Source organism: Schistocerca serialis, chromosome 1 (assembly GCF_023864345.2).
Source record: "Schistocerca serialis cubense isolate TAMUIC-IGC-003099 chromosome 1, iqSchSeri2.2, whole genome shotgun sequence".
Taxonomy (NCBI): domain Eukaryota; kingdom Metazoa; phylum Arthropoda; class Insecta; order Orthoptera; family Acrididae; genus Schistocerca; species Schistocerca serialis.
Window position 1 is genome coordinate 1,111,409,105 of NC_064638.1, and position 72,089 is coordinate 1,111,481,193.

A 72,089-nucleotide genomic window follows, 5' to 3' on the forward strand; every position below is an offset into this window, starting at 1 on the left:
GTAATTCTGTCAGAGACAGCAAAGGATTTGGAAGAGCAGTTGAACGGAATGGACAGTGTCTTGAAAGGAGGGTATAAGATGAACATCAACAAAAGCAAAACGAGGATAATGGAATGCAGTCAAATTAAGTCGGGTGATGCTGAGGGAATTAGATTAGGAAATGAGACCCATAAAGTAGTAAAGGAGTTTTGCTATTAGGGGAGCAAAGTAACTGATGATGGTCGAAGTAGAGAGGATATAAAATGTAGACTGGCAATGGCAAGGAAAGCGTTTCTGAAGAAGAAAAATTTGTTAACATCGAGTATTGATTTAAATGTAGGAAGTCGTTTCTGAAAGTATTTGTATGGAGTGTAGCCATGTATGGAAGTGAAACGTGGACGATAAACAGCTTAGACAAGAAGACAATAGAAGCTTTATATGTGGTGCTACAGAAGAATGCTGAAGATTAGATGGGTTGATCACATAACTAATGAGGAGGTATTGAATAGAATTGGGGAGAAGAGGAGCTTGTGGCACAACTTGACTAGAAGAAGGGATCGGTTGGTAGGACATGTTCTGAGACATCGAGGGATCACCAATTTAGTATTGGAGGGCAGCGTGGAGGGTAAAAATCGTAGAGGGAGACCAAGAGATTAATACACTTTGCAGATTCAGAAGGATGTAGGGTGCGGTAGGTACTGGGAGATGAAGAAGCTTGCACAGGATAGAGTAGCATGGAGAGCTGCATCAAACCAGTCTCAGGACTGAAGACCACAACAACAACAATTACATTCGCCAACACTACAGAAAGTGAGAAAATACCGTTATCACTATTCGACTACGTTTCCTTAACCGAAATCTGTGTGAGAAGAATGTGATCATATCATCCACACAGTTTCATCTTATGAAGAAGTTGGATCAATTAGGAAGAAACTAAATTTAAGTTTGTTGGCAATCTCTATCCTGCTACACAATCATTGCATTCTGTTTATAAGCTTTGTAGTGGGATATCGTCGGTTTTAAAACTTCGTAAAATTTTTAGGTCTGGTTTGAGCGCGACGCGGTTTGGACGCGTTGTTCGAGGCGCCATGTCACGGATTGCGCGATCTCTCCCGTCGGAGGCTCCAGTCCTCCATCGGGCATGTGTGTTGTTCTTAGCATAAGTTAGTGTAAGTAGTGTGCAAGTCTAGAGACCGATGACCTCAGCAGTTTGGTCCCTTAGGAATTCATACACATTTACTTTTTCTGGTATGAGCCTATGCATTCGTATTCTCTACAGTCGTATATAGCCTGTATTGACATCTGTTCACAAAATGGTGCATTTAGTAAATGTAACGGTTGGCTTAGATGACCTAGAAAAGCAGCGAATTAATGGAATCTATTTAAAAGCTTACTACCGTGAATACATCGCAAACTATAAACCAGACATAGTTTTGAGACGAAAAATAATGGACGGAAATCAAATTAATTTCAGGTTCCTAATATTTGGGCCTATGCCGATCTCTTTATACAGGTAATGTATTCGCAACTCTGAATATGAACCAACATCGGCTGTATTTGGAATGATGACACTGAAAATTGGTGTCGGACCGAGACTCGAAACCGGATTTCCCATTTTCCGCGAACGGTCGCCTTAACCGCTTCCGCTACCCGTGCACGAATGAAGGCCAGACCAAAACTTCCATATGTCGTCGTCCATGTTTCAGTCTGCACTAGTGCGATTCGTATATTCTCGTCCAGGAAGGATATATTTATTTAGAGTCGAGGGCCTGGCATTGGCGAAAAAATACAAAATACCGGTAAATGTGTTTAATCATGCGGCCACTACAATTTCGTATAACTCGTTATACACTGCAATTAGCCTATTGCCTAGAAGACACTTCCCGGCGCGTAGGACGGGAAGGTTTGTTAGCTTTAATATCGATCTCATATTTAGAACAAGGAGCCTCAAATCACAATCCGACTAACGAGAGTTACATTCTCTTGAATCCGCAACGTCGTTTCAAAGAAGACACAGAGGAATCATTATTCCAGCTTCTCTGCCTAAGCTAGGAGACTACATTTCTGAAAGGTACTTACGTCACACGTGAATCGTAAATCACACATGAATCGTGAATAGTAGCTCGGGATGTCTGACCGAGCTAATGTGCTTTACTTATTTTTGTCGAGGTTCGATACTGTTTAACAGCAAGTGATAATTATATTTAAAAACGCTAGCTTTCTTCTAAATACTTTTGAAGTAAGTTGGCTTAAATTATGTAACGTACAATAGCTAATGGAACTGCATAGTGTAACACAGTAGCACGGTATACCTATTTTCCAGGAACCACTTTCAAATCCCTGTCAGATCGTCCTTATTTACTGTCTCCGTGGGTTTTCTAAATCAGTCGAGGCTGAGCATGGTTCCTTAAACGAAGCTAAAGTCGGTATGCTTCGCTAGGCTTGTCCAATTTGAACATGTCTTTTGCGTATAATGAGCGTGCTGTCGACGGGACGTCCCTCTAAACAAACCCACGCTCGATATCCTTCCCCACCCTTGTCAATAAGAGCTTGAGCTCTGCTCCTAATGAGCATGCTGTTGACGAGACATCTTTTTAATGGGGGACATTTATTGGCCTGTCGCTGACGTAAGCCCAAGAAGGTCCTAAATTCTCATAGTATCTGATACTCGTAGTTGCGTTGCATGTTATTAAGAACAATGTTTTCTAGAGATTAAAAAAAATTCTGAAAATACTGAACTGTACAGTCATCTGTTATTGTATTCATTATACGGAACTTATTGAGAAGCAGGATTCTTGTGCGGTGGGACTTGGGTTGGGGTTGGGCAAGCGGGGTTTTATAATTAATGCTTCCTTTATCAAACACCATATTACAGCAGTAGAGCACATACTAATATTTAACGTTTGCACTCAGATTCAGTTCAAGAATAATAAATTCAGCAGTCTAGTGGTACACGAGATCAAAACAACAAGCAGCCCCAACACAAGTACAATAAGTTTGTCTCACAATGACCAACAATAATATTTATCGGAATAAGAGATGGTATTGCTGGCCCATGTTACACAAAAGAGGACAGAACATTACTGCAGAAGCAACGAAAAAAATTATGCCTAATTTAAAAGAACACGAATTACCCAAGACCGGTAAAATATTACAGAAGCTCGAAACTTAGCTCGAACCTCAATGCGAGATGCTTTCAATAGTTTCCATAATGAAACACTGTCTCGAAAATCGGCAGAAAACCCAAATAGATTCTAGCTTCCGTATGTGAAGTACACGAGTGGCGAGACGCTATCAATACCTTCACTCCGCGATAACAATTGTGATATTACCGATGACAGTGGCACTAAAACAGAGTTACTAGCCCCGCGAGGTAGCCACACGGTCTAGGGCGTCTTGTCATGGTCCGCGAGATTCCCCCCGTCGGAGGTTCGAGTCATCCTTCGGGCATGGGTGTGTGTGTCGTCCTTAGTGTAAGTTAGTTTAAGATAGATTAAATAGTGTGTAAGCTTAGGGACCGATGACGTCAGCAGTTTGGTCCCATAAGACATTACTACCAATTTCTAAATTTCCAATTTTACTAAACACGGTTTTCCGAAATTCCTTCACCAAAGAAGACGAACCTGCGACCGTAGCATTCGCGCGGTTCCAGACTGAAGTGCCTAGAACCGCTCGGCCACCCCGGCCGGCAACTAAATATCCAAAACTTGAATCGAGAACTACTGTCAACATGAGTAACTTAGAAGCGAATACCCTCGATGTAGTCAAACACTTTAACAGTGGCAAGGCCTCCGGCCCAGACTGTATAATAGTCGGGTTCCTTTCAGAATATGCTGATACAATAGCTCCATACTTAGCAATCATATACAATCTCTCACTCGTTGAAAGATGCGTACCTGAAGACAGAAAAGTAGGGCAAGTCACACCAGTACCCCAGAAAGAAATAAGAGTTATCCAAAGTGCCTCAAAGAAAACAATTTATTGGCAAATAGCCAGCAGAGATTCAGAAAATATCGTTCTTGTGAAACGTAACTAACTTTATTCTCACCAAGTAATACGAGATATCGACACGGAGTGTCAAACTGATTTCATATTATTAGATTCCATGAAGGTTACTGACACTGTTTCTCAAATGTGATTTCTAATCAAACGGAGTATGGTAGCAGTTGTGCGAATAGACTCGCAATTTACAGTCAGAAATACCGCAGTTGGTTGTAACTGACGGAAAGCCATCGAGTAAAACTCAAGTAATATGTGGTGTTTCTCAAGGCAGTGTCAAAGGCCCTCTGCTGTTCCAGATCTACATAAGCGAGGGGATAATCTGAGGAGCCTTCTTTGATTGTTTACAGTTGATGCTGTCATCTACCGTCTTGTAAAGTCATCACATGATAAAAACCAAACTAAACTAAACAAAAAATTTGAAAAACGTTTAGATGGGGTATGGGTCTATTGCGAAAAGTGGCAACTGACTCCAAACCATGAAAAGTTTGAAGTCATTCAGATCCTAAAAGGAATCTGCTAAATTTCCCTTACACGATAAATCACACAAATATAAAGGCCGTAAATTCAACTAAATAATTAGGGTTTACAGTGAAGAATAACTTAAGGTGTAGCAATCACATAGATATCGTTGTGGTGAAAGCAATCTAAAGACTGCGATTTATTGGCGGAACACAGAAAATACAACAGGTCTCCTAAAAAGACTGCTTATACTATGCTTGCCCAGCATCTTCTGGAGAATTGCTGTGCGCTGTGAGATCCACATCAGATAGGAATTACGGAGGATATCGAAAAATTCAAAGAATGGCAGTTTGCTATGTAATGTCGTGAAATAGAGAAGTGTATGCCAAAAAATATCATAAGTCGGTGTGGCAATCATTAAACCAAAGGCTTTCCCGTTGCGGCAGGACCTTTTCATAAAATCTGTATCACCTGCTTTCTCCTCAAAGTGTGAAAATGTTTTTTGTAGCCCACCAAAGTGGGGAGAAAGGATCTTAATAATAAGACATCGGAGCTCGCACAGAAAGATTTATGTGTTGCTTTTTCCTGCGCGCAGTTAGAGAATGGAACGGTAAAGAAATAGGTTGAAAATGGTACGATGGACCATCTGCCAGGCACTTAATTGTGAATCGCAAGAGTAATCATGTAGATATAGATGTAGAATTTGTGCTAACTAAAATACATCCAACCATTATATAAATAATCATTGTACATCCTTATTTAAATGGGATGATGGTGGGACATCAGCTGGTACAATTTTTAGTAAAAATGAAACTCCTCCAGCTGTACTTAACATTCATTTGGCAACTAGTTTCGACGTTGCGTCAACGCCACCTTCAGGCATCACTTTGATGATATCAATTGTGTGTGGCTGAGTACCGTGGACTTCTAGTACTCAGCCACACACAATTGATATCATCAAAGCGTACGGTCCTGAAAATGGTGCTGACGCAACGCCGAAACTAGTAGCCAAATGAATATGAAATCTTAAGTGCCGCTGGAGGAGTATCATTTTAATAAAGATTATATAATTAATCATGCTTCGGCCGAGAATGACTGTATAAGAGGGCTCTAAAATAAAACGACATCTTACTTCTGGCCATGATTAACTCTACAACCGGACATACTAAACTAAACCAGGACAAGCCGCTGAATCGCCATAATTGTCTAAAACATACTGCTGCTACCACTACTACTGCTACTACTATTAACACACAGAACTATACTGAACACAAGAAAATTCAGATAAGCATATGAAAAATTAACAGAAAAAACAAGTAAGCAAAAGACACAATATGTTTTAGCTGGTACAGTATCATCTAACAACGGCATCACCATATTTACAATCCCACAATCAAAATTGTTACACACTACACCACTATGGTCCCACTTTACAAAATCCTTTTCAGCAGCTTTGGCGCAGTCAAATTCATCACAGTCTGGCAGTACACTCATACAATGACAAACTGAATCAAGCCAACGTCTACGATCACAGTGCACACTGCAGCACTGTAATTTAGTTGGTCAAACTCTAGTAGCCAGTAACAAATGTGGCCCACAAAAGCATGTGTCACCTTGTGCCTTGCACTATCTTGCCATAACCAGCTTACTCACCATTTCTCCTCACTGACTATGAGCTGCTATCTTCAGTTGAACACTGACAAGAAGACGCGGTCAGTTACTCAAAGCCGATAATGTCCTACTTACAGCTGGCCATGCTCCCCACTGGCTCCTGCAGTACACGGCTACTGTTTTCACGCTGCTCGCAGCTCCACAACATTCTCCTCTCCAGAGTCTGTGCTTCTTGGTTGCTGTCCACAATCACCAGCCTGCCCTGGGCACTTTCAACTGGCCAAAGTGATGCAAAGACAAATGTGACCATTGCACCAACAAGACACCAACTAGACCTCACAACTAGAATGCCGCTGCCCACAGTGGCCTCCTGCGCAAACACAAGGCGATGTGGCCACTCCCATTCGTTACTACTGACAGCTGGCGACTGTTTCCCCTGGCGATTCCTTGGCTTAACCACGCCAACGTAAAACAAGTGTGGCCAGCATGGCATACAAAGCCGCGACACCGCCCAGTGCTGGCTCAAGTCAATGTCCTGAATCCTCTCACTACTGTCTACTGTCCACTGCTGTCTTACGCTGGCAAAGCCAACCTCACTATGGTGCTGTTTCTGTGAACGCCCTATCACACGTGCCATTCTTGGTGGCACGACCAGCAGGGCAGGAGGTAATACATTTGTGCCATGAACATTCAGTTCCATGACACATATGTAATGTTTTAAAAGGAGACATTACGATTTAATTGTGTTTGGCTGGTTGAAAGACATATTTATATGTAAGTTTGCTTCCATAAGAACTAAATACCGCCGGCCGAAGTGGCCGTTCGGTTAAGGCGCTGCAGTCTGGAACCGCAAGACCGCTACGGTCGCAGGTTCGAATCCTGCCTCGGGCATGGATGTTTGTGATGTCCTTAGGTTAGTTAGGTTTAACTAGTTCTAAGTTCTAGGGGACTAATGACCTCAGCAGTTGAGTCCCATAGTGCTCAGAGCCGGCCAACTAAGTACCCTGGAATTTAGAATATTCCGCGGTAAATGGAAGGGAATCTGGCAGGAATTCGGCATTACATTGCCTCAACCACGTAACAATAACATATAAAATGCTGGGAAAGACGGGAAGAAGAAGTAGGTTATTTCATGAATCGTACAACGGACGTCATTTATTAATGAAAGGCAGAAGTATAAAAAGGGTGAATCACTTAAAACTTACACCGCAAACATTGTGGACGTGAAAAGTGCTGTTGATGTTCGGTTTTCACAGAATGGATTGGTAGTCAGGATCTCGTATTGTTAGCCAACAGCCGGCCGCGGTGGTCTCGCGGTTCTAGGCGCGCAGTCCGGAACCGCGCGACTGCTACGGTCGCAGGTTCGAATCCTGCCTCGGGCATGGATGTGTTTGATGTCCTTAGGTTAGTTAGGTTTAAGTAGTTCTAAGTTCTAGGGGACTGATGACCTCAGACGTTAAGTCCCATAGTGCTCAGAGCCATTTTTTTTTTTTTTTTTTTTTTTTGCTAGCCAACAACATGTTGTAGTAACAACTTGTTGTAGTAACAACATAAGAAGCCAACTTTTCGTGTAGTCATATACTTTTTTAAATGGAACTATGCCTATTGACATTAACAAACTAAAAGTACGAAAAATTAGAAAGTAAGCTGAATTTGTTGTAGGATTCCAGTGCTAGTCGTTTGCGAGATATCGTATTCTGGAAGCTTCCACTCCGAAATTTGTCTGTGCCATTCAGCCTGCGTAGTTGCTAGATACAATGTTATATTTGCTTAGAGTGTGTTGTTATGTTTCTTGAATGCATTGACACTGACTAGTCAGTTAGTGTGTGACAATCAAAGCAGTAGGTTGAGAGTGGACGATGGGATTTGCCGAAATCCGACATCCTCATGGTGCATGGCGGGTATAGGAAGAATGCAGATTGTTCTTGTCCAGTATATGCGGCGAGATACCCCAATAGACGTCAATCATCTAGGTAATTATTTACCAAGCTCGTCAACCATTTGCGTGAAAGTGGTGGTGTAACACCTAGACAACGTAACGGAATGAAACAAATGACGACAGAAGTGGAAAAAATTCATGTTCTTGCTGCTGTTGATATTGATCCGCACGTTAGCTCCCGCGCAATCGCGTGAAGAAGTAACATGTGTCCCACGCATTTTCCATCATCATATGTTTCATCCCTATCACATCTCTCTCCATCAAGAGGATCGTGTTAATTTCTGTACACGGACGTTAAGACTGCATACTCCAGATGTATCGTGCATCTTTTTTTCGTGATGAAGCCACATTTACCAATCACGACGAGGTAAACAGCCGAAACATTCGCTTTTGGTCTGTTGACAATCCCCGTTACCTTCGTCACGAATAACGTCATTGTCAATAGAGTCTAATTGTGTTGTGAGAGATAGTGAACCGTCAGCTCATAAGCCCAATTTTCAGAGACGAAACGCTGAACGTCCACAAGTATCGCAGCCTCCTAACAGACTGTCTTCCACGGATACCAGAAGACATTCCTTTGTAGAGAGGGAGGAACGTATGGTACCAACATGATGGCTGTCCAGTCCATAATGCACGAAGTACTACAGCATGGGCCCGCATCTCGTGGTCGTGCGGTAGCGTTCTAGCTTCCCACGCCCGGGTTCCCGGGTTCGATTCCCGGCGGGGTCAGGGATTTTCTCTGCCTCGTGATGGCTGGGTGTTGTGTGCTGTCCTTAGGTTAGTTAGGTTTAAGTAGTTCTAAGTTCTAGGGGACTTATGACCACAGCAGTTGAGTCCCATAGTGCTCAGAGCCATTTTTTACTACAGCATGTCTTTACGAATTGTTTCCAAATCGTTGAACTGGACTGCCGAGGCTCCGTATCTTTCCCCGCCCGTTCCGCCAGCAGAAAGAAGCTGTCTTCAAGGATATGCCAGCTACATCCGGTGATATGCAACGACGCATTATTGCAGCCTGCTCGGACATCTCTGCTGAAATTCGAGCATGTGTGCAGCAGTCGTTCCACACCAGACGGCCAGTATGTATTGTCGCTGCCGGTGGTCATTTTGAACACAACCTGCGATGGTCAGTTGTCTCGTTACTTGTCAAAGTCCACATAACTAGTCTGTGCACTTCTGATGTTTTTTGAGTGCGTGCTACAACATGTATTGTAGAAGTGTCGGTGTGAGAACTTCTCAAAATACGATGTCTCATAAATGACTGGCACTAGAATCCCGCAACAAACTTCCGAACATTGTAATTTACGCTAATTTTAGTTTGTTAATGTCAATAGGCATTGGTCAATTTAAGAAGTGTACGTTTACACTAAAAGTACACTTTCTGAGTAATAATCTGCTGATTGGCTGACTATATGACCCTCTGACTACCAGTCTATTCGGTAAAAATTGCACGTCAATTGCAGTTTCGGCTATATTTGCGGTGCAAAGAAGGCTGCAAAGCCGAAATTGGATATCAATTTCAATAAAGTACGAAGACACTGATCTATATAGTCTAATAAACTCTTATGTCATTTACACCGTTCCTGGTCACTGAACTCCATAAGTGTTCATAACAAACACAGCTCTAAGTTTATTTTGCGATCCAGAGGGAAATTACATTTCAATAGAAGTGGAACTCGCTTTTCACTCCACTGAGAACACAGAAATGATTTTTCACCGATGGTATCGGTGTCATCTTCTTATAGCAGAGGCTACTGCTAATCTAGATCTACAGTTTCATTTGTCTAATTTTTCTTTGAGTAAGATCTATTATGTGGTTACGCTGTACAAACATAAAAATGTTACATCGAGTACTCTACGGTTACGATGCAATCGACATCTTGTACAATGTTTCATATTTGGTGCTCAAGTAATCTGCAACGTCTGCTACGGACGTTTTCCTTAACAATGAATAGGTTGTGAAGGCTGTTCTGAGCAGCCTGCAGGTGCCTGTTAGTTCTCCGTCGACGAGGCTATTCGAGAGAATTTATTTCATTCAGAATATATTCGCCATTACAGAAAAACATAAAAAGAAGGCAATCTGACAATCGTTTGGTGCTCTTAAAGTTCCAAACATTCCAAACATCTTCTTAACTGGAAAACAAGTTTCACCTCAGTAAGATTTTACAGATGGTAAGTGTGTTAATAACAAAAAAAAATAGAACGTTGTAATAAATAGATATAATAACATGAGCTGCACGCATATGAATCAATTCTATCTGCCCCAAACATGGAAGTAAGTGATGTGTGGATGTGACAATAACCGAATTTTGAGAAACAAAGTGACAGGTGATGGTCAGAGCCAGATAACGTGGGTAGCAGAATATTGTATTACGAAGGTTTTAGCAGAATGGCGATGAAACATAAATTGTGATCGAAAATTTTGTGTCAGACACATTGAAAGTTAAGTATGCGCGATGGACCTGAAATCCAATTTTCTGAAGAAAATACATAATTATTTAAGTATGCCATTTGAGCCGTGCGTGGCTCGTGTTCGTGTCATCTTTTATTTAACATCCTGCTTTTTTTTATCGTACCGCCACCTCGTTATGTTAGTTTCTATTACTGGTATCACTGAGTTTCTGCTTCGCCTGCCCTTGAGCTGCAGCAGCACCGCTTATCGATTTTAGCCCTGCCGTATTATCTTTGGGGAACTGCTATTACTCTCCGGTCGTCGTGTGACATCGAGGGTGTTCGAACGCGCCAACAGTGGCGCAGTCGGACAGTTGGGACGCGGTAGAAGTTCGGTCGGGTTGGAGCGGCAGTGAGGTTCGGATAGCTATGACTCCCCCGACCGTTGCCCGCACATATTGCTTGAGTGGGGACGGTCTTGTTTGATCCGCGTTTGGTCGTATTACCGGATGATGTGTAATAGCTCGCCAATCGCTTATGGGTTGGCGGTGTGTGTCTCAACTCGTGGTTAGTCCTTGTTATTCCATAGTCACTGCTGTTAGCAGTGCAAGTGTTCGTGAAACTGTGTGTGGGCTATGTGCTTTTTATTGACAAGTTAATTTAAATGTTGTCGGCGTACTGGCTCTGAGTTGGTCGGTTGACGTGGAGTGGTGAGGAAGGACAGGATAGCCATCACTCGCCCTACGATTGCCGACACACACGTTTGAGTGGCATTGACCTTCCTTGGCCGTTTGGCCGGTCGTCTGATTAGACAGCCTGTATTTGGGTCGTCCACTGCTTATGAGATGTCCGTGATCCGTTATTGTTGCTGTTCCACAGTCTCTGCTGCTGAGTTTTGGTGCAACTGTGGAGCGGAACTGTCTGTTGACTATCTGTCGCTTGGGTTGCCGTCGGATTGAGAATGGTTGGCCCGACTGCCTGTCTCACCTAAGCGAGCGGTAGAATTTGAATTCCAGGCCGACCCTCGAACATCTGAGCGCCCTTGGGTGCACTGCCTTTTTTTTTTTCTTGTTCTTGTTGTTTGTACTTGTATGGCTTCTAGCCGATTTTTTGATGAAATTTGTTTTGCCCTTAAGGTGCAACATTATTTAGGCCTTCAGCCTAATTTAAAGAACTTTTTCACGTAAGACCTTCGGCGTTTTAAAGGTTTTAATGTTGTTGAAGTTTAAGTGTTGGGCCTCCAGCAGATTTTGAGTTTAACTTGTTTGCTCTTGAAGTGTCTGATCCTTTGGGCCCTCAGCCTAAATAAAGAACTGTTGTAAGATAAGGCTTGCCTTTTAAATTCCTGATGATGCTTGCGTTTTAAGTTATTGGCCTTCAGCTGTTTTTAAATCAAAGTCGGTTGGGTTGGGTTGTTTGGAGGAGCAGACCAGACAGCGAGGTCATCGGTCTCATTGGATTATGGAAGGACGGGGAAGGAAGCCGGCCGTTCCCTTTCAAAGGAACCATCCGGCATTTACCTGGAGTGATTTAGGAAAATCACGGAAAACCTAAATTACGGTTAGCCGGACGCGGGATTGAACCGTCGTCCTCCCGAAATAAAGTAGTCTTGCCCTTAAGGCATCAGATTGTACGGCACATTCAGCCGGTGACCAAGTTCCAAAGATGAAAGCTGTTTTGGTTTAAAAAAGAAAAAAATTTCTTGGTTCATGTAACATTTGATCAAGTAAATAAAGTTGTATGTTCGAGTGTAACTGACAGCCGCTTATTTTGGCCCCTTTCCTCAAATTATACTGCATGTACTGTCCTGCAAGTTAAGCTGGGCGTCTCACCGTTATTAGCCTCCGGGCGACTATTTTTGTGTTTCTCAGAGAATAAAGGAGGAAAGAGGGACTATGAAACAAACAAAATTATTAAAGCTCAGTAATATTATGAAACTAACTGCACTCGGTATGGAAGAAGGTCTTCATTCTGAAGGTATTTTTCAGAGCGAAGAACTGAGGTATTCAGTTGTTTCACGCATATAAACTCCATACCTGTGCACAAATACCAGCAATAAAGGACTGTAACAAAACTTCGGAACACGAGATCTGGCAATATGCATTTAAAATGTATTTTCATTTATGTACAGTGTCAGCAGCTGGGTCCAATATAAGAATGATTTTGCTATAGTTAACTCGAGCCCGAGTTCACAAATAGTTTGCTGCATTGAGCACCTGTGTTTTAAAATATATTACTCTAAAAGACAATGTGGTTTTTGAGAAATGTTGCATTGATAAAATTTTCAAATATTACACTCATAGACAGTAAATTAACTTTAAAATAATGGTATCTTTAAGACACAATATATATGAGCAGGTTTTCTTTTCAACATGTTATTCAAATTAGCATTATAAGTACATAAAACATTTCTTTACAAAAAGGTTTCCCCTTCTTTGCTCATTAAATAAAGATTATGAAAAGACTGTTATACTGTTCTCATTCAGATACTTACACATATTGTATAGATAGATGTGAATTGTATCAAATCTATTTGAGTACATCGAAGTCTTACGTTAACTGTTGTGCTTTTTGCAGCTTTTTCGCAGTCTGCCACTGATCTTTACCTAATTTCGACCAGTATTTTGACACTGTGTCTACGAATGTCTTGCGCAAGGTTGGCGACGAATGCCTTTGCACAAAGATGAAGGACTTGTGCGAGATGTTTATCGGCAAACCTTGGGTGGGCAGCGCCGTTCTTCGTCGAAATTTGCAACGGGATGTTGCCGTAGTTTGGTGTGGCCCTCATTGTAACACAGACCTTGTAGGGCGCAGTGTCGTGGCTTATTGCCTTTAAGAACGTGCATTTTTCTTCTAAAGACATTGATGAAGGTATTTATATTTTTGTAGTGATTCTGGCCGAGCGATTCTAGGCGCTACAGTCTGGAATCGAGCGACCACTGCGGCTGCAGGTTCGAATTCTGCCTCGGGCATGGATGTGTGTGATGTCCTTACGTTAGTTAGGTTTAAGTATTTCTAAGTCCTAGGGGACTGATGACCTCAGAAATTAAGTCCCATAGTGCTCAGAGTCATTTGAACCCAGTCCATCCGACTCAGGTATCGGTCGAAAGTGAATTGTCGCAAAAAAGGCCTGGACCCAATGTCGATCTTCTGCTGCTCATCCACCCTCCATGTACTTCCGTTATCAAGTCAAGGTTGCTGCCGCAGCTCGGTACAAGGACTGACTTGGTTACAAATCGCCATCCTCTTCGTGCCCTTGCCGGCGACCTCGCATCGTAGAAAATCGTTGATCTTGTCCATGCACGTTCTATATATATTTTCAGTTGTCGTCCTCCGCATCGTCGTGGGCCGCTGACGACTGTTTCTTAGAGGAAGGTTGAGTACAAAAATCTTTTCTTGTAATGTACCTTATGCCTAATTTACGCCTCTGAAGAAATTCTTTACGTGGTTCGGCGACGTTTCTCTCTGTTACAGTTATAGTTTCTCTATCAGGTTCCAGTTTGTTCCTGATATCTTAAACTAATCAGTTTCCCTAAGTTAGTTTTGTGTGGTGTCGTGGTGAGGCACGTTAGTTTGTCATGCTGTTAGAGAGTCAGCTTTTGCCAACCCTACATATCATATTAGTTGCTACATATAAAAATTTAAAATACTTCTCAGTTCTCTGTCTCTTCTCTTCCTCAGACTCCTGTCTGAAACATACTTGATGGCTTCTTTGATATGATGCCTGCAAGTTATTATTCATCATACCTTTTAATATGTCTTACATAATGATGTCATAAACTTTTACCTATCTCGTTCTATACTCGGTTCGTTCCTTCTATACCATTTTGTTGGAATGGTGGAACATCGTTCGTTAGGTCTGGGGGGGCTCTTGCTCTTCCACCTATGTTTGACACTGTATAGCCGTGGCACAAAAAGAAGAGTAGTGCTCTCAGATGGGACGCTGCCTTTTCCGCTCTTCCACCTATGTTTGACACTGTACAGCCCTGTCTCAAAGAGAAGTGTAGTGCTCTCAGATGGGACCTAGTCTTTTCCCATGTTTATCACAGCTCGTCTTTGATTCATAAGATCCGCACCTATTATCGTGTCTACCGTTAATTTCGGTATGATAACGAAACTGGCTTCAATCTTTTGACCTTCTCACGAGAGAGTTAACTTTGTTGGGTTATTGACATCCGCAGCATAATTTTTGATGGGACCCTTCACTTACATCTTCTTCGTTTTTAAAATCGGTAATTTTTCGTTAGTATTGCGTTGGTTAAATAAGTTCTCCGAAACTGCGGTTAGCTCACTTCAGCTATGATTACACTAACTGGGATTTTCGCTACCACGACCTTCAGAACTGGTTGAATCTTGACCGGTTTCCTCTGTTCTTCCTCATATTCCTGCATTAAAGCATCCTCTACTCAATCATATGTGAGTCGTTTAAGGATTTTTACTTGTGAATTCGAACTTTCTGTCGGATATGCCAGGACCACTATCTCTCTCTCTCTCTCTCTCTCTCTCTCTCTCTCTCTCTCTCTCTTCTAGAACTTCATCTTCACATTTAACTTTGTCTTCCCTCATCTCTCTCGCCCCATGAAATTTCCGCTTCGCCTTCTGAGTGCTTCCCCCTTTTTTCATATTTTTGGTCAGGCACTACATAATTTGCTCGAACTGATTGATCCCAATAGAGTTATCATAATAAACTCATCGTAAGGGGTAAAGGCCTCTCTCTCCAACTATACCTGTCCAAGCGTTATGGACACATGGTGCCGAACGTTAGCTGAGCAAGAGGGGTGGCCGGAGCAAGTGGTCCATCGGCCGCGTGGCTGGGAATTCCGTTATGAGGCTGTGTCAATGAAGGAGACACGCCGGGAGAGTTCCAAAGATGGCGGACGTTGTGAAACCATCATGGCAGACCTTTCACAGTTCGTATAGAAATTAACAGTTGCCAGATGAATCATGATTCCTCATAAAGAAACATGTACATTACCATTATTTGCACGAAGATTCTGATAGTGTAATCACGTTTTCAATATATTTACTAGCTTAACGTTCAGTGTCCGACGATAAATTATACAAGTAACACCCAACAACGAATTTCCAAAATCTAATAAGTTCATCCGATTACTTCGATCTACGTGTCTTTAGAAAGCTATTAGAGTAAACATGAATTGACATGAATTACAGGCATGTAAGGTAAATAGTACATGAGTTACAATTGAAATAAAAGAGCCCTCGGTCACTATTTTTAACGAATTCGTTAAAAATTGTGAACGAGGGCTGTTTTTCTTTCAATTGTAACTGTTCACGGTCTCTGAAAGTGCAGCCATGTACAAAATTTTGTGTACATGAGTTATTGGAGGTCAAAGTGGCCGATTACTATCGATCGCGTCAGGCCATAAGTACTCCACTGTTACACGGAAAAACAGTAGCAGCATGCTTATAAATAGAACGAGATTTTCACTCTGCAGCGGAGTGTGCGCTGATATGAAACTTCCTGGCAGATTAAAACTGTGTGCCGGACCAACACTCCGCTGCACAGTGAAAACCTCATTCTGGAAACATCCCCCACGCTGTGGCTAAGCTGGCTGGCGAGATTTTGTTAAGTTTGGAAGGTAGGAGTCAAGGTACTGCCAGAATTAAAGCTGTGAGGACAGGCCGTCAGTCGTGTATGGGTAGCTCAGTTGGGAGAGCACTTGACCGCGAAAGGCAAAGGTCCTGAGTTCGAGTCTTGGTCTGGTACACACTTTTAATCTGCCAGGAAGTTTCATGCTTGTAAATATATTGACTCACCTATGTCTTTGTTAATAGCCGATATATGCTATTCATGAAGAAACTAGTCTATTATTTACTGTCTTTTAGAAAGCACGTAGACATTAGGCTCCTGGTCTACTTTTTGCTTCTTTTCTTTTGATATATGTTTATGTAATTGTTTATGTGTTTAATAACGTGTGTTAGAGCTGGTTTATGGTCCAGTCGTAGGAATATTTATTTAATTTCAAGTATTTGAATGTAAATCCAGTATTTCGTATGTGTTTAAATATGTATGTGGGTGCGTTGGTTTGAAGACATGGCGCGAGCGCTCTAGCCAATCACAGCGCTCGGGAATGGGGAGCATCGTTTACGAGAGGACACGAGGCAGTACGGGAAAGGACACGAGGAGGTTCTGGACGGAGGTCCGGGAGTGCTGGACGCGGAGAAGCGACGGGGACGCACAGTCGCCGCACAGACTTGGAGTGTGGAGCGGTTCGCGCGTGGTCGCGAGAGATAGAAATACTTCGGAGTGCGGACTTGTGAACTTCTGAGATATCCGAGGTTTCTACAGTGAAGACGTAGGGTGCTTTAGAAGTGAACATCTCGCGAGCTATGTTGTTGCTCATAACTAATTACGTGCAGTAGGAATCTATTGTTTCCCTATTATACAGCTAATATATTATTTAATTACTGGACCATTCACACCATTAAGTGTTTTGCAGAAAAATACCGCATTCTCAAAAGGACTTCTACTATTACAGTCATCATTTAAAGTCGTTAAGATAGTACTTGCAGATTTTATTTAATTGCAATCTCTCATTTATAAATTTATGTGTTACATTCATAATTCGCAATTGCCGAGTGATAGAAACCTTCGACCGTTCAATTCATATGTGTATTCTTATCGAATAGTGTAGACTCAGCAGCATTTGGCCTGTAATGCGGCAACTACGTATCTCAGTCCCTAGACAACGAAACGAGCCAGAACTTTTAATATCGCATCTCAGAGTCTGATGGTGCGTAGTTGTTATTTCAAAGCCCGCAGGCTGTACGCAACCTTCTTTCCTAATGTCATAGCTTCGTTCTTTTCTTACTACCTAATAAAACACTTCTTTTCCCCAACTGCCATCCATTCGTCTGGCTACATGTTCTCTCCACCCGCATTTTACTTTCATTACGGTAATAATTACGCCTATCACTCGAGCCACTAGCTGATCCATGTGTTCGATTTCTTCTCTCTCTCTCTCTCTCTCTCTCTCTCTCTCTCTCTCTCTCTTATCTGTATCTCCCTATTATTGCTTCCCCTCACAGTGACACGCGAACCTAAGGACGCAGGCCTAAAACCGACGCAAGAACTGTCTTCATAAAGTGAAGTCTATAGCTCTGTCGTCCGATAGCGACCGACCGTAGCTTCATTCTCTACGTATGCAGCCTATGGATATGAGTACGGCAAGGACGCCACGTAGCTCTGCAGCTCTTTCCAACCTGAATTAATAGTTTTCCAGTAACTTGTATCGAACAAGAGTCCTCCGCTTAGCAATTTCGTACGTTTCCTACTACGTAAATGTTTGAAACTACCTTATATGGGTGGAGAGAATATCAGTTTTCCGACTAGCTTCATGTGGTCCGCCATATATAATAAGGCACTTTTCTTTTAGATACACATTATGTATGTTAATGCTATGGTATCCATTCCCTGCTGCATCGTCATAACGATGACTGTTGATAGTAAATTCCCCTTTTATTGATAGTTCCCCACCTAAAGGACAAGAACGTCCCCCGAAACTCTTTCACGTCCTCCGTCCACTTTGAGAGGGATGTTAGTAGAATAACGATAATTCCTTGTACGGAAAGTCTAGCTTTGTAACATATAGTCAAAATTAAGAAACCTCGAAATAATAATAACAGGAGACTGTCCGGAGACTTGAAATTGGCACCACTCGGATACTACTCTGATGAAATAAGAAAAAATTCATCTCTCTCAATAATATAGAAAAGTTCATAATATTGTGCATGGTACCCATACGTATCCTTATTATGAGGAACAAATTGTTACAAGTCTAGATAGCGCAAAGAGATTAAAATCACAATGTACGGGATAGTGACTCCGAACTACGCAAAAAATATTTGGGGACTAAAGTCACTAAATTTTCAATCTATATATACAGCACAGAAGCAGTGGGTAAGCTGGACTATATATCCTCGCTTCATATTTTACGAATTGTTGTGTAGTATCGATACATGCATCAGGAACTGTAATGAACAATGGGTAGAGAAATGACGTCATAGCACATTTCCACGGAAACCACGCTTAGCATTGTCGTACATCTATATAAGGAAAGACGATGTGAAGCTTAGCCAGAGTGTCAGAGACAGGTTGCTGAGAGCGGACAGTATTCTGCAGAAGGCGAACGAATTTGGACGCCGCCGCCGCCGTGTACAAGTCGCTGGAGGAGCAAAGGCCGAGGATGTGGCGGCGTCGATGCTGTTTGCGAACATTACAGAGGTATGCCGTGGTGTATGAGCACGCACGAGCTCCCAAGACTCGCAATAATCTCTTGCTCATGTACTCTGTCTTTTTTTCAGGGACTTGCATGTGTTTGAGTATGACTACGATGACGCCGCCGTGTACAAGTCGCCGGAAGCGCTAAAGCAAAGGAAATGGCGGCGTCGAAGCTGTTACGAACGATACGAAGGTATGCGTGGTGTATGAGCATGTACGGGCTCCCACGATTAAGTGCGACGAAGAAATCATCCCTGTGCAAGTCGCTAAAAGCTCAAAAGCTGAGAAGGTGGTGACGTCGCAGTTATTTTCGAACGTTTCGAAGGTATGCCATGGCGTCTGAGTACATAAAAGCTCCCCCGACTCAAGTAACTTCTTCACGTACTGGTTTCTTTTTTTTTTCAGAGAATTGCAGTTATTTGAGGACAATGACAACGCGTCGTGTACCAGCCACTATAAGCGAAAAAGCTGAGGAGGGGGTGGTGTCGTAACTGCGAACGATACCATGGAGTCTTAGCACTCAGGAGCTTCACGATTCCCAAGAAACTTTTGCTCATATATTCACTTTTTTTTTCAGAGTCTTGGATTTATCTGAGTTTGACGACGACGACGCTGCTGTGTACAGGTCGCTGGAAGCACAAAACCTCAAGAGGAGACGGCGCCGAAGCTGTCTGCAAACGACACGAAGCTGTCTGCCTTGACCTTTAGAAGACTCAAGACACGTGAGGAAGGCGGAGGAGCACTCTGTACCTGACGAGCTTTGAAGATGCCGGCTGCGCTCTGAATCTGTGGATTCAATATTAATGCAGTCGTAAATAAAGCAGATATAAGCAAAATGATTTTGTTCTAGCTGCAATAGTGATAGACATGTGAAAGACATACTGGTTTGTCTCACCAGGGACGCAAAAGTATTTCCTCACACTTTCATAAATACATAGAGCTGGTATAAAAATGAAGTTGAAATAAGAAAATTGCATTTGCTCTATCTGCAGTAGCGGTAGACGATTTTGAAGTATACCAGTCCAGTGCTAATTTTGCTGGGTCGTATTGAGCCTTTGAATTCCGCTTCAACTCCTGTTTGCACTACACCACACTAACCTATTATCCACCGTGACATAGAGCTAATGCAAATTTTTCCTGCTTCACAACGAATGATCCCTGCCACACAACACTGAACTGTTGAACGTTTCATGTGGATGAGAATAGGCATGCCGCCCCTCCTACTCTTGGATCAAGTAGTAACTGCCTTTGATAACGCGTCCGTCGACGAAAAGACACGCTAGTAGGCAAATAAAAGTTACAATAGACACACATGGGATTTCACTGTCTCTCTCGCAGTCAGTGATGATGCTGCTCACACAGAATCGTGCAGTTCGTAGCACTAACTAGCAGAACACCGTCACGACAAGATGAGGCACTATGGTATCACAAGACTAACTACCAAGGGACAAAAACGTGTGACGATGTTCCTTAAACAGATCTTCCTAAAGAGGATTATGGTAAATCAGGCGCATGGAATAGCAGCACCTACTATACATACCAGCTTAGGAGAAGACATTATGCAGATACAATGAAGCACATCCCTGCACAGCAAAGATACAGCTTTCTGATGCATCACAGCTTTCGCGTCTAGTTTAGCAGGGTACACAAACCGTCGGATTTGACCAATGGCGTCAGAATTGGCCAGAGAGCGTGTATTACAAAGATGAAAGAGCTGAGAAGAATGTTCAGAAACAAAGGAATGTGAGAGAGAAAAACTACTTCACATATATAAGGGCCAGTAGCATTTTCACGTTATCCCACCGGAGGTTCCCCACTGTTGTACTTCCTTTTCCGAAAATGCGACTCGTCAATTTCGACCATAACACTCCCCCTCCCCCAAAGGCCACCTATATTTCCTATATTCCCCACAAACTTCCCTACAAAACGAGTACCAATCCACTACCGTACGCTTACTCACACGACATTCATGCACATAGAGCCATGCAGGATATCTTAAACACCAATAGTACGCGATTTTCATTATGTCTCTCAGGGCGTGCTTAAGTTTCTCGAACCACGTTCCCCTCCTAACAGATCGCCACAACCGGTCTCAGCTGCACCTCCATACAAATAAGTCGTGAGTACGGCGACTTGTTACACTGGTGAGGCGCATATGTTCGCCGCACTCATGATATCGGACGTATTCAGCAATAAGACCACACATTCGCAAGAAACAAACTGTGGACAACATATCTTCGTCCATAGCTTCTCTTAAATCGTCAAGATTCATTGGAACAGACAAATCCTAAAAACTAAAATATCATTCCGAATAAAATTAAGTACCGTTTGAATAAGAAACAACCAATTAATTTAATTAAATCACACGATGAGTAATTTAAGGAATACCAACCGATCGCTGTCAGATTCCCATTCAATTATTTTAATGTACAATGATAGCGCTTATCCGGAACACAGAACAGTTTTATTAACTATGCCTCGAATTGAAGACATTGCTACCTCTTACTAATGTATGACATCATTGGTCAAAGCCGACGGGTTGTATGCCCTGCTTCACTAGACCCCAGTTTTCTGATGCATCACAGAAAAATTCTCGTTACAATTGCTCGGCTCCGCTTTGATCACGGTAGATCCATGCAGCACCTTTGTCGTCTACGACGGACAAACACCTGTATGAACGCGCTACGGAAGAGAACACCGAACAAGTCATTTTCAGCTGCCACTGCAGTGCCATCCGGCAATCAGCCAAATGCAATTAAAAATCGTGTGCCTATATATAGGCAACGCATTCTTCTTCGCTGGGTTAATTTTTTAAGGTGAGAGTTGTGGGTTTCTCTTGATATATACGTATATACTCTCGATTTTTAATAACATCTGGCTGACGTATTACCCTGAGAGCTATAAATCACAATGCCGTCGAAATGACCAAAAGTTTCTTCCTAAACAAAGCGTGTTTGTAGATTACAAGAGTTTTACCATGTGATGACGTCTGCCCTTTCTATTAAACCGAAACCAAACAATAAAATCTAATACTAATCGGCAGATAATATTGGAACAACAATTTATTGTCCAAATACAGTTACTTTTGATCTATTTCACCATGTACCGATATTTACTGAAAACTCTCCCCTCGAGGTCATACAGATAAACTACACACGTGAGTGAGTTCCCAAACCATAGACATTTATGACCTTCCCTTCCCGATCCGTCATGAGAACAACATCGAAGACAGACACAAACTTACCTCCTTTCTTCCCTCACTGCCTCCCCCCGCTCCCTCCCACCATTGTGTATGGCGGCTGTTACTTCGTAGCGTAACAGGTTATGGTATTTGGAAGCGGGTGGAGAAAGGATGAAAGCTTCTATTAGGGGAACTCAGTTTCAATTAGTGATCCTTAAAAGTGCCAGTAATGAACCACGAGAGACAGTACTTTTACAGCACATAGATATAGATGTTTAAAATGAAACGTCTTATATTGTGAAAAATCCTGATGTGATTTTCATAATTGTATCGCTTCTAGAACACATGTTTTTGGTAAATCATTTTTCGAATATTTTCAAAACACCAGCTTGTGTAATCTACACATCGCATCAGACAGGAGCACTTCTTCGAAACTCCGTAACTAAGTCACATTGCAATGCATAAGCTTCAAATTAGGCTCGAAGGTGCCTAAATCCTTTCTGTGTAGGGGTGAAAGAGCATGTCGCCCAGTGACGTCACCGTCGGTCTCGATGACACGTCAAACAGCAAGGTGTCACCAGATGCGAAGAAAGGTAACAGCTCAGAAATTCACGTTACTTGTAAGGTGGGTTAATAATGTCACACTGGCACAAAATATGACTGCGATTCGGCTCAATGCTACCTTAGACGTGTCGCACTTTGGCATGGTCGTCACAACCTCCTGTTAACCACAGTGCACCCCTTGTGTTGACGCCACAGCTTGAGGACATAATGGCGAAACTGAGCGTTGAAAGCACGCAGTTTTCTTACAAGTTGCGGAGGAAAACATTTCAGATACCAAACGCCCTCAGGCAGTGGCATAAATATCGTCAATGAAACCACTCCTTTCCTCTGGGCATTGATTCTTGCATATTTAACCGTCTAAAACGACATTTGGTAATGTGATGAGCAACTGGACGATGTCCTTGGCAATATTCGACGCTGCTGATACTACCGGACGTTTCAAGCCCTCTCTAAGGACATTGTAGGCATGCATCCCCACTGAATGTGGTTCCACCCCTTTTGAGTGCAACATGACAGCAATTTTTGATCTCGTGTAAAGGTTGGAACCACCAGGAACCGTTGACAAGTATTAGAGAAGTTCGAACGTTATCTGAAGCAGGGAAAGGGTGCTCATTTCACTCCCAGCTGTGGCATGACCACGGAAGCATGCGACATTGACAGATGTATGAATACAATTGGGAAGAATACATGTAAGACTACACACATCCCTCCCACACCCTCAGCCCCCCCCCCCCCCCCCCCACCGCCGCCACAGGTTTGGTATTTCCCTCGGTGGCATGCACCCAATGGGCCTGCGCATTAGCTCTAGACCCCTGCAGGGAGATAACTGGCATTGCAAGGATGTAAAGCGGTTGCCTGCCTGGAGGTGCTACGGACTAATTTCTCTGTGAAGTCACATTTCAAAAATTTATCAATTACTATGTCAGGATGCCACTGAAAAGATTAGTAAGCTGTAGGGATTTAGAGGGAACCTTTACCATTGTATTCATGCATGTGTCAATCTCAGACTCCACTGTGATCACGCCACAGGAGGGGGTGAAACAGGAAGGCCGAAAAAGCATTATCACACTTTGCTGCTTCAGATCAGGTTCAAATTCAGTCAAATGATTTTGAACAGTTCTTATTGGTTCCAACTTGTACACGATAGCAAAAATACATCACTGACATTCTACTTCAGCACATATGTCAGACATTAAATTCTCAGGCACGTATACATGTTATCGTGAAGAGTAAGTCTTTCGTCTATATAAATACAGTAACTCCATACGAGTGTGAAGCTCTGTGCCTTGTGAAATAGTGTAAATTACATGAATTGTTACTAATGTTAACATTCTTCAAATAAATTGTCACAAATTAATGTTATAACATGCTGTTTACGTGTGAAGTAAGGTCATTCGCGTGAAAATGCATTCACATGTCAGAATATCTCTGTATGTATCACAAAGAGTATATTTTGAATATGTTACTTATTTTATGTGTGAATTTATTGTGGTAAGTCATTGAATGCCATTTCTTTCTTGTAGTTCAAGTTTTATGAGTTGGTGTGGTTTGCTTAGCTTCTTCATTGTTTGTCTAATTTTTTTTGTTCAGTTTGTCTACCATTGTTTCTTTGTGTCCACGTTTTAATGCTATTTCTTTTATAATCGCTATCTAGCTCTTTCAAGTAATCTGAAGTATTTAGAGTTATGTTCAAATCACAGTAATTATAAATCAATATATTCTTAACGAACAGTTTTTCGATCTAAAAGCAAAGCGAAATGTATATAACTTAATTACAGACCACTGATCATGCTTTACTTCAATAACACGAAACGCGTCTGGTGAAAAAAATCACACATTTCTGTAGTTACAACGAGAGAAGAAAAATTACTGCAAGATTTATAAAACAACTACAGACAATGTGACCCTACAAATGAAAAATTTAATGTCACCTTGTCAAGCATTTGCAGCTGATCTTTATTAATAGTTTAAAAAGGTTCATTTTATTTCGTATAAAACAGTTGAAACCATCAGATTCAGTAACTGTTGTAAACATAATGATTTTATGCCAAAATACATAAATGTAAAGATCAAAAACAGTTCAAAAACAGCGAAAGTTGCCATACATGCCGCCAAAAATGCGTGACTGAAACACGAAATTAATCACTATATACAAAGAAACAGACATTAAACCAAGGCCTTGTCTGCTTCCACTGTACAAAAAGTCGAATGATGCACATGCAGAGCTATGACAAAATGCTACTAAAGCATAATCAGAAAACTTAGAATCTCAATTTGCAGCACACAAAACCCCTATAACAGCAAACACATTCAGACACACCACATCTATCCTACTGTTGTCAATGTTACAGATATAATACTAGATAAAAACGAAAAATGTCTAGGGCACTATGTTGACTCAACAACAAATTAAGAGTTCTCATTGGAGAATCTGAACATATTCTCAATGTAGAAGAAAGAAATGAAAATAGTAACACATGGCTAACTAGGGAGTTAATAAAAGAAGAAATAAAAAACATGACAACGCAGATTAAAAGAGAAACCAATGCATTAAAAAATAATTGTGACGAAAGAAAGCTTAAAAATCTAAAGTAAAAGCTGCAAGCGGAAAATGTCATTATAACAAAATCTGACAAAGGTAATAGTGTTGTCCTCATGAGAACAAAAGAATACATAGAAAATACAGAAGTATTTATCAGCAAAAACAACTTCAAAAAGACAGAGAGAAACAGAGACTTATACAAAGAAACCCCCAACATCCCAACATGAGTTGTCAAAAAAGGTCCATAAAGAAAATTATCCAGTCCATTCAATAGTAAATTTCAGAGCAGCTCCTACATATCTACAAGCAAAACAAATGCAGTCACAGCTCACCAAATATTATAGACTGGAAAGTGATAGAACAATCAGAAATAACACTCAACTGGCAGAACATATTATAGACACTAAAATCCCTGACACAACAACATTTTTCTTTCTTATGATGTATAAAGAATGTACAGTTGAATCCCTGTTAATGATACCACAAAAATAATTGAAGAAAATCTGAAAACACACAACCAGCTGCCTGCTACATCTTTAACTCACAGATGAAACAATAATGTTGTTACAGTTATAACACAACAATATTAATTTGAATTCAATTAACAATATTACACACAAGAAGAGCGTTTACCCATGGGTTAACCTATTTCAGGAACATTAGTCAACATTTTCATGAATCGTATAGAAAAATCAATATTTGAATACATAATAGCAAAGAAAAGCCACAACGTCATCTACTGGTACAGATACATGGATGACATAATATGCATGGCAGCCGAACCTAAAAACAGAATACAACAATTACTCAAAGATATAAATACTGTAACAAAAACATAAAGTTTACAATAGAATCAACATTCTGGACATAACCATAGGAAATGACAATAATAAACACACATTTGACATATATAGAAAACCCACAACAAGTGACATAATCTTAAATTCATCCTCAAACCACCCACAGAAACACCAACAAGCTGCAATCAGATACATGATAAAGAGGCTGAACAAGATACTCCTAAAAACTTCTGATTACCAGAAAGAGCTAGTTATCATAAAACGAATAGCATTAAAAATGGACACAAAGAAACAATGGTAGACAAACTAAAGGAAAAATAAAGAGACAAACAGTGAAAAAACTAACAAAACCACACCAACTCATAAAACTTGCACTAGAACAAAAAAATGCCATACAATGACTTTTCACAATATATTCCCATTAAATAAGTAATATATTCAAAAAGCAAAGCATAAACATTGCTTACAAAACGAATAATTCCATGCAAAAGCACATCCCAGGACTGAAATCAAAATGAGACAGCTACCAACAATCTGGTCTCTATCAATTCATTTGTAAGGATTATGAGAAGATATATAATGAAATGACTGACAGGACATTTGACACAAGGTATTAAGAACACATCCAAGCATTTAAATACGGTGCACATCATTCAACATATGATAAATATCAATAAAGACAGACACATCCTCACCTTCCAAGAAACTTTCAACATACAAAAAAGAATTGACACAAAATAAACAGTTGCTCAATGACCAAATAAATAAAGGAAATTAGACACTATAAGAAATAACTGATGAAATTACATTAAAAAGAAAACGTCCTTTTTCCTTCCTTCACCCCCTCCCCCACTACCACCCCCCCTTCCGTCCCTGAACTTACAACTTCACTTCACTTCTCGCTCCTCACCTTCTACTCTAACTCACGCTCCATCACACTCCTATACACTTATGTTCACTCATCTTGGTTTCTTCCTCCCCTACACAAAAAACCCTCCACCGATATTCCTTCCCTACTCTAACACAGTACGTAAATACACAGAAGCTTAATTCAAATGGTTCAAATGGCTCTGAGCTTTATGGGACTTAACTTCTGAGGTCATCAGTCCCCTAGAACTTAGAACTACTTAAACCTAACTAACCTAAGGACACCACACACATCCATGCCCGAGGCAGGATTCGAACCTGCGACCGTAGCGGTCGCGCAGTTCCAGACTGTAGCGCCTAGAAGCGCTCGGCCACTCTGGCCGGCAGAAACTTAATTACATAGAGTTACACACATATAATAACCTAATAATAAAAACAGGCGTAGGTCAGACACAAAGTTGTTGAAAGGCTGTGTTTGCAACACTACAAAACACAAACCACAACACATACTCAGAAGTACAAAAACAAACAGAATACAATGGTGCCGGGCGCTGTGGACGAGCGCTTTTAGGCTCTTCAGTCCGGAATCGCGCTGCTGATACGGTCGCAGGCTCGAATCCTGCCTCGAGCATGGATGTGTATGATATCCTTAGGTTAGTTAGGTTTAACTAGTTCTAAGTCTAGGGGACAGATAACGTCAGATGTTAAGATCCATAGTGCTTAGAGCCTTTGAACCATTTTTGAATACAGTGGTGAGCACAAAAGAGTGCTATGAAAAACATAAAGAATGCATAGTGCTGCAGAACAACTAAAAATTAGAATAAAATTATCGGTGTCTGACGCAGAAAAACAGCCATATGCCAGCAGACGGCTTCACCCGATGTAAGCGAGAAATCAACCCAAATACACCGTAATTACAAATCATCTTATTCTTAACTAACGGTTTTTCGATCTAAAAGCAGATCAGAGTGTAAATAACGTAATAAAAGACCACTGATGATGCTTTACTTCAATAAAGCGAACGCGTCTCGTGAAAAAAATCGCGCATTTTTGTAGTTTCAAAGATAGAACAAAATATCCTGAATAGTTACGAAGAAACTACGGACAATATGACTATAAAAATGAAGAATAGAACGTAAGCATTTATTTTGGGTGTTAGCAAGTGTAACTTTTGCCACAGCTCCTCATTCCCTATTGCGTTTTAGGCAATCGTATTACCAAAGACTTGCCTATCATAGCTTAAAACATCTTCTCTAATAAATGACTTCCAGACGATGTGGGTCAGGGTGTCGATTGCTCCACATCCACAAGTGTTTGTGCTGCATTACTGAATTTTAAATAAGGAGTTGGGATATGGCCCAAGTCCCGATAGGCAGTGTCTAGCTCAAAATTTTCATACTCATTGAAACTATTTGTCGAACGGGAACGCGAAGCTGGGACATTTGCCTTTTGCAGGCAAGTGTTCTACCCACTGAGAAATCCAGGCTTGACTCACGACTCGCCCTCGCAGGCTTACTTCCGCCAGTACATCTTCTCCTACCTTGACAACTTCACAGAAGTTCTCCTGTACACCTTGTGGAACTAGCCCTCTTGCAATAAAGGATATAGCGCAAACATGGCTAAGCCACAGTCAGTTTATTTGTACAGGGCACTTAATCTGCCCCTAAGTTAAAAATCAGTGCATATTCCGCTGTAGAGCGAAAATTATTTCTGGAAACAATACTCCGGGAAACGGCTGAGGCACGTATCCGTAATATGTTTTCCTCTAGGAGGGTTACCCTGCAAGGCATTCAGGAGAACTTACGTGAAGTTTAACATGTAGTAGATGGTCTACTGGTGGAAGCTGAGCGCGAACCGTGCTTGGATGACTCAGTAGGTAGAGCACTTGCGCATGAAAGGCGCAAAGAGTCCAGATTCGAGTCCAAGTTTGAAATCAGCGCTCACTTAGCTACTGAGTGAAAATTCGTTTTGTAGTTTATAGGTCCCTTCATCAGAAGCAAGTACGATACTCTTAATCTTTATTTTATGTTAAGAGGGAACGAATATGATCTCCTCCCCATTTCTGACCCGTATCAGATTTCTTGCACTATTTCTGTCCTCGATGTGTCCAATATCTCCTTTACTTTGTCATATACACGCTTCTTGGGCCAATACTGTGCACCACTGCTTCGCACTGCTATGTATCGTGGCAGTAAGCTCAATATCGTCCGGCCGCGGTGGTCTAGCGGTTCTGGCGCTGCAGTCCGGAACCGCGGGACTGCTACGGTCGCAGGTTCGAATCCTGCCTCGGGCATGGGTGTGTGTGATGTCCTTAGGTTAGTTAGGTTTAAGTAGTTCTAAGTTCTAGGGGACTTATGACCTAAGATGTTGAGTCTCATAGTGCTCAGAGCCATTTTTGAACTCAATATCAACATGAGCACCCCAGTCGGCGCTGCTACGTAGCACTGGGCGTCAAACTGATTCCCGAATCAAGTAGTCGTTTGGCCCGCTTTTCTCGGCCGTGTTTTGCAATAACATGAATTTAGCAACCCCAGAAACGTCAACTAACGTAAAGAGGTTATAAGTGCATTTGTAAGAAGAAAACAGGACGTCATAATAAATAGATATAATAGCATAAGCTTTACGTGTGTGAATCAGTTGTACCTGCCCCAAACATAGAAATATGTGATGTGTGCAGGTGGCAAAAACGGAACATTGACAAACAAAGTGGCAGGCGGTGGTGAGGTCCAGATAACGAGGTTAGCAGAATATTGTATTACGAAATTTTTGGCTGAATGGTTAAAGCATGTGTTAAAGTTTGATTGAAAATTTTGAGTCAAACACATTGAAGGTTAAGTACGCTTGGTGGACCTGAAATTAAATTTTCTAAAGAAAACACATTGTTCTTAACATATGCCATTATTAACAACGAAGTAAGCCTACGGGCGACCACTGTTTGTGTTTTTCAGAGTGTAAAAGAGGAAAGAGGTAATAAGAAACAAAAGAATTATTAAAGCTCAGCAATATTATGAAACTAATTGCGCTCAGAATGGAAGAAGATCTTCATTCTGAAGGTGTTTTTCAGAACAAAGAACTGAGGTGTCCAGTTGTTTCACGCATATCTACGCCATACCTGTGCACAAATACCAGCAATGAAGTAGTGTAACAAAACTTCAGAACACGGGATCCCGCAATATGCAGTTAAAATGTATTTGCGTTTATATTTAGTATCAGCAGTTCGGTCTACTATAAGAATAATTTTACAACAGTTAACTCGAGCCCGATTTTACAAATAGTTTGCTGCATTGAGCACCTGTGTTCTAAAACAAATATTACTCTAACAGACAACGTGGCGTTTAAGAAAAGTTGCATTGATAATTATGCATAAATAAATTTTTCAAATACTATACTAATAGACAGTAAATTAACTTTACAAAAATTTTATCTTTAAGAGACAATATACATGAACAGGTTTCCCTTTTAATATACACTACTGGCCATTAAAATTGCTACACCAACAAGAAATGCAGATGATAAACGGGTATCCATTGGATAAATATATTATACTAGAACTGACTTGTGATTACATTTTCATGTGATTTGGGTGCATAGATCCTGAGAAATCAGTACCCAGAACAACCACCTCTAGCCGTAATAACTGCCTTGATACACCTGGGCATTAAGTCAAACAGAGCTTGGATGGCATGTACAGGTACAGCTGCCCATGCAGCTTCAACGCGATACCACAGTTCATCAAGAGTAGTGACTGGTGTATTGTGACGAGCCAGTTGCTCGGCCACCATTGACCAGACGTTTTATATTGGTCAGAGATCCGGAGAATGTGCTGGCCAGGGCAGCAGTCGAACATTTTCTGTATCTAGGAAGGCCCGTACAGAACCTGCAACATGCGGTCGTGCATTATCCTGCTGAAACGTAGGGTTTCACAGGGATCGAATGAAGGGTAGAGCCACGGGTCGCAACACATATGAAATGTAACGTCCACTGTTCAAAGTGCCGTCAATGCGAACAACAGGTGACCGAGAAGTGTAACCAATGGCACCCCATACCATCACGGCGGGTGATACGCCAGTATGGCGATGACGAATACGCGCTTCCAATGTGCGTTCACCGCGATGTCGCCAAACACGGATGCCACCATCATGATGCTGTAAACAGAACCCTGGATTCGTTCGAAAAATTGACGTTTTGCCATTCGTGCACCTAGGTTCGTCGTTGAGTACACCATCGCAGGCGCTCCTGTCTGTGACGCAGCGTCAAGAGTAACCGCAGCCACGGTCTCCGAGCTGATAGTGCTGCTGCAAACGTCGTCGAACTGTTCGTGCAAATGGTTGTTGTCTTGCCAACGTCCCCATCTGTTGACTCAGGGATCGAGAAGTGGCTGCACGATCCGTTACTGCCATGTTGATAAGATGGCTGTCACCTCGACTGCTAGTGATACGAGGCCATTGGGATCCAGCACGGCGTTCCGTATTACCCTCCAGAACCCACCGATTCCTTATTCTGCTAACATTCATTGGGTCTCGACCAACGCGAGCAGCAGTGTCGCGACACTATAAACCGCAATCGCGATAAGCTACAATCCGACCTTTATCAAAGTCGGAAACGTTATGGTATGCATTTCTCCACTTTACACGAGGCATCACAACAACGTTTCACTAGGCAACGCCGATAAACTGCTGTTTGTGTATGAGAAATCGGCTGGAAATTTTCCTCGTGTCAGCACGTTGTAGGCGTCGCCACCGGCGCCAACCTTGTGTGAATGCTCTGACAAGCTAATCATTTGCGTATCACAGCATCTTCTTCCTGTCGGTTAAATTTCGCGTCTGTAGCACGTCATCTTCGTGGTGTAGCAATTTTAATGGCCAGTAGTGTATTATTCTAATCAGCATCATAACTACATAAAACATTTCTTTACAAAAAGTATGTCATGCATTGCTCATGAAACATAGATAATGAAAAGACTGTTACACAGTTCTCGTTCAGCCATTTGCACATACTGTATAGAGAGATGTAAATTGTATCAAACCGGTATGAATACATTTAAGTCCTATGTTAATTGTCGTGCATTTTGTGAGTTTTTCACTCTCTGACACTGACATTTCCCTAATTTTGACCACTATTTTCACACCATGTCTACGAATGTGTTGCCCGAGGTTCGCGACGAATGTCTTTGCACGAAGCTGAAGAACTTGTGCAAGATGTTTGTCCGCCAACCATCGGCTGGACAGCCTCGTTCTTCGTCGAAATTTGCAACAGGATGTTGACGTAGTTTGGTGTGGCCCTCATAATAATGTAGACCCTTTAGTGCGGAGTGCCATGGAGTATTGGCTTTAGGAACGTGTATTTTTCTTCTCAAGACAATTCTGAAGGTATTTATATTTGTGGCACTTCGCAGACAACTAGTTTACAATAGGATGGGTGTTCGGAAAAGTGTATCTTGAAATATTTTCGCCTATCTTCACTCTTCAACATCAGTCTTAGAACTCTTCATCTTATGTTCCTCCAAGCATCTTCCTTTCTTCTGACTTAAACCTTGTCTCTTCTCTGGACAGGATTTAGGGAATTATTGACTACTAGATGCTTTGAAGTTTTACATTCGTAAGTGTTTCAGTCGTTGATTAGGGCGCGTAGGTCAGCATTGATTGACTGATTTTTCTTCAGCTCTGTAGTCCCATATAATATCGCCGTCTGGTGGCGACAGTGCTATTCCACACGTAATCTTTTCGTTTGTTTGGTGGCCCGTCGTTCCGTGCAGTCCTTCCGACTCAAGTATCGGTCGAAAGTGAATTGTCGCAAAGCCTGGACTCAATGTCGATCTTCTGCTGCTCATCCACCCTCCATGTACTTCTGTTATCACGGCAAGGTTGCTAACGCAGTTAGGTAGAAGAACAGCGTTGGTTACAAATCGCTATCCTCTTCGTGCCCTTGCCGGCGCCTCCACATTTTAGAAAATCGTTCATCTTGTCCATGCAAGTTCCATATACATTTCCAGTTGTCTTCCGTCGCATCGTCGTGGGCAGTTGCCAACTGTTTCTTTGCAGGAGGTTTGCGTACAAAAATCTCTTCTTGTAATCTACCTTACGCACAATGCCTAACTTACGCCTCTTAAGAAATTCTTTACATGGTTCGGCATCCTACATCTGTCTTGCAGTTATAGATTCTCTGTCAGGTTCCAATTTGTTCCTGATATCTTAAGCTGATCAGACTCCCTATGTTCGTTATGTGTGGTGTCGTGGTGTGGCATGTTAGTATGTCATGGTGTTAGAGCATCATCTTCGCGAACTCTACATATCATGTCAGTTGCTACATATAAAAATTTAAAATACTTCTCAGTTCTCTGTCTCTTCTTTTCCTCAGATTTCTGGTCACGTCCTGTCTAAAACGTACTTGATGGCATCTTTGATACTATTTACTGATGCCTGTTAGTGATAATTCGTCATACCTTTTAATATGGCTTACATAATGAAGACCTAAACTTTTGCTTATCTCATTCTATGCTCGGTTCGTTCTGTCTATACCATTTTGTTTGAATGGTGGAATATGGTTCGTTAGGTCTGGAAGGCTCTTGCTCTTCCCTTTTGACACTGTCAGCCTTGGCTCAGAGAGAAGTGTAGTGCTTTCAAATGTGACGCTGCCTTTTCCCATGTTTATCACAGCTCGTCTTTGATTCATAAAATCAGCATCTATTATCATGTCCACCGTTAATTTCTGTATGATAGCGAAGCTGGCTTCGATCTTTTGACCTTTGCACGAGAGAGTTAACCTGGTTTGGTTATTGACATCCGCAGTATAATTTTTTATGTGACCCTTACCTAAATCTTCTTCATTTTGAAGATCGATAATTTTTCGTTTGCATTGCGTTGGTTAGATAAGTTCTCCGAAACTGCGGTTAGCACGCTTGCACTATGACTACATTAACTGGGATTTTAGCTACCACGACCTTCACAACTGGTTGAATCTTGACCGGTTTGATCAGTTCTTCCTCATATTCCTGCAGTAAAGCATCCTCTACTCAATCATATGTGAGTCGTTTAAGGATTTTTACTTCTGAATTCGAACTTTCTGTCGGATATGCCAGGACCACTATCGCTCTCTCTCTCTCTCTCTCTCTCTCTCTCTCTCTCTCTCTCTCTCTCTCTCTTCTATAACCTCATCTTCACATTTAACTTTGTCTTCCCTCATCTCTCTCGTCCAATGAAATTTCCGCTTCGCCTCCTTTTTTCATTTTTTTGGTCAGGCACTATATACTTGGCTCGAACTGATTGATCTCAATGGAGTTATCATAATAAAGTCATCGTAAGGGGTAAAGGCCTCTCTCTCCAACTATACCTGTCCAAGCGTTATGGACACGTGGTGCCGAACGTTAGCTGAGCAAGAGGGGTGGCCGGAGCAAGTGGTCCATCGGCCGCGTGGCTGGGAATTCCGTTGTGAGGCTGTGTCAATGAAGGAGACACGCCGGGAGAGTTCCAAAGATGGCGGACGTTGTGAAACCATCATTGCAGACATTTCACAGTTCGTATAGAAATTAATAGCAGCCAGATGAATCATGATACCTCAAAAAGAAACATGTACATTAGCATTACTTGCACGACGATTCTGATGGTGTACTCAGATTTTCAATATATTCATTAGTTGAAACTTTAGTATCCGACGATAAATTATACAAATAATACCCAACAACGAATTTCCAAAATCTAAACGGTGCATCCGATATCGTGGATCTACGTGTCTTTAGAAAGCTTTAGAATAAACCTGAATTGATATGAATTACAGGCATGTAACGTAAATAGTACATGAGTTGGATCAAATGGTTCTGAGCACTATGGGACTCAACATCTTAGGTCATAAGTCCCCTAGAACTTAGAACTACTTAAACCTAACTAACCTAAGGACATCACACACACCCATGCCCGAGGCAGGATTCGAACCTGCGACCGTAGCGGTCCCGCGGTTCCAGACTGCAGCGCCAGAACCGCACGGCCACCGCGGCCGGCAGTACATGAGTTGCAATTGAAATAAAAACAGCTCTCGGTCACTATTTCTAACGAATTCGTTAAAAATTGTGACCGAGGGCTGTTTTTATTTCAAATGTAACTGTTCACAGTCTCTGAACGTGCAGCTGTGTTCAAAATTTTGGGTACATGAGTTATTGGAGGTCAAAGTGGTCGATTACTATGGATCGCGTCTTGCCATAAGTACTCCACAGTTACACGAAAAAACGGTAGCAGCATGCTTATAAATAGAATGAGATTTTCAGTCTGCAGCGGAGTGTGCGCTGATATGAAACTTCCTGGCGGATTAAAACTGTGTGCCGGACCAACACTCCGCTGCAGAGTGAAAATCTCATTCTGGAAACATCCCCTAGGCTGTGGCTAAGCCATGTCTTCGCAATATCCTTTCTTCCAGAAGTGCTAGTTCTTCAAGGTTCGCAGGCGAGCTTCTGTCAAGTCTGGAAGGTAGGAGACAAGGTACTGGCGGAATTGAAGCTGTGAGGACGGGCTCCGAGGCTTGTGTGGGTAGCTCAGTTGGTAGAGCACTTGCCCGCGAAAGGTAAAGGTCCTGAGTTCGAGTCTTGGTCTAGCACACACTTTTAATCTGCTAGGAAGTTTCATGCTTGTAAATATATTGACTCATCTTTGTCTTTGTTAATAGCCGATATATGCTATTCATGAAGAAATTTATCAATTATTTAGTGTGTTTTAGAAGCCAAACAGACATTAGGCTCCTGGTCTACCTATTGCTTCTTTTCTTTTGATATATGTTTATGTAATTGTTTATGTGTTTAATAACGTGTGTTAGAGCTGGTTTATGGTCCAGTCGTAGGAATATTTAATTAATTTCAAGTATTTAAATGTAAATCCAGAATTTCGTACGTGCTTAAATATGGGTGTGGGTGCGTTGGTTTGAAGACATGGCGCGAGCGCTATAGCCAATCAGCATCGCCCGTGAATGGGGAGACTGGACGGGAGCATCGTTTCCGGAGAGGACACGGGGGAGTGCGGGACAGAACTGGAGGAGGTGCTGGACGGAGGTCCGGGAGTGCTGGAGACTGTGACGCACAGTCGCCGCAGAGACTTGGAGTGTAGAGCCGTCTGCGCGTGGTCGCGAGAGATAGAAATACTTCGGAGTGCGGACTTGCGATCTTGTGAGGCTTCCGAGGTTTCTACAGTGAAGACGTAGTGTGCGTTTAGAGGTGAATATCTCGCGAGCTATGTTGTTGTTCATTACTAATAACGTGCAGTACGATCTATTGTTTCCCTGTTATTCAGCTTATATTTTATTTAATTGCTGGACCATCGACACCAATAAGTGTTTTGCAGAAATATGCCGCATTCTAAAAAGTACTTCTACTATCGTACTCATATTTTAAAGTCGTTAAGATATCACTTGCAGATTTTTTTTATTGCAATCTTTCATTTATAAATTTAATTGTTACATTCATAATTCGCAATTGCCGAGTGATAGAAACCTTCGACCGTTTGATTCATGTGTGTATTCTTATCGTATAGTGTAGACTCAGCAGCATTTGGCCTGTAATGCGGCAACTACGTATCGCAGCCCCTAGACAACGAAACCAGACAAAACTTTTAATATCGCAACTCAGAGTCTGAGAGTGCGTAGTTGTTATTTCAAAGCCCGCAGGCTGTACGCAACCTTCTTTCCTAATGTCATAGCTTCGTTCTTTTCTTACTACCTAATAAAAACTTCCTTCCTCCAAGTGCCATCCATTTGTCTGGCTACATGTCCTCTCCACCCACATTTCACTTTCATTACGGAAATAATTACGCCTATCACTAGAGCCCACTAGCTGATCCATTTGTTCGATTTCTTCTCTCTCTCTCTCTAACTATCTATCTCTCTCTTGCTCATCTGTATCTCTCTTTCTTGCTGTCCAGTACGTTGGCCGAAAAATAGCAGGCTAATGTCCTTAACGTGGGTTTGCTGCAGAATTCTTAAGCATATTCTAAGCTCGAATGGATAAATGTTCCTTGAGATGGAATAGTTTTTGTCGACAGATCAGCACGGATATAATAAGGATAGCTCGTGCGAAACTCAGTTTGTCCTGTGATCCGTGGATGAAGGGTACAGCCAGATTTCATATATCGTATATTTCAGAGATGCGTTTGTCACGGTGCCCCACTCCAGATTGTTAACGAAAGTCTCCAGAGTTGCCATGGACGGCGAGTGTTCATCAGAGACCAACGGAGCAATGTATAGTCAGTACTGTCCCGTGGATATGTGATAGGACCGCTGTTCGCCGATGACACTATACGTTACGGGAAAGCATCGTCGTTGACTGGCTGTAGGAGGTCTGAGGATGACTCAGATAATTTTCTGTTTGGCGTTTTGAGGCTTGCCCTAAACGTATAAAAATGTAAATTAATACATATGAGTTGGAAGAACAACCATGTAAAATTCGAATAAAGTATTAATGGTGTGTAGTTGGACAAAGTTACGTCGATTAACTATCTCAGCGTATCGATGTAAAACGATATGAAATCGAAAGAGAAAGTAAGGACGGTAAAAGGGAAGTCGAATGATCGATTTCGGTTCACTGAAAGAGATTTAGGAAAGTGTAGCCCATGTACGAAGGAGATCGCATATAGAATACTTGTGGTACCCATTCTTGAGTACTGCTGAAGTGTTTAGGCTCAACACCGTGTCGAATTAAAGGAAGACATAGAAGCAATTCAGAAGCATGCTGTTAAATTTGTTGCTGGTAAGTTGTTTAACACACGTGTGTTACGGAGATGCTTCGTGAACTCAAATGGGAATGAATAACTTGAGGGTAGAGAACGTCCCTTTGGCGAAACAACATTAGAGAACAAACATTTGCAGCTGACTGTAGAACGATTCAACTGCAGCCCAAGTAGATTTCGCTCAAGTCCCGCACAGAGTAGATAAGAGAAATAAGGGCTCATACGGAGGCATGTTAACAGTCCTTTTCCGTAGTTCTATTTGCGAGTTAGCGGGAAATGAAATGGCTGTTATTGGTACGAGGTGCACTCCAATACGCACCATACCGTGGCTGGCGGAGTATGTATCTAGATGGAGATGTACAGTAAAACCACTGTGCCTATCCCATTGGAAGAATGGGACTTTATCCCTGGTCGCCGCCATACTTGTCGGCGATGGTCATAGTGCGCAGAGCAGAACATTGGTTTATCACTGGACACAATACGACACCCATCGTCAGCAGTTCATTCTTCCCAGTCACAGCACCAGTCCAGACGCATGTGTTTGTGTTGTGGTGTTAACGGTAGGTTGCGCGTGGAACGATAACGCTCCAGCTGCCTCCTGCCTATATTACACCCAATGACTCGGGATGACACAGAATGTTTGTGGAAGCCCATTACTTGTTCTCGGGAAGGCGGCGCATGTCCAAAGCTGTTACGATACGGTTAGAGCAAATACGATAATCCTCCATTGTGGTGGTCGCACGTGATCGACTGGAACCTTGACGAAGAGTATGACCGCTCTCACTTTCCCATGTAGTCCAACATCGGGCCACTGTCAAATCCGAATGCTCCACAAATCGAGAAAACGCACAGTTCGATCAGCCAGCGGAATGAGGACCCACTACGAAGCCACTTGAGACTATTGCTAGAAACATTGTTTCACACGAGCACACGGCATCTCCGTGTTCTTCATAGTAATTACTCAACATCTGATACTCTACACAATACTTATATAGCCTACCAGACCTCGTAAAAGCACAAAACACTAATAATGCTGATGCGCTCTGGTGGTTGTTATGAATCGCAGTGAATTGCAACTCTAATCATTTACATCCCCAGCAAGGACCACACACGTACGAAGTTACGCACAAATACGACCATGTCTTCCAGGTACCTTACTTTTTTCAGTCAGTTTACTTTGTTTAGCTTCTTATTAAAATTATTAGCAAGGCCACACATCAATTCCTTCCCCGTCACAGTGGCACGCGAGTGTAAGGACGCAGGCCTGAAACCGACGCAAGAACTGTCTTCATAGAGTGAAGTCTGTAGCTCCATCGTCCGATAGCACATTGGAACTGTAGCTTCATTCTCTGAGTAAGCAGCCTCTGGATATGAGTACAGCAAGGCCACCAAGTAGCTCTGCAGCTGTTTCCAACCTGCGTTAATAGTTTTACAGTAACTTGTATCCAACCAGAGTTCTCCGCTTAGCAATTTCATACGTTTCCTGCTACGTAAATGATCAAACTACCTTATTTGGGGGGAGAGAATATCAGATTTTCCACTGGTTTTACGTGGTCCACCATATATAATACGGCACTTTTCTTTTAGATACACATTATGTATGTTTCATGCTATGGTATCCATTCCCTCCTGCATCGTAATAACAATGACTGTTGTTAGTTAATCTCCCTTTTAGGGATAATTCCCCATCCAAAGGACAAGAAACTCCACTGAAACTCTTTCACGTCCACCGCCCGCTTTGACAGGGATGCTGGCAGAATCACAATGATTTCTTGTACTGAAGTTTGTAACTGTACTTTGTAACATACAGTCAAAATTAAGAAACAGGAAGCTTAGAATTCCCTGTCTCTTTGCCAGCAAAGTCACAAGATCCTAAACCTGAAAAGGGTTGAGGCCTACTCGGGCTTGTTGAGCTGTGAAAAGAAACCACGAAATAATAGTAAACAGGGGACTGTCCGGACACTTGAAATTAGTACGACTCGGATACCACTCTGATAAAATAAGGAAAAATTCATCTCTCTCAAGAATATTGAAAAGTTCGTAGTATTTTTAATTAATCGTACGCATCCTTATTATCCGTGAGGAACAAATTGTTACAAGTCTAGATAGCATAAAGAGATTAAAATAACAATGTACGGGATAGTGCCTGCAAACTACGCAAAAAATATTTGGGGACTAAAATCACTGAGTTTCCAATCTATATATCGAGCATAGAAGTAGTGTGTTAGCCAGACTACTTTTCCTCGCTTCATATTTCACGAAATTTTGTGTAGTATCGATGCATGCATGAGGAACTGTAATGAACAATGGGCAGAGGAATGACGTCACAGCACATTTCCACGGAAACCTCGCTTAGCATTGTCGTACATCTATATAAGGAAAGACGCTGGGGAGGTTAGGCAGAGAGTCAGAGACAGGCCGCTGAGAGCAGACAGCATGCTGCAGAAGGCGAACGAATTTGGACGACGCCGCCGCCGTGTACAAGTCGCTGGAGGAGCAAAGGCCGAGGATGTGGCGGCGTCGATGCTGTTTGCGAACGTTACAAAGGTATGCCGTGGTGTTTGAGCACGTACGAGCTCCCACGACTCGCAATAATCTCTTGCTCATGTACTCTGTCTTTTTTTAAGGGGCTTGTATGTGTTTGAGTATGAGGACGACGCCGCCGCCATGTACAAGTCGCCGGAAGCGGAAAATCAAAGGAAATGGCGGCGTCGCAGCTATTGCGAACGATACGAAGGTATGCGTGGTTTATGAGCATGTACGAGCTCCCACCATTCGGTAAGCTTTTGCTCATGTATTCTTCTTTTTCAGAGCCGTGTATTTATCTGAGGACGACGAAGAAATCATCGCTGTGCAAGCCGCTGGAAGTGCAAAAGCTGAAGATGTGGCGACGTTGAAGTTAGCTGAAGATGTGGCGACGTCGAAGTTATGTGCGAACGATTCGAAGGTATGCCATGGCGTTTGAGAACATAAAAGCTCCCTCGACTCAGTAACTCTTCTTCACGTACTGGTTTCTTTTTTTTTCAGAGCATTGCAGTTATTTGAGGACAATGACAACGCGGCGTGTACCAGTCACTAGAAGCGCAAAAGCTGAGGTGGCGGAGTTGAAACTGCGGACGATACACGATTCCCATGAAACTCTTGCTCATATATTCACTTTCTTTTTCAGAGTCTTGGATTTATCTGAGTTCGACGACGACGCCGCTGCCGTGTACAGGTCGGTGGAAGCACAAAAGCTCGAGATGTGACGGCGCCGAAGCCACCTGCAAACGACACGAAAGCACATCGTGGCGTCTTGACAGCTTTGACTCAAGACACGTGGAGACGGCGGAGGAGCACACTGTACCTGACGAGCTATGAAGATGGCGTGTGCGCTCTGAATCTGTGGATTCAATATGAATGCAGTCGTAAATAAAATAAAACTGATATTAACAAAATGATTTTGTTCTTACTGCACTAGTGACAGACATGAAAAAGACACATGAAAAAGACACATGAAAAAGACATACTGGTTTGTCTCACCTGAGACGCAAAGGTATTTCCTCACACGCTCATAAATGCATAAAGCTGGTACAAAAAATAAGTTGATATAAGGAAATTGCATTTGTTCTGTCTGCAGTAGTAGTAGACGAATGGGAAGTATACCGGTCCAAGGCTTAAAATTTTTGCTGGCCCGTATAGAGCCTGTGAACTCTGCTGCAGCTCCTGTAAACGCTACGTCACACCAACCTATTATCCAACGTGACAGAGCTAATGCAAATTTCTGCTTCACAACGAATGATCTCTAACACAATACTTCGAATATGTCAACATTGAACTGTTGAGCGTTTCATGTGGATGAGAAGAGGCGTGCCGCCTCTCCTACTCATGGATCAAGTAGTAACTGCCTTTGACAACGCATGCATCGGAGAAAAGACAATAGTCGGCAAATACAAGTTACAAAAGACACACAGAGTGGAGCTCACTGACTCGCAGCCAGTGCTGCTGCTCACACAGAATCGTGCAGTCAGTAACTCTAACAGAACCCCGTCACGACAAGTGTTGTATGGGTGATGAAGCACTGTGGTATATGAAGCACTATGGTATCACAAGACTTAACCACCAAGGGACAAAAACGGGTGATGTTCCATAAACAGATCTTCCTAAAGAGGATTATGGTAAATCAGGGGCATGAGATAGCAGCACCTACTATACATACCAACGCAGGAGAAGACATAATGCAGATACAGTGCAGCACATCCCTGCACAGCAAAGATATAGCTTTCTGAAACATCACAGAAAAATCCTCGTTACTATTTTTCAACTCAGCTTTGATCATGGTAGATTCATGCAGCAGCTTTGGTGTCTACGACGGATAAACACCTGTATGACCGCGCTGTGGAAGAGAACACCGAAGATATCATTTTCAACTGCCCCTGCAGTACCATGCGCAATCAGTTTATACGTCAGCCAGATGCAATCAAAAATCTTGGCCTATATGTAGGCAACGCATTCTTCTTAGCTGTGTTTAGTTTTTAAGGATCGAGTTGTGGTTTTCTCTCGATATACATACACTCACGATTTTTAATACCTGGCTGGCGTAATACCCTGACAGCAAAAATCCACTCTGGCGTCGAAATGACCAAATGTTACTTCCTAAACAAAGCGCGTTTGTAGATTACAAAGAGTTTGTACCATGTGATGATGTCTGCCTTTCCAATTAAACCGAAAGCAACCAAATACAATACTAATCGGAAGATAATATCTGCACACAACAATTTATTGTCCAAATACAGTTACTTTTGATCTACTACACTATCTACGGATATTTACTGAAAACTCTCCCCTCGAGTTCACTCAAATAAACTACTCAGGAGAGTGGGTTGCCTAAACACAGACACTTATGACCTTTCCTTCGGGACCCGTCATGCGAAGAACATCGACGACAGATACAAACTTACCTCCTTTCTTCCCTCCCCCCCCCCCCCCCCCCCCACTCGCTCCCTCCACTGTGTATGGCGGTTGTTACTTCGTAGCGTAACAGGTTATGGCATTAGGAAGCGGGAGGAGAAAGGATGAAAGCTTCTATTAGGGGAACTCAGTTTCAATTAGTGATCCTTAAAAGTGCCAGTAATGAACCACGAGAGACAGTATATAAAGGCACATTTGCATGCCGAGCGTGAGTTTCCTCGGAAACGCGAGATATTAATTAAATAAATAATCAGTGACAAATAAATAAAGCCTATGGCACACAACTGCAGCGCTGTGTCGCTGATAAAACAAAAGTACATTTTCGTTAGTCGTATGTTTGATTAAAAAAAAAAGGATGAGCTCTCGTTGAAGTGGTGCGAGAAGCACGTATTTTAGTTTATTGTCTGGCACACCGCCATATTTCATGATATAGAAAATTGCAACCATACTAGGCACTCGATTCTGTAAAGAATTTATATTTATAAAAGTAAGTAGGATTATGAACTGTAGGCTTATTCATTGAATATATCTGATTTAACTAACTGTGTAATTTTTTGTTTAGTAGACAATCACCTCTGTACGACGTTTTGGCATGGCTGGCAAATTATTGTAATATTGAGATTTAGATTATGAGTCCGCACCTACCGCAGCAGTCTTTGGAAACGATTTAATTACGAAGTCCGATTATTTCAGTTTTATTTCACGGTCAACTACGAGTAACATTGCCTTTACGAAAAAGCCATTGTCAAGCGTCTGATACCGAATAATCAAAACCTGACGACTCATAGGAGAGCCAATCAGACAGATAAAAATAATTAATATTTTATTTTATTTTATTTTATTTATTTTATATTGGCGACCGTGACAGGACTTGTTATTTTGTCATTTGTTACATTGTTCTCTTTGTTTCATGTGAAAAATCAACCTTCTGGTCCTGGACTTGACTATATGAGAAATAAAAAAAAAATCAGAAGATATTTGCCAATTATAAAATTTTGCGGGAAGACGCAAAGAAGCTTCCAGCAAAATAAGGTAAGACGCAGCATCTTTGCATTAGCAGGCTTGACCAGACGTATAATTCAGTGTATTAGCTTTTCAGTAAAATTCTGTAGTGTTTCTTTTCCGCATAACAGTTTCAGTGATAAATTCCATTCTCAGTATTTTTCCTTAAACAATAACGTATGCAACAATACCAATACACGAGTGTACAATATGGCCGACTTCTGTACGATATCATGTAACATGGCCAGCAGCCATTACCAATAATCTCAAATTCAGTTTATATTTTTAAATTAACAGACAGCCATTGTTGCTACGACCGATTCATGCTCAACTGCATTTTATTTTAAAACCAGTGTCAAACATTAATTTCTTGAAATATATATCACGTGTGGCATGGTAATAACTAGAAAACAATACGCAAAAATGGAACAGCAAAGACGTACTATTCAGACGCAATCCGACTCGGACGAGAGACAAATGTTAGAAAATGACTTTACGACAGCAACCGGTAGTGACGATACATCAAATATTGACGCAAGTGTCAACGGAAATTTTGACAATAGGCCGTCCACCACAAAAATTTCAAAGTCTCAGTCAGAGCCCATGTTAATACATGACGTCACGTCTAATGACGCGGCGGGGGCAGAGACCTTGCAAACAGTAAACATTGCCAACATGTTACAAATGCTAATGAAACAAAACGCAGAAAATATGGCAACCTTAAGGATGCAGAACGCGGAAAACATGGCAACCTTAAAGACACAAAATGAACAGTTAAAGACACAAAATGACGAAATTAAATCTGATCTCATAGCAATCAAGGCATGTAATGACACTTTGTGTAAACGTGTGGAACTTATAGACGCCACACTGACCGAACAGATGACTGAACTCAGTACGAAATTTTCCAAGCTTAATACGAGACAAGAAAAGACTACAAATGACGTAGCACTTTTACAGACACAATTAAAAAACCTTAATGTCACGTGTGAAGCTCTTACTGAACAAATTCAAACATATCCTTCAGTACACGACAACCTTGAAAAACGAATTACTGACGTGCAGAATAAATTTGACGATGTTGAACAACACCTGACTGACATCTTACAATCTGATGCCACAGCTCATTTTCAAAATATTAATAAAGAATTTCATCATTGGGTAGAGAACAAAGACAAACATTTTGATAGATGCATACGTGAAAATTTACCAACAATTGTGCACGACTCCGTAGCGGAATACATCACTAATAACAAACAGCTGATTAGTGACGCAGTACAATCCGTCACTGCACCCATGAGACAATTCACCGATCAACCACAGTCTGAATGTAACGAAAATATCAGTCAAAATGTACAGTTCAGAAATCAATATACATTCGAGTATGACGCACACATACCGCACACAACATACACACAAGAACAAAACACACCACGACAACAACACATACCACAACGTGCAAACACAAACACAAGGTATTATCATGGTAAACCACAGCAACATTATCGTAATTACTCGCCAGCTGAGCATTGCAGTAATTACAGTGGTACAAATCCATATCATAATGCAAAGGAAGAAGAAAGCTTAATGAAACACAGGCAATTTCAGATTTTTATCCCAGAGAAACGAACCATTCATCCGGTGATTTTTCTTAAATCTTTTAGTAACGCATTTCCACGCACTTGGAGTGACCGGAAAAAGATTTCATATATTGTCGGTTACATCCAAGGCGATGCAGCTGTCTGGGCATACAGTCAAGCTGACGTATGTACCACGTACAGTGAGTTTGAGCGTGCCTTTCTGAACAAATTCTGGTCGCAATCCGTCCAGGAGCGACTCAGGAGACAAATTTTAGAACCTGAAACTTTTAACAGTAAAAATGGTAACTTACGCAGATATTTTGAAAAATACTTGAACATGGGACATTTTTTAGACGAACCAGTCGCAACACGTGATATACTCCGAGCGTTGAAGGCCAAATTGCCTTTCAACATTAAGGAAAAACTTCTACATATCCCGGATGACGATTCAGATTATTTTTTAACAGCTTTAGATTCGGTTGACATGTTACTTGAAGATCAGCGCTTCGCGCGGCAAAACAGCAGCCACAATGTTTACACTAGTGGTATGCAAAACATACAGGCTTGCCAACACAATTCTGGCGCGCCCACAGTTGGATACGCGGTACAACAAAAACAGCAAACTCACATGCCGTCTCAGTACGGAAATCAAAATCAACACGCGTATTCCAATACGAACAATAGTTACAACAGTAATAACATTTCATGCGGCAATCCATACAAAAGGCACCGCGGTAATAACAACAACGGTAACAACGGATACAAATGTAACAACAAAAACACAAACAGAAATAGAAATAATAACTACGAGCCAAGACAGCATCAAGGCTGGACTCGTAGCGATCAATACTTTCATTCAAACACTGCTTTACCACAGCAGCCACCAGGACAAAATTGGAGCATACCTTACGACCGACAGGTAAGTTATAATGCGCAACAGCAACAACAACCGCAAAAGTTTGGAGATCATAATAGGCAATATCCGAATGTGAATATAATAGAAATGACACCTGATGCACAACCTCAATCTGTGTCAGTACCTAGTACAAATGCTAATCCAACAACCTAGAAACAGTCACTACTTTGCCCCAGGTCGTGGCTGAAGAATCCTTGGGGGGCGGCTTCAATGTTAATCAGTTATTTGACACCACACTTGAACAACAGAATAATGATATGCCGAGTAATTCTAAACAAAAACTACCTGTTTTATTTATAAGATACAACCACAATAACAATATATCAGATGAACTTTTACAAGACAGTACACAATGTCGTTTAAACACAAATGAAATTGTTTTAGCATCCACTACTGGTGTAGTAGGTGGGATTCCAACTACTATTATCCTAGATACAGGTGCAGCTGTGAGCGTTTTATCTTTTAATTTTTATAAAAAGATGTGTGAATTGGAACCTGTGCCTGAGTTTCCTGCCCAAAACTGTAAAATAACTACTGCACTAGGTAATAAGTCATGTAGGGTTACGAAGCAAGTTTTTGTAAACGTTAAAATAGGTAATGGAACCGTACAATGGCCATTCCTGGTTGTACAAAACCTTGTGACAAATTGCATATTAGGAATAGATATTATGAGCGAGAAGGACTGCATTATAGACTTCTCCAAAGGTAAATGTATTTTAAATGATAAAGGCAGTGTAATTATTATTGATTTGGACAGGAGAACTCTAAAGCATGACAAACACTGTACTGGGTACAAGGTTCAGTTAGTACTTAACAAAGACATTCAACACATGCAAACACACTCATCTGACGCAGAGCTAATGGACTTGAAAACATTGCTTGATCATAAGATAAGTGAAGCTACAGCTCTCAGTGTACATGAATGTATAAAACTACAGGAAGTGTTATCCAAATATTTACAAGTTTTTACCAAACGATTAGGTGTTATCAACACGTATGTGTACAAGATTGAAGTTAAGCCTCACAAGATCTTCTACCATAAGACATATAACGTACCGTTATCTCAACGACCTGCTGTGTGGCAAGAACTAAAACAAATTACAACATAGATTATAAGTAGTATAGAAATTTTCATTTCAGCGGTTCCAGTGACGCAGTTGAAGACAGAAGAACTCTTCTTTCAGCGCGCGCCTCCACCTGAAAGACGGAATATTAAAGTAAAATTTATGATTACGTAGCAGTGAATGATATATAAATTTTTCACGGAACATTTGTGACTGTAGGTACCACTGACTTGCTATGACACCTGACGAACCGACAGACGTCATCTGTGAAGCGATCTTTTACTTCGAGAAATAGATTAGACGCACATCTCTCAACACGAAAAGCATCTATCAGTAGTCAAGGCCACACAGACACTCTACACACACGCACAAAACGCGAGGAATCGAACATTTTCTCTCTCTTACTATTTTGAATATTTATTGAGTAGCGAAAACGCCTGGTCTTGCCTACTGATGTAATGAATGTTGTGTCTAACCTATCTTAATTTCAGATGACATCACAAAAAACATCGATAATATCCCAGCAAAACCGCTAAAGAGGATGTAAATATCAGCAATTCATGTAATCAAATATGACACAATGTAATAACCTATAGCTATGTAATGATGATGTAAACATGTTTATGTGCAACTGTATTATGTTTATGCTAAGAAAATATGTGACGTGTGTATGTATTATTACTTATGTTTTTTTTAAACTGATGTATAATGTAACTGTTACTGTGTGAAAATTTGAACGATAACGAGTGCCAAAATGTGAAAAACTTTTTTTTAAAAAAAAAAAAAAAATGCGTAGTGAACCACTATTCACGGACATTAACGTACATTACTAAGTCTGCAACTACGCAGAAACCTATGTGAAAGAAACTGTTAATGACATTCATGATGCATCGTACCTTTGTTAACGCGATGAACGATTTCTTCGATGAGTAACCACGAACATTTAGGTGAGCTATATTTAAAAAAAAAACTGAATATGTGAAGTGCATAATTCGTGCATCGTCTAGCGACATTACTACAGTACCCAACTTCAAGATGTTAACTGGATTAAATGGACACAAAGTGCCTGTCCAGAAAACAACACGACGGGTGGAAGAATTTTGGTTGGAACTTCAGGGAATGAAATGTTCTCGAAATGTGACGGACACGCTTACCTGGACTGTCCAAGGATCGACGCCAGCTATGTGCCGTCCGAGGTTCTGCAACCAAGCTTCCACGGAATATCGAAAACGAACTGCACGTGGACCAATTACTCGACGGGTCACGTCTGATCTGTAATAAACAATGCTTTTTGTCACAACGAACTGCATCACAACGACTATAATGGAAATAGGAAATGGACATGCTTATGTATCAATCACGTTGTTATACAACGATGTTACTGTGATCAAAAAAAACTTTACCACGACGATACTAACCTGTAAAAAATTATTGTGCAGCAGATGAATATGAACTGTGATAACGACACCATGTGTATAGGTCAACGCACCTGAAACAACAGAACATTTTTCGTTGAAGCATTTCATTGCAATGCTATGTAACTAAGAACATTCAACAATCTAAAGTTGTATTGTATTATAACAAATATTGTAATTTTAAAACTAAGTTACCTGTCATAGAATGTAGTCTTCATATGTAATCTTGGTGGAATATTTTCTTTGTGCAACGACTAAGAAATGCGCGCGCACACGAACAATATGAACTGCAATACTGTGCCGCGTGATCTAAATTTACGAAATAACGGCAGTGCCGTAGTTACACAGACGCTTCTGCGCATGCGCGCACTCTGTTTTGCCAACATAAGAACTTTTTCGGCGCACGTCATTCAAATTTTGTATATAATGTGTATAATGTACGTCATGTAAATAGTTGTAGATAACTTAGATTTTCTTGTGCCTTTAGGTGAATTGCTCGCCTGCAGGTGTGTCCTTTCGCCTCGCAATTCAGGGGGCAATATAAAGGCACATTTGCATGCCGAGCGTGAGTTTCCTCGGAAACGCGAGATATTAATTAAATAAATAATCAGTGACAAATAAATAAAGCCTATGGCACACAACTGCAGCGCTGTGTCGCTGATAAAACAAAAGTACATTTTCGTTAGTCGTATGTTTGATTAAAAAAAAAAGGATGAGCTCTCGTTGAAGTGGTGCGAGAAGCACGTATTTTAGTTTATTGTCTGGCACACCGCCATATTTCATGATATAGAAAATTGCAACCATACTAGGCACTCGATTCTGTAAAGAATTTATATTTATAAAAGTAAGTAGGATTATGAACTGTAGGCTTATTCATTGAATATATCTGATTTAACTAACTGTGTAATTTTTTGTTTAGTAGACAATCACCTCTGTACGACGTTTTGGCATGGCTGGCAAATTATTGTAATATTGAGATTTAGATTATGAGTCCGCACCTACCGCAGCAGTCTTTGGAAACGATTTAATTACGAAGTCCGATTATTTCAGTTTTATTTCACGGTCAACTACGAGTAACATTGCCTTTACGAAAAAGCCATTGTCAAGCGTCTGATACCGAATAATCAAAACCTGACGACTCATAGGAGAGCCAATCAGACAGATAAAAATAATTAATATTTTATTTTATTTTATTTTATTTATTTTATAAGTACTTTTACAGCACATAGATATAGATGCTTAAAATGAAACGTCTTATATTGTGAAAAATCCTGATGTGACTGAACAAAATGACAATAATGTTCGTAATTGTATTGATTCTAGAACACATGTTTTTGGGAAATCATTTTCAGAAAATTTTCAAAACACCAGCTTGTGTAATCTACACGTAGCACCAGAAAGGAACACTTCTTCGGAACTCCGTAACTAAGTCTCATTGCAATGCATATGCTTAAAATTAGGCTCGAAAGTGCCTACATCGTTTCTATGTAGGGGTGAAGAGCATGTCGCCCTGTGACGTCACCGTCGGTCTCGATGACACTTCAAACAGCAAGGTGTCACCAGATGCGAAGAAAGGTAACAGCTCAGATGTTCACGTCACATGTAAGGTGGGTCAATGACGTCACACTGGCACCAAATATGACTACGATTCGGCTCAGTGCCGCCGTGCACGTGTCACACCCCTTGTCTTGACGCCACAGCTGGAGGACAGAATGGCGATACTCAGCGTTCAAAGCACACAGTTTCCTTACAAGTTGTCGAGGAAAACATTTCAGATACATCACCGATCAAAAATAAGAAATAAAATTAAAAACCCAAAAGCCCTGAGGAAGAGGCATAAAGATCGTCAATGAAATCACATCTTTCCTCTGGACGTTGATTCCTGCGTAGTGTGATGAGCAACAGGACGACGTCCTTGACAATATTCGACGCTGATGATACCCCTGGATGTTTCAACGCCTCTCTAAGGACATGTCTCTAAGGACATTCCCACTGAACGGGATCGCACCCCTTTAGAGTGCAGCATGACTACAATTTTTGATCTCGTATAAAGGTTGGAATCGGTAGGAACCGTTCAAAATTATTCGAGAACTTTGAACGTTATCCGAAGCAGGCAAACGGTGCTCATTTCACTCATGTCTGTGGCATGACCACGGACGGATGTATCATTGACAGGTGTATGAATACAATGGGAAAGGATACGTCTAAGAGCACATCCCCCAACCACCACCACCACCGCCGCTCCACGTTTGGCAATGCCATTCGTGGCATGCACCCAACATGCCTGCTAATTAGCCCTAGATCCCTGCAGGGAGGTAACTGGCATTGCAAGGATGTATTAGTGGTTGGCTGCCTGCAGGCGCCCTGGGCTACTTTCTCTGTGAAGGCACATTTCAAAAATTATGAATGAATGTGTGAGGGTGCTCTGAGAAGACTGGTAAACTACACTCCTGGAAATTGAAATAAGAACACCGTGAATTCATTGTCCCAGGAAGGGGAAACTTTATTGACACATTCCTGGGGTCAGATACATCACATGATCACACTGACAGAACCACAGGCACATAGACACAGGCAACAGAGCATGCACAATGTCGGCACTAGTACAGTGTATATCCACCTTTCGCAGCAATGCAGGCTGCTATTCTCCCATGGAAACGATCGTAGAGATGCTGGATGTAGTCCTGTGGAACGGCTTGCCATGCCATTTCCACCTGGCGCCTCAGTTGGACCAGCGTTCGTGCTGGACGTGCAGACCGCGTGAGACGACTCATCATCCAGTCCCAAACATGCTCAATGGGGGACAGATCCGGAGATCTTGCTGGCCAGGGTAGTTGACGTACACCTTCTAGAGCACGTTGGGTGGCACGGGATACATGCGGACGTGCATTGTCCTGTTGGAACAGCAAGTTCCCTTGCCGGTCTAGGAATGGTAGAACGATGGGTTCGATGACGGTTTGGATGTACCGTGCACTATTCAGTGTCCCCTCGACGATCACCAGTGGTGTACGGCCAGTGTAGGAGATCGCTCCGCACACCATGATGCCGGGTGTTGGCCCTGTGTGCCTCGGTCGTATGCAGTCCTGATTGTGGCGCTCACCTACACGGCGCCAAACACGCATACGACCATCATTGGCACCAAGGCAGAAGCGACTCTCATCGCTGAAGACGACACGTCTCCATTCGTCCCTCCATTCACGCCTGTCGCGACACCACTAGAGGCGGGCTGCACGATGTTGGGGCATGAGCGGAAGACGGCCTAACGGTGTGCGGGACCGTAGCCCAGCTTCATGGAGACGGTTGCGAATGGTCCTCGCCGATACCCCAGGAGCAACAGTGTCCCTAATTTGCTGGGAAGTGGCGGTGCGGTCCCCTACGGCACTGCGTAGGATCCTACGGTCTTGGCGTGCATCCGTGCGTCGCTGCGGTCCGGTCCCAGGTCGACGGGCACGTGCACCTTCCGCCGACCACTGGCGACAACATCGATGTACTGTGGAGACCTCACGCCCCACGTGTTGAGCAATTCGGCGGTACGTCCACCCGGCCTCCCGCATGCCCACTATACGCCCTCGCTCAAAGTCCGTCAACTGCACATACGGTTCACGTCCACGCTGTCGCGGCTTGCTACCAGTGTTAAAGACTGCGATTGAGCTCCGTATGCCACGGCAAACTGGGTGACACTGACGGCGGCGGTGCACAAATGCTGCGCAGCTAGCGCCATTCGACGGCCAACACCGCGGTTCCTGGTGTGTCCGCTGTGCCGTCCGTGTGATCATTGCTTGTACAGCCCTCTCGCAGTGTCCGGAGCAAGTATGGTGGGTCTGACACACCGGTGTCAATGTGTTCTTTTTTCCATTTCCAAGAGTGTTTATGGCCTTAGAGGAATCCTTTACCATTATATTCATGTATGTGTCAGTGTTAGACCCCACTGCATTCACGCCATGGGAGGGGGCGAAACAGGAAGACTGAAAAAGCATTACTACACTTTACTGCTTCGGATCAGGTTCAAATTCCGTCAAATGATTTGGAACGGTTCTTATTGGTTCCACCTTGCACATGAAAGCCAAAATAGCGGTGCACTGCGCTCCAAGGGGGTGTGATCGCATTCTGTGGCGACGCAGTCACACATTCCGCTTAGAGAGGCATTGTAAGCCTGGGGATGTCAGCAGCATCAAAAGATATCAAGAATTTTTTTAAAGGACACCATATTCGCCGTTGGCTGTATTAATTATTTACAATTGTAACTTCGGCCTTTTGGCTATTTTCAAGTGGTACTGAAGAAGCTAAAGGAATGCAAAAATGAAGCACAGACTCCACAATCATGTCATGAACACAGTAGTACATTACAATAATGGTGAAAATAAAATACATCACTGACATTTTGCTTCAGCACATATGTCAGATATTAAATCCTCCGGCACGTATGTATCTCATCGTCGAGAATAAGTCTTTCCTCTGTATAAAAACAGTAACACCATACGAGTGCGAAGCGCTGTGCATTGTGAAATATTGTAAATTACGTCAATTTTTACTAATGTTAACATTCTTCACATAAATTGTCACAAAATAATGTTCTAATATGCTGTTTACGTGTGAACTCAGGTCATTGGCGTGAAAATATTCATAAGTAAGAATATCTGTGCGTGTATCATAGAGAGTATATTTGGGCGACAACAATTATTATGAGCTCCATATCATATCATCTTTGTACACCTATTGACAACACACAGCATTGTAGGTGACGAGTAGCGTAAAAATATTTGCATTATCTCTTCAAAAGATCTCACACTTATACAGAAACATGGAAACAGAAATATTACATATTACTTTGTTTACCTTTACATTACCATTTCCGTCCAATGCCACATTTCCAGGAGACCTTATCTCTGGCAGTCTATAACCACTCATCTCCTCATGTTTAAAAATGTTTAGCCTCTGTAGCTAAGGAGCGGAAAATTGCACCCACTGATAGCTCGTCTCCCTGCCCATTTCTGAAATATTCGAACAGTTTGATATACCCTGCAAAAGTACTCATTATTTCGAGTGAATAAAGAACTAGTTGAGTTTCAAAAGAGCCGTATTTTATTAATCCATGCGATATATCACCAGACAGTTTGCTTCAAGTTAGATCATAATGTTCGAATATAGTATATTTTTTCGGATTCCTACTGCTAATTTACGACAATGTACGGGTCTATAATTCACTGGATAATTGTTGTTTCCTATCTTGAGTTTTGGTGTCATTTGTACTACTTCCCAGTCCTTAGGTAGGGATCTTTTATCGAGCGAACAGTTGTGTGTGACTGATAAGTATGAACCTATTATACCAGCATATTCCGAAATACCCTGTTCGGTATACAGTCAGGACCGGGAGACTTGCCTTTATTAAGTGATATAAACTGTTTCGCTGTACAGAGGATATCTATTTCTAAGTTACTCATATTGGCAGTTGCTCTTGACCTGTATTTGGAACATTAACTTCGTCTTCTTTGGTGAAAGTACAGGGTGATTAATTATAAAAGTTAATTATAAAGTTAAACTTTCGAAACGCTGTATAAATAACACCACTGGTAAGAATGACGTCAAATTGCAACGGGATATTAACGGACAAGGGGGAAAACGTATGGCAGAAGGAAAATAAATAGTTACAAAATGTAGCAATAGATGGCGCTGTAAGCATCATATTTAATAGTGGTCGACTACAAATGACAAGTGTTACTTATAATCCGTCTTGATTGCAAAAGTGTTTATTCACATGACCGGTTTCGGTTCCTCTAGAACCATATTCAGATCTGCAATTTCGGTTACAGGAGTAACTGGTCATGTGAATAAACAGTTTTGCAATCAAGACGTATTATAAGTAACATCTACATCTACGTGATTACTCTGCTATTCACAATAAAGTGCCTGTCAGAGGGTTCAATGAACCACTTTCAAGCTGTCTCTCTACCGTTCCACTCTCGAACGGCATGCGGGAAAAACGAGCACTTAAATTTTTCTGTGCGAGCCCTCAATTCTCATATTTTATCGTGATGATCATTTCTCCCTATGTAGGTGTGTGCCAACAGAATGTTTTCGCAATCGGAGGAAAAAACTGGTGATTGAAATTGCAAGAGAATATCCCGTCGCAACGAGAAACGCCTATGTTTTAATGATTGCCACTCCAATTCACGTATCATGTCTGTGACACTATCTCCCCTATTTCGCCATAATACAAAACGAGCTGCCCTTCTTTGTACTTTTTCGATGTCATCTGTGAGTCCCACCTGATGCGGATCCAACGCCGCACAGCAATACTCCAGAATAGGGCGGAGAAGCGTGGTTCAAATGGCTCTGAGCACTATGGGACTTAACATTTATGGTCATCAGTCCCCTAGAACTTAGAACTACTTAAACCTAACTAACCTAAGGACAGCACACAACACCAAGTCATCACGAGGCAGAGAAAATCCCTGATCCCGCCGGGAATCGAACCCGGGAACCCGGGCGTGGGAAGCGAGAACGCTACCGCACGACCACGAGCTGCGGACAAGAAGTGTGGTGTAAGCAGTCTCTTTAGTAGACCTCTTACACCTTTTAAGTGTTCTGCAAATGAATCGCAGTCTTTGGTTTGCTCTACCCACAATATTATCTATGTGATCGTGCCAATTTAGGTTATTTGTAAATTTAATCCCTAAGTATTTAGTGGAAATTACAGCCTTCAGATTTGTGTGACATACCGCGTAATCGAAATTCAGCTGATGTGAATAACTTCACATTTTTCGTTATAAATGGTCAATTGCAACTTTTCGGACCATACAGATATCTTATCTAAATCATTTTGCCAGTCGTTTTGATCATCTGATGACTTTACAAGACGGTAAGTGAGAGCATCGTCTGCAAACAATCTAAGACATCTACTCAGATTGTCGCTAATATAGATCAGGATCAATAGAGGGCCTATATCACTTCCGTGGGGAACGCTGGATATTACTTCTGTTTTACTCGATGACTTTCCGTCTATTACTACGTACTGGGACCTTTCTGACAGGAAATCAGGAATCCAGTCGCACAGCTGAGGCGATGCTCCGTTGCACATAGTTTGGTTAGAAGACGCTTGTGAGGAGCGGTGTCGAAAGCCTTCTGAAAATCTAAAAATATGGAGTCAATTTGACATCCCCTGTCGATAGAACTTACTACTTTAAAGAGTATTAATAGCTAGTTGTGTTTCACAAGAACGATATTTTCTGAATCCGTGCTGACTACGTGTCAATAAGTCGTTTTCTTCGAGGTACTTCATAATGTTCGAATACAGTACATGTTCCAAAACCCTACTGCAAATCGACGTTAGTGATATAGGCCTGTAATTCAGCGGATTAATTCTACTTCCCTATTTGGGTATTGGTGCGACTTGAGCAATTTTCCAGTCTTTAGGTACGGATCTTTCTGTGAGCGAGTGGTTGTATATAACTGCTAAATATGGAGCTATTTTATCAGCATACTCTGAGAGGAACCTGACTGGTATACAATCTGGACCGGAGGCCTTGCCTTTATTAAGTGATTTAAGGTTCTTTGTTATTCCGAAGATATCTACTTCTATGTTTCTCGTCTTGGCAGTTGTTCTTGATTGGAATTCAGGAATATTTCCTTCAACTTCTTTGGTGAAGTAGTTTCGGAAAACCGTGTTTAATAACTCTGCTTTAGTGGCACTGTCGTCAGTGACTTCACCGTTTTTATTGCGCAGTGAAGGTATTGATTGTGTCTTGCCACTGGCGTGCTTTATGTATGACCAGAATCTCTCTGCCAGATTTCGAGACAAAATTTTGTTGTGGAAATTATTAAAAGCATCTCGCATTGAAGTACGCTCCATGTTTCGAACTTCTGTAAAACTTTGCCAATCTTGGGGATTTTGTGTTCTTTTAAATTTTGGCATGCTCTTTTCACTGCTTCTGCAACAGCGATCTGACTGGTTTTGTGTAGCATGGGGAATCAGTACCATCACTTTTTAATTTATGTGGTATATATCTCTCAATCGCTGTCGATACTATCTCTTTGAAAACATTCCACATCTTTTCTGTACTTACATGATCAGATCGGAAGGAGTGAAGACTGTCTCTTAAGAAGGCTTTAAGAGCAGTTTTATCAGATTTTTTTAAATAGATATACTTTGCGTTTCTTCTTGATGGTTGAAGGTGTTACGGTATTCAGCCTAGCAGCAACTGCCTTGTGGCCGCTAATCCCTATATTTGTCACAATACTCACTATTTGTCCAGGATTATTTGTTGCTAAAAGGTCAAGTATGCTTTCGCAACCATTTACGCTTCTAGTGGGCTCATGAAATAATCGTTCAAAATAATTTTCTGAGAAAGCATTCAGTACAATTTCGGATGACGTTTTCTGCCTGCCTCCGCCTTTAAACGTATAATTTTTCCAGCATATCGAGGGTAGATTGAAGTCATCACCAACTATAATTGTATGAGAGGGATGCGCAAGTTGTTTGTTTATTGACATCCGCAGTATGATTTTTGATGAGACCCGTCACTTTAATCTTCTTCGTTTTGAAGGTCGGCAATTTTTTGTTAGCATTACGGTTAAATAAGGTCTCGGAAATTGCGGTTAGCTCGCTTCCGCTATGGTTACATTTTCGCTACCTCGACCTTCACAACTGATTGAATCTCGACCGGTTTGCTCTGTTCTTCCTCATCTTCCAGCATTAAAGTATCCTCTATTGAATCATATGTGGATCGTTTCAGAATTTTTACTTGTGAATTTGTACCTTCTGTCGGATATGCCTCGGCCAATATTTCTCCCTGTTCTGTCATCTTGACATTTAACTTTGTCCTCCCTCAACTCACTACATCTGCCTCATCTTTCTTCGTGGAAGCACCCAAATAATCGCACTTAAATGCACTTGTTATATCTCTGTAGCTTCCATCATTGCACACATTGGAACCTGTGCCCAATTCTAATTTATTTTCAACCTCCGTCGACTGCTCATTATTCTCCTTGAGTTCGTTTTCTCTGTTCTCAACCTCAAATAACTCTGCAATTCTAATTACTTCGTTTTTATTCTCTTCTCCCGTTTTGCCTACCTCTGGTGCTTCGTTTTCTTCGTCGGTATCCTCAAAATTAGTTTCTCCTCAGCATGATGTTCTTGTTTTCCTGCCTTCGTTTGGTCCCCGTGATCCTACTTCCTCATTTATTACCTGTCGTGACAAAATGTTTATTTCTATCGGCTGTACGTTATCCTCTTGGAATCGGCTGTTCCTAGTTTCAGTATTAAATAACACTGCAGTGCTAATTACTTTACCTCTTAGCTCTACTTCCGTTATACTTGCTTCATTTTGTTCAGGTAGTTAGTTTTTTGCGAAATCCTCCCAACTAATTCCTGTCCAACCTGCTGTTTGCGGTATCTCGACTTCTTCTGTCCCACTCGGTTCTATTCCTTCATCTTTCACCTCTAGTGATAAGGTGTATATTTCTCTTATTATGTTGCTGCTGCTTACTTGGATAGGTGCGCCGTTCTCCTTAACTTGGTCGCTCTGTCGTCAATTCGAACGTTTACTGGGGTTTGGTGGCCTTATCTCCACGTCATCTTTTGGTCCTTCCTGTCTTTATCCGACTTGGTGACACAGTTTAGTCGCTGGTAATTTGTCGGCCTGTTTTTCCTCCAGTATCCACTGCGATTACCGATATTCCCCCACGGTAATGGTTATTGCCATTCCTGGTTGGATAACCTTTGCAGTTTCTTGTTCCGTACCCATACCCGTTTCTTTGTTGGAATCTATTGTCACTTCACTGCGCGAAGTTATCAAGTGGTTCGTAATATCTGACATTCCTTTTGGCCGAGCGGTTTTAGGCGCTACTGTCTGTAACCATGCGACCGCTACGGTCGCAGGGTCGAATCCTGCCTACGGCATGGGTGTGTGTGCTGTCCTTAGGTTAGTTAGGTTTAAATAGTTCTAAGTTCTAGGGCACTGATGACCTCAGCAGTTAAGTCCCATAGTGCTCAGAGCCATTTCTACCATTTGACATTCCTTTGTGCGGTCTCTGGCGCATTTCCCGGTCTTTCATTCACGTTTGCACGCGGGTTTCGCTTTTTTCTTGCCTCGTCTATCGAGGATGTGAATTCTAATTCTCGCTAAATTCCTTTGAAAGCTTTCACGTCATTGCTTCAACGCGCTACCAATGACTGTTGGTATTTTGTAGGTAGCTCCATGGTACACAATTTAATCGGTTCTCCATCTCTGTATGACACATCCCAAAACTGGTGTTTCTTTGCCGTTCCTTTGAAACCCTTTACAGGGCTCTTCTCTCCGGGATTCTCGAAGTATGGATTTTGTAATAGTTCATACTTCACCCTATATTGCGCTTCAGTCGACCAGTAACATAAGGGAAACTTATCTCTGAAGTCTTCATATGATCGACATGTACCTGCTGTATTTTTGCATCGTTTCTGCAGCTGTTCCAGACATACGGGCACATATAAAGTCTAGTATGTGTGCTAATGTCCAATGTTCTGGTAGTCCTACTCTGAAGTGGTCATTGAAGGTTCGTGCATTCAATAAGTTTCCTTCACGGAAATGCTGAAACTTCCTCACAGTGAGGAAATGTTCCTTGTCGTACCTCGTCATAGTACACTACAAAACTCGAGAGCCCTCGTAACTGTGTTCCCGATCATTCCAGGTTGTGGTAAATCCATTGCATATTTTCCACTGTAACTTTCGCCTAGTGTTGCATGATATCGTTGCAATGGAACGCAATGACTTTCTTCCATCGGCTCTGCGCGAGAGTTGGTATGCGCTACGTTCTAACCGCCGCACCCTTGCATTTCCCTGTCACGCATGGGCTCGGTGTCTTGCCTGGTTAATCTTGCCGCTTCATCATGTGGTCCAAATTGTTCCGAAAAGTATGCTTGCGGTATCCGATGTCTTCGTGGTGCCGTCTGCTCTTCGTAAGTTTCGAAACGTGCTTGTGGCATCACAGGTGGTCGGCTATCGCCTAATTTCTTCTCCTCCTGTGATTGGAGTTGTATTTACGTGAAATCGTATTTCATTCCTCGTGAAACTTCTTGCCTTTCTGGTAGTACTACTGCCTCAGATGTCGTTACGGATTCAGAACTTCTATGATCTTGATCGCTTCGTTTTTATATAGTTCGCAAAAGTTCTTCTCTGAGTATTTCGAATTGATTCTTCGTCTTCTCTTCTATTCTCACTATGCAAGTATCGTACCTCTTGAGAACGGCTTTCGTGATGCGTTTTTGTAACACAATACCTTCAACTATTTGTCATGCTGTGCCCGCTGCTCGGCGTGTAATTGCATTAACCTGTTTGGTTATCTTTGCAATTTCACTGTATTATCACGTCATGTTTTGTTTTCATCACATAATGATTTGATTTCGGTCTGTATGTCGTCATGCAATGTTTGCACGTCCACTTCGAGGTTGTCAATGTCTGATCCTTTTGCCTCTCCTCTATGTGACGTAACTGTCTTTTGATCTCAAACAGTTGTTTCGTTGTTTCTACATTCTTCTCACGTATGTGCTGTTGCAGTTGTTTCGTCTGTTTTTTTCATCTCTATTTTGTATCGTTATGGTGCGCGTTAATTGCTGGAGAATTTCCGACAAATTAATGGGTCCACTACCTTTTCCTCCAATGCGCTTTGTTCTGCGTTTACATTCTCGTGTCTGTTCACTTCTAAATGCAGTGAACCTTGCGGTGACACATTTAGACTTCTATTGCCTTTACTTGGTGTGAGGAAGGTCTTATGAGTTCTACATATTCAAGATGTTCCCCATATTCCTGCACCTCTGCATTATGTTGGTCGCCGCTTATGGCGCCTTGTTGCTCTGTATTTACGTCTTGCTGCTCCTCCTGATCTGTTTCTTGAGGCACTGTGTCTGTCATGTGTTATTCTATAGTGAGGTTCCCGTACGTTATCCTGCTGAGTGTCAACCTCAATTCGGTCTAGGTCCCGATCTGCGATTGCTAATCTCTCTGATTCCCGTTTTCGCAATTTTCACTGACGCGCCCCCATGCTTCACAAACTTACTACCTGCGCCATTCATCTAGTGTTCGTAGTTCCTTTGACACAATGACAACACTGTACGACCGTCAGTTACCAGTTGGGGTAGAACCAACTTATCAACGCTGTATCAGCCACCTGTGCACTTACCAGAAAAACTTAAGCCAACAATGGCGTTACACCTATACTATGGGATACTGCGTATGTCTCTCAGTGAATTGCACGTCTCTATTTCCGTAATGACTTGTCAGTAGCCACTAATATTTACCATTGGTTGATACAACACAAAAATGTATTACAAAAATTTATTACAAATATTTTTAAGTGTATATTTTTTTCTAGTAATTATGGTTGACCACCTTACCATGGTATTTTACAGTATTGGCAGAGTCGCCGTTATCTAAAACGTGGAAGGCTGGTTTGATCTATCTTCCTACCACAGTTTCGCAAGGACGCTCTGTGAGTGTTTTAGAAATTTGGTGTTAAATCTACGGCCTGCACGGTAGGAAGATACCATCTCACACACGCAGAGTTCAGAAGAGTGCAGCAGTACGGACAGTGATGTAATCAGACAATTATTTAAAAGTCGGTTCCACTACACTCCCTGTAAAGAAAACGTTATCATTGACAAAAATTAGTGTACGGATTCAGGTGTAACTATATGTTAGCAAAAGTGAAAATCTTAGATTTTCGTTATTAAGGTTTATTTTTACTCTAAGTATGACTTCATGACATAGCAATGCTAGCAAAATTATGTACAAGATGGTAAAGTATTGATACTGGGTGTTCACAACTGTGAAGCGAAATTCCTAACTATTATAAGTTTCTTTAATGGTAAGAAGGTTGATTACCAAGTCTGGGGGTCGATAAAAATACAAAAAAATTAAATACGTTTGGGGCCAGAGATGTCAATTAAGTTCAGATGCACAATGCAAATATCCGAAACTGAATGGGTCCCGATAACGATCAATCAAAAAGAAGCACACAATTAAAAGAATTCAAAAAATTTCATACTTTAAAGTACTCTACAGAGGCTGATCAGTCCTTTGCGTTAAATCGGATATCTCGCGTTTCTGCTTCAATTACGCCAGACAATTGTGAATATGTTTAACTATAGGTCATAGTTGAGTGTATAGAAAAATAGGAGAGACGGAGATAACCTCAGTTCTGAGCGTCAATTGAATATCACGTGCTGATATAGTGCGAGCCCATGTTCACCTTGCATCGGCAGCGGCAGTGGCTGTTGTCGTCGAGAGCCGTGAACCTGACAATCTATTCTAAACCTCTCTCGACTGTTAAACACCAGTCTGATACATTCCCTTCGTCTTTGGTGATGCTGAGAATCCTGTTTATTCCCTAGCTAAGTTAATTGACATGGTACAAGCTATTTGGCTGGAATAGGGTGTACGTCGTTGCCTTCAAATCGCTCGCAAGCATTAACTGTCAGTGATCAGTGCGATTCTCTGAAATAGGAGACTTTGCACATTAACTCCTTACGAGTTAAGACGAGCCTGTGAACAAGTATTCCCATAATGTCTCGCACAATCGTCTCAGTGCAGAGTGAGTCGCCTTGCTCAAACACTTGACGATTTTCTACAAGAGAAGAAACATATTACTCTATCTGCAATTTGCCTATGACTAAGCTGGTGGCCATGCGTTTTCTTTCTGGCCTGTCGGGGCATTCGTACTTGTTATATCTCCACCCACTACAGTGTTTTGTAGCCTATCACATGTATAGTTTCTTTCGTATGGCAGAGTTTAAGTTCCGCTACGTAATACTGAGATAAGCAGCCTTTTCTTTCATGTAAGTTGTTACGCAGGTGGGTACAGTGAGTCACCAATGTTTTGAGTTAGATTTCTACGGACGTTTATCTGCGATTCCCAACTGTGTTCCTGTAGAAAGGCTTTCCGAAGGGTCATTGTTAAAAGCAGGGACAAGATCTGATTTTGGTGATGGCCTACGAAGCAGCTGCAGCTCTCATTTCTCATTGTGTCTGCTAGGTGTCCCGTGGCAAGACTTTCAGCCACATGAGATGGCGTGCCGTCATAAAATTCTCCGTTTCCTCAGAACTGCGTCTCATAGCTCAGGTTGAGGAATTTACTTGCGTACAATTATTGCGGCTTGTTTATTCGTGGTTTGTTTATTCGCTTCACTTTGTCTATCAATAAAATTCACACATATGTAACTATGTCGTGTGACATATCAGTTAACTGGAATTGTTTCAGGAATTCAATGTAAGGTGTGTTTCTGTATGACACCTTGCAACGAATTTGATATGCTACTTCAGTTACAAGTTTGGTAGTCGAGTCCTTATATTTTTAGAGTGTAGTCACAAGTATATTTTTCTGTATTTATCGTATTTTGTGGTTCTTGCTTTGTGTAACTAGAAGATGTGGTGCAGGGAGCTCGTTACTCCAGCACAGGTTTAAAAATTCAATAGTCTGACTTTTGTTATAACTGTGTGAACTTTTCCTGTGAGTATGTGTTTCATTAGTTTTGCTTTTTATTTCGTTCCAACCTTAAGGTAGCGTAACTATGCTTTTCCATGTGGTGATAATTTCATTGCGTGTAACTTCAGTACCATCTTCTAGAAATTTTATTCTAAATTCCGTGTGATACTTAATTATTCTTGTGTCTACGTGTTTTACATATTTGGTGTTCTTGATGTCTTCACGAGTCTTAGTAATTTCGCTTTGTTGTTGAATATTACAGCATATGGCAGTGTTTCACCTCAACATGCGTTAGTTTCTTTGAAAGATGACGTTCATAAATTTCTTCGTTGGAAAATGTTCCATAGTATTCGTATTCACAATAATTTAGTTGTAGCTGTGGATAGTAACCTCTGAGCCTTTGACTTAGTGTGACATCCGAAACTTTTCTTATCTCTGTTCTTCTGTGTGTCAATCTGCAATATACCTCAACACTAAATATAATAATAATATAAAGACAGGCAATGATGAATTATAGTTTAAAATTACTTTGTGAGTTTTTAATGTGACGGTTTATTTCAATAGACTGTGTTAAACTGTAATGACTGTTTCTCAAAAAAAAAAAAAAAAAAAAAAAAGCATCAGCTATTGTAACATTGTTTTCATACATCCAACTTGGTGTTTCTGGATCGCAAATGGCAGGCGTTTTATTTCGAGATTTTTGTCTGATTAACTTACATTTTATTGAGGCTTAACCTCCTGCATACTCTGAATTATTTGATTTATTGCTTGTGTTTGAATTTTTTTCACATGCTCATTCCATCTATTGACTTGATGCACTTTATTAGTACTAACACATTAGTACTGCTTACGAATTCAGTGATAAATTCAGTTGCTTTTTGTTGTATTAAATTTTCTCTATTTCAATCAAACTGGGTGACAAACTAGCAAATTTTTGGCTGGTTCAAATGGCTCTGAGCACTATGGGACTCAACTGCTGAGGTCATTAGTCCCCTAGAACTTAGAACTAGTTAAACCTAACTAACCTAAGGACATCACAAACAACCATGCCCGAGGCAGGATTCGAACCTGCGACCGTAGCGGTCTTGCGGTTCTAGACTGCAGCGCCTTTAACCGCACGGCCACTTCGGCCGGCCAAATTTTTGGTACACGGAACTTACAGTAGACACGAGAGTTCCACACTGGCTAACTACCCCCAGATCCTGTTTGAAAATCATTTTCTGGTTAACCATTACCCATAAATGGCCATTTAATATATCCTAAGACATCATTTTATGCGATAGAAAGGTTAGATATGTAAGAAACTGTGGCACAAATCCTTTATTTCACAAATACGTTATTCAAACTTGTTTATTCTGAGACATCACTTTGTACGAATGCTTGGTGCTACAGCAGCAGTGATGTAGACACGTATTCCGTTTGAAACGAAAGCGGGTATTTAATTTGGCTGCGTAAACCGGGGCTGGGGCTTCATTTTGTGGCCGGGCGCTGGCCGTGTCGTGATGCAGTCAATAACAATGTCGGCTGGTAACGATGTCACCGCACAGTGGCATAACGGGAGCAGGCCGGCGCTCGCTCACATTAGCCGCGCCGTAACGCGACGCGATAGTGTCGGCGCGGAGGCCGGAATGCGCCGTTCTGCGGCCTGTATTTACATCTTTCAACGCTCTGCAGTGCGCGGGGCACCCCGTCGTGGTAAGCCGGATCATTGTCACTCCGTGTTTCCGTGCGAGGGCTTAATTCACTTTTTGTACATCCAGAAGGTTTTATGTGCATGTTTTTAGTTCGTACGTCGGTGATGTTAGTGCATCAATTAATTATTTACACTTAATGGTACCATAGCAGTGAAACCTATTGTTCCTGTAAATCCCGTCATTATGCGTGTATTGCCATATACAGCCTGTATTCTGTTTACTTTCACTTATATTCTTCAAAAATACTGTTTTAAAACACGTAGAAATGAGAAATGCTGAAAGCAGGTGTAGTCATCCATAGCGTGGGCGTCGTACCGTAATAAATATTCATTCAAGTAATAGTAAATGACCGTATGAAACTCAACTAAGTAAATTAGCGCCATACGTATTTAAAATGAGATGAGAAAACTCGTGGAACAGCAATATGCACATACGCAAAATGCGCTAGTACCACGTACGCAAGGCATAAAACGGCAGTGCATTAACGAATTTCTCATTTGTACTCAGTTATGCATGAGAAATGGTTTCCGACGCGATTATGGCCGCATGAAGGGAATTAACAAACTTGGAACGCGGAATGGTAGCTGGAGCTAGACGCAGAGGACGTCCATTTCGGAAATCGTTAGGGAATTCAATATTCCTAGATCCCCAGTGTCAAGAGTGTGCTGAGAATACCAAATTTCAGGCATTACCTCTCACGACGGACAATGCAAAGGCTGACGGCCTTCGCTTAACGACCAAGAGCAGCGGCGTTTGGGTAGAGTTGTGACTGCTAAAAGGCAAACAACGCTGCATGAAATAACCACAGAAATCAATGTCGGATGTACGACGAACGTATCAGTTACAACAGTACGCCGACGTCTGGCGTCAAAGGACTGCGGCAGCAGACGACCGTCGCGAGTGTCACTTGCAACGGTGCGACATGGAATGCAGCGATTCTCCCCGGCTCGAGACCATATCGGTTACACCCTAGGCCACTGGGAAACCGTGACCTGGTCAGATGATTATCGACTTCAGTTGGTAAAATGTGATGATTGGCTTCGAACAGCCGGCCTATGTGGCCGAGCGGTTCTAGGCGCTTCAGTCTGGAACCCCGCGACAGCTACGGTCGCAGGATCAAATCCTGCCTCGGGCATGAATGTGTGTGATGTCCTTCTGTTAGTTAGGTTTAAGTAGTTCTAGGTTCTAGGGGACTGATGACCTCAGCTGTTAAGTCCCATAGTGCTCAGAGCCATTTGAACCATTTTTGATATTTATGGAGTTCATGTCCTCAAACGCCATGTCAGAACATTCCGTATAACTTGAGGGAATGTTTTGGCCAGCCAGATCGCCCGACATGACTCCCATAGAACATTTATGGTACCCAGACGATAGATCAGTTCTTGTACAAAATACTGCTCCGCCGACACTTTCTCAATTATGGACGACTATAGAGGCAGCATGGCTCAATATTTCTGCAGAGGAAATCTGACGACTGACTGTGTTCTTACCACGTCCAGTTGCTGCACCACGCTGCGTAACTAAGTCCGACATGATATTAGGAGGTACCCTACAAATTTTGTCAAGTCATTGTAAATGACTGTATGAAAGTCTACAAAGTAGATGAGCACATTGCATATTCGTTGTGTGTGCTTGGATAGTCTGGGTAGTATCAGTGTGTTGCTATTAGGCAGGTAAACAGAACGAAAACATACGTAATCCTTCGCTGCGATGTACGGAACTCCGTTATAAAATACTCATACGGGTTAAAACCCTGTATTGGTTCAAAACTCGTACTGGGGCTCTTGTCTTCCATGGACAAACTGACGTTTCACCTCTTTACGTGGTCACCCAAAATAACGTTTGGTCATCCTCTGTTGCCTTTAAGACTAAATCTCCTACACTAGTAGCTGTAAATAACTGAATTGCCAGCCAGACTACAAAATGTTGACCTCGTGAAACTAGAGCACTAACTGTAAATTATTAGGCCCTTCTTACTGATCACTCACCGAAAACCTACATTCCTTCAAAGGACCTGTGAACTAAAGAAAAAACACAGAAAAGAGCACAAGAAAAATAAAATAAAATTAAAAGGCTTTCTATTCACTTACATCTGCCACACAGAAGTACTGTATTGTAAAACACCCTGGAAGACAGCGACAACACAAAATACCTGACAACACTTTAAAGAAACAAAAGACTAACTACTAATCAAAGTCAATGTATATTTAGAGTGAAACGGTTTTATTAAATTTAATAACGAAAGTATATTACTATGTGAATGCTCAGCAATTCTTTTGCATCGTATCTTAACTGAAGCAATCGCTAAAACTTTGCTGTGACTCATAGTTTCTCCTGGACACAAGTCACAGTGACAAAAGCTACGGGTATTTCAGTCCTTTACAGACCAGAGTTCCTTCCTCTGACCCGTAAGTTAGCTACGAGTTCCCTTCAACGTTGTACCCCGAGTTATCCAGACGGCGTCTCTCTGCTTTATGCCACTCCAGTTATAATTTCCAGCCCCTTTCTTCGGCAATACACCCACTGTTTGCCAAAATATCGCTCGCTGTACTCCAGAACTGGGTGGGCAACACCAGTCTCACACCGACAAAATGCAGTCCATTTTAAATCCCGTCCCCCAAAACACAATCGGCCTCTTCACGCCTTGACTGGTACGCTCATAAACATTCACAGCGACATGTTCACACCATTCTCCAGAATCCCCCCTACACTGCCGCCTTGATTGCTCCTCCATTTGAATAGCCGTCGTGGTTTAGGTGCAGCTGGCTTTAGCAGCCGAGAAGAGCAGCCGCGAGTACGTTCGCCTTGTTTTCTTCCTTCGTTCGACACGATCGTGAAGCCGTAGTGCCACAAGATCACGGCATATCAATGCAGAAAATCCACATTGAAATTCGCTTTTAGAAACGACTTTGCTAGATCAAAAGCATAGATCAAAAGCATAGATCAAAAGTACTCGATGTTGAGCAATTTTCAAAGAGAGAGGCGAAGATCCCGGCCGTCGACATCCAGTTTGCGATCGTAAGTTACATGGTCTACGTGAGACCTATTAACGACGCTACATGCGACAGGTTCTTCGAGACATGAAACACGGATGCCGCTTATGCCACGCAGACTGAATAGCTGGCAACGTCTAGCTTAACCATGCAGCAATGGTACTGCGGACCGTTCGCACATTCGAAATTCCCTTCGAACTCCCGGCGGCAGACGTAGTGGCGAAGGGCCGCCCATGCGGCACGTTTTAAGAAAAAATGCAGAAAAACGGATCCGGTTTAAGAAGAAAGCCGGGCTGAGTACGCCAGGCGCACAATAAACTCCGCTGACACGGACCACCATACCTCGAAATAGGATACTTTTGAGCCATAGTTATTCGTGACAGCCAACTTACAACGTATTCCGGATACGGCAGCGGAGTTTTCGAGTGACGCCAACGTCGGATCAGACAACTTCCGCGTTGGACGTGACACCTCCATCGACACCATCCACCCAGAAACTTAAGAGGCTGCGCTCACATCTTCGTCTGTCCAGACGCAACAGACTTTGCAGTACCAGAACCACCCTCCGCATATAGACGACTCGCCGATAACTCAGCCTGGCAAGTTGCAGAACTCCGTACAACGCCTTCAATACCACCGAATACTTAAGTCGATTCACTTACCACTTTATGTCTGCGAATCTTGAGTCAACGCCATTGTTCGACACGGAAGGATACAAAAGGAAACAGAGTTCATGAAAACGCCGAAAGCGACGTCGCAGTACCGTGTCGGGAAACGGCAACTCCCACTCCCAGGACGAACAAGAACTGATCCTGCAGAACGCCGACCATGATGCTGGCACCATTGCCACTGACTCCACTCCTGCAGATCCAACGGCAGGGAGGGTGAAGCACGTCTGCCACCCGTCAATCACCACGATGTTATGGAACATGGACAGACTACTGCATCCACAACGTGGGCCGAGGACGTCGAGACCGAGTAGGACCCCGATCCGGAAGGGCCGGAAGGACCGCAGCTGGCGTGCTATGGTATAACTCTCGACGTCTACTTCTCTCCACCGTATCGCCAGCCGTACCGCTATGCTTACCGCCCGCATACCATGAAAATCAACGTGGTTAGCTCTTTTGCCGATATCCAACTCCTGAGAGAAACAACAGAGCTACAGGAATTGACTTCGCATTCCCGCAAGAAGCGAGAACGATTGCACACCCGACCTTTTATAGCTATGCAACGTATGTGACGTCTAGTGATTCCACAGACAGCAGCAGGGCTATTTTAATGCGTGACAGTACCGAAGCCAATGACACCACCTGTTTCCCTTCCGCTCGAGGGTTAGCGGTCATGGCACTCAACACAACGATTGATTAATGTGTATGTACTTTCGAGGCCGGCCTCTATGGCCGAGTGGTTCAAGGCGCTTCAGTCTGGAACCGCGCCTCCGCTACGGTCGCAGGTTCGAATCCTGCCTCGGGCATGTATGTGTGTGTTGTCCTTAGGTTAGTTAGGTTTAAGTAGTTCTAAGTTCTAGGGGACTGATGACCTCAGTTGTTAAGTCCCATAGTGCTCAGAGCCATTTTATTTTGAACTGGTTACAGCCCTGTTCTCGACTGCTGGTTCCTCTTCATATCCCTCGACGCTCAGAACAGATTTGAACCATTTTGTACTTTCGAGGCACCACCAAACATCATCACTGGTCCAGGTTCCACTCCAGTGACATCGCTGTCTTCGCCGGCGATTTTAATTGCGTTCTTCATTCCGAGGATCAAATCCCGCACTACACGTATAGTGCGGAACTTGGTATGACGATACAATCTTCACGTGTGCAACATGTGGGAATATATACATGGCGACAGCTCTGGACACACGCATCTTGCCAGTCACTGGATAAGCTGACCGGTTCACAAATATGTGTACAAGGTCTTACGTGGGGAATGGTGGCCACCGTACGATCAGCACGATGCAGCTCCCCCCTCAACAAGTCTTGCATGGTAACGGCCTTTGGCAGATGAATGTAACACTCCTCCAGAACCCGGACTGCCGTCTGCAAATCCCCGTAACGTGAGACAACTATGAACTACGTCGACCCCGATACCACTCGACCTAAGCTTGGTGGCTCCTCTGCGCCAAACGTGCAATCCTCAAGATGTAGTTTGGCCACACTCAGATCCTACACTTTTACTACGCGGCGCTCAGGCACGTCGGCACTGTATCCACATCGCCGGACAGAGAACGAGAACGACACCGAATCAAGGCTCACGTATACCATTGACGAAGTCGTAGTCGTTTGTCTACTGTTTTTGTTTTGAACGGCCAGTGTCGGTTGGTCACAGTCAGTGTGCTCCCTGCCGCCGTTGGATAAGCAGCTGAGCAGCAAGTCGTATACTCCTAGCTCACTCATTTGTTACATAGTTTAATTCTTAATTTCTTTGCGTGTTTTTGTTACTTGCATTGTTTAATTCATAAATTTCGGGCGTATTATAGTATTTGAGAGTGTAGCATCGCGTTTTAGTACCTGAATAGTGTAAGTTCGCTTAGTCTCCTTCCGCCGCCGAGCAGTGTCAGCAGTGCGCAAGTAGCAGCATTACTGCATTTACTAGGCAATCTTGTATTTTAATAACCGTTTAAATTTTGTCGATTTGTTTGCGCTCTCTGTAGATTAGTTCAGACGTTCTTTGTAAAACAGTTTTTAGCATGGATAGGGACTGCAACTGCTGTGTTCGGATGCAGGCTGAGTTGGCATCCCTCCGCTCCCAGCTTCAGGCAGTGTTGGCTTCGGTCACACAGCTTGAGGCTGTTGCCAATGGGCATCACTGTGGGGGTCCGGATGGGGGTTTGTCGGGGACGGCCAGCTCGTCCTACGCATCCCCTGATCGGACTACGACTGTGGTTGCCCCCGATACTGCCCGCATTGAGGCTGATCCCTCACCTGTGGTAGAGTGGGAGGTCGTTTCAAGGTGTGGCAGAGGGCGAAAGACATTCCGGAGGGCTGAACGGAAAGCCTCTCCAGTCTGTCTGACGAACCGGTTTCAGGCTCTGTCTCAGGCTGATACTGATCTTCGGCCTGACATGGCTGCTTGTCCTGTTCCAGAGGTTGCCCCTCAGTCTGCAAGATCCGGGCAGTTGCAGAGGGTGGGCTTACTGGTAGTTGGGAGCTCCAACGTCAGGCGCGTAATGGGGCCCCTTACGGAAATGGCAGCAAGAGAGGGGAAGAAAACCAATGTGCACTCCATGTGCATACCGGGGGGAGTCATTCCAGATGTGGAAAGGGTCCTTCCGGATGCCATGAAGGGGACAGGGCGCACCCATCTGCAGGTGGTCGCTCATGTCGGCACCAATGATGTGTGTCGCTATGGATCGGAGGAAATCCTCTCTGGCTTCAGGCGGCTATCTGATTTGGTGAAGACTGCCAGTCTCGCCAGCGGGATGAAAGCAGAGCTCACCATCTGCAGCATCGTCGACAGGACTGACTGCGGACCTTTGGTACAGAGCCGAGTGGAGGGTCTGAATCAGAGGCTGAGACGGTTCTGCGACCGTGTGGGCTGCAGATTCCTCGACTTGCGCCATAGGGTGGTGGGGTTTCGGGTTCCGCTGGATAGGTCAGGAGTCCACTACACGCAATAAGCGGCTACACGGGTAGCAGGGGTTGTGTTGCGTGGGCTGGGCGGTTTTTTAGGTTAGATGGCCTTGGGCAAGTACAGAAAGGGCAACAGCCTCAACACGTGCGGGGCAAAGTCAGGACATGCGGGGACCAAGCAACAATCGGTATTGTAATTGTCAACTGTCGAAGCTGCGTTGGTAAAGTACCGGAACTTCAAGCGCTGATAGAAAGCACTGAAGCTGAAATCGTTATAGGTACAGAAAGCTGGCTTAAGCCAGAGATAAATTCTGCCGAAATTTTTACAAAGTTACAGACGGTGTTTAGAAAGGATAGATTGCATGCAACCGGTGGTGGAGTGTTCGTCGCTGTTAGTAGTAGTTTATCCTGTAGTGAAGTAGAAGTGGATAGTTCCTGTGAATTATTATGGGTGGAGGTTACACTAAACAACCGATCTAGGTTAATAATTGGCTCCTTTTACCGACCTCCCGACTCAGCAGCATTAGTGGCAGAACAACTGAGAGAAAATTTGGAATACATTTCACATTAATTTTCTCAGCATATTATAGTCTTAGGTGGAGATTTCAATTTAGCAGATATAGACTGGGACACTCAGATGTTTAGGACGGGTGGTAGGGACAGAGCATCGAGTGACATTATACTGAGTGCACTATCCGAAAATTACCTCGAGCAATTAAACAGAGATCCGACTCGTGGAGATAACATCTTGGACCTACTGATAACAAACAGACCCGAACTTTTCGACTCTGTACGTACAGAACAGGGAATCAGTGATCATAAGGCCGTTGCAGCATCCCTGAATATGGAAGTTAATAGGAATTTAAAAAAAGGGAGGAAGGTTTATCTGTTTAGCAAGAGTAATAGAAGGCAGATTTCAGACTACCTAACAGATCAAAACGAAAATTTCTGTTCCGACACTGACAATGTTGAGTGTTTATGGAAAAAGTTCAAGGCAATCGTAAAATGCGTTTTAGACAGGTACGTGCCGAGTAAAACTGTGAGGGACGGGAAAAACCCACCGTGGTACAACAACAAAGTTAGGAAACTACTGCGAAAGCAAAGAGAGCTCCACTCCAAGTTTAAAAACAGCCAAAACCTCTCAGACAAACAGAAGCTAAACGATGTCAACGT